The sequence below is a fragment of the Urocitellus parryii genome, chromosome 8 (assembly GCF_045843805.1).
Source record: "Urocitellus parryii isolate mUroPar1 chromosome 8, mUroPar1.hap1, whole genome shotgun sequence".
In the NCBI taxonomy this organism is placed as follows: Eukaryota; Metazoa; Chordata; class Mammalia; order Rodentia; family Sciuridae; genus Urocitellus; species Urocitellus parryii.
The window spans coordinates 98,947,755-99,017,196 of record NC_135538.1 but is presented as its reverse complement, the minus strand read 5'-3'; the positions used below and the strand labels follow the sequence as shown (position 1 = coordinate 99,017,196).

General features: G+C 39.6%; 2 protein-coding genes across 3 annotated transcripts; both read right to left on the bottom strand.

Moving 5' to 3' along the window:
• Window positions 1-9,434: 9,434 nt before the first annotated feature.
• Window positions 9,435-30,304, bottom strand: LOC113191210 (glutathione S-transferase alpha-3-like). Its single transcript, XM_026400881.2, has 7 exons — window positions 30,165-30,304; window positions 19,243-19,349; window positions 16,394-16,445; window positions 15,696-15,828; window positions 13,028-13,169; window positions 10,802-10,933; window positions 9,435-9,938 (listed from the first exon to the last, which is right to left on the bottom strand). The coding sequence occupies exons 2-7, from the start codon at window positions 19,327-19,329 to the stop codon at window positions 9,819-9,821; spliced, it is 666 nt and encodes a 221-aa protein (XP_026256666.1). The 5' UTR covers window positions 19,330-19,349; window positions 30,165-30,304; the 3' UTR covers window positions 9,435-9,818.
• Window positions 30,305-44,516: 14,212 nt separating this feature from the next.
• On the bottom strand, window positions 44,517-67,524 carry LOC113191207 (glutathione S-transferase A3-like). Of its 2 annotated transcripts, none has more exons than XM_077801795.1 (7): window positions 67,432-67,524; window positions 53,160-53,266; window positions 50,318-50,369; window positions 49,628-49,760; window positions 47,613-47,754; window positions 45,967-46,098; window positions 44,517-44,967 (listed from the first exon to the last, which is right to left on the bottom strand). In XM_077801795.1, exons 2-7 carry the CDS (start codon window positions 53,244-53,246, stop codon window positions 44,848-44,850), a joined length of 666 nt encoding a protein of 221 aa, XP_077657921.1. In that variant the 5' UTR covers window positions 53,247-53,266; window positions 67,432-67,524; the 3' UTR covers window positions 44,517-44,847. The 2 variants fall into 2 exon arrangements, with proteins under 2 accessions (XP_077657921.1, XP_077657922.1); XM_077801796.1 differs by having other exon boundaries at window positions 47,613-47,682.
• Window positions 67,525-69,442: the final 1,918 nt, after the last annotated feature.

Here is a 69,442-nt window from a genome sequence, read left to right as displayed (position 1 = left end):
ATCATATCTCAATAATAACCCTAAATGTTAATGGCTTAAACTCACCAATTAAGATACACAGGCTAGTAGAATGGGTCACAAAACAAGATCCAACAATAAGCTGCCTACAGGAGATGCATCTGATAGAAAAAGATATACGTAGACTGAAAGTGAAAGGTTGGGAAAAATCATACCATTCATATGGACTGCAGAAACAAGCAGGAGTGTCCATACTCATATCTAATAAAATAGATTTCAACCAAAGTTAATCAAAAGGGATAAAGAAGGACACGTCATACTGCTCAAGGGAACCATACACCAACAAGACAGAACAATCATAAATATATATGCCCCAAATAATGGTGCAGCTATGTTCATCAAGCAAACTCTTCTCAAGTTCAAGAGTCTAATAGACCACCATACAATAATCATGGGAGACTTCAACACACCTCTCTCACCACTGGACAGATCTTCGAAACAAAAGTTAAATAAGGAAACTATAGAACTCAACAACACAATTAATAACCTAGACTTAATTGACATATATAGACTATTCCACCCAACATCAAGTATTTACACTTTTTTCTCAGCAGCACATGGAACCTTCTCAAAAATAGACCATATATTATGTCACAGGGCAACTCTTAGACAATATAAAGGAGTAGAGATCATACCATGCATCTTATCTGATCATAATGGAATGAAACTGAAAATCAATGATAAAGAAGGAAGGAAAAATCAAGCATCACCTGGAGAATGAACAATAGGTTACTGAATGATCAATGGGTTTTAGAAGACATCAAGGAGGAAATTAAAAACTTCTTAGAATTAAATGAAAACACAGACACAACATATCGGAATCTATGGGACACATTGAAAGCAGTTCCAAGAGGAAAATTCATTTCTTGGAGTTCATTCCTTAAAAAAAGAAAAAACCAACAAATAAACGATCTCATACTTCATCTCAAAATCCTAGGAAAAGAAGAGCAAAACAACAGCAAAAGAAGTAGAAGGCAAGAAATAATTAAAATCAGAGCTGAAATTAATGAAATCGAAACAAAAGAAACAATTGAAAAAATTGACAAAACTAAAAGTTGGTTCTTTGAAAAAATAAATAAAATCAACAGACCCTTAGCCATGCTAACGAAGAGAAGAAGAGAGAGAACCCAAATTACTAGCATACGGGATGAAAAAGGTAATATCACAACAGACACTTCAGAAATACAGAAGATAATCAGAAATTATTTTGAATCCTTATACTCCAATAAAATAGAAGATAGTGAAGGCATAGATAAACTTCTTAAGTCTTATGATCTGCCCAGATTGAGTCAGGAGGATATAGACAACCTAAACAGACCAATATCAATTGAGGAAATAGAAGAAACCATCAAAAGACTACCAACTAAGAAAAGCCCAGGACTGGATGGGTATACAGCAGAGTTTTACAAAACGTTTAAAGAGGAACTAACACCAATACTTTTCAAACTATTTCAGGAAATAGAAAAAGAGGGAGAACTTCCAAATTCATTCTACGAGGCCAACATCACCCTGATCCATAAACCAGACAAAGACACTTCAAAGAAAGAAAACTACAGACCAATATCTCTAATGAACCTAGACGCAAAAATCCTCAATAAAATCCTGGCGAATAGGATTCAAAAACATACCAAAGAAATCATACACCATGATCAAGTAGGATTCATCCCTGGGATGCAAGGCTGGTTCAATACACGGAAATCAATAAATGTTATTCACCACATCAATAGACTTAAAAATAAGAACCATATGATCATCTCGATAGATGCAGAAAAAGCATTCGACAAAGTACAGCATCCCTTTATGTTCAAAACTCTAGAAAAATTAGGGATAACAGGATCATACCTCAACATTGTAAAAGCAATCTATGATAAGCCACAGGCCAGCATCATGCTGAATGGAGAAAAATTGAGGGCATTCCCTCTAAGATCTGGTACAAGACAGGGATGCCCTCTCTCACCACTTCTGTTCAACATAGTCCTTGAAACACTGGCCAGAGCAATTAGACGAAAGAAATTAAAGGCATAAAAATAGGAAAAGAAGAACTTAAATTATCACTATTTGCAGATGACATGATTCTTTACCTAGCAGACCCAAAAGGGTCTACAAAGAAACTATTAGAGCTAATAAATGAATTCAGCAAAGTGGCAGGTTATAAAATCAACACGCATAAATCAAAGGCATTCTTGTATATCAGGGACAAATCCTCTGAAACGGAAATGAGGACAACTACTCCATTCACAATATCCCCCCCAAAAATAAAATACTTGGGAATCAACCTAACAAAAGAGGTGAAAGACTTATACAATGAAAACTACAGAACCCTAAAGAAAGATAAAGAAGAAGACCTTAGAAGATGGAAAAATATACCCTGCTCATGGACAGGCAGAACTAACATCATCAAAATGGCGATATTACCAAAAGTTCTCTATAAGTTCAATGCAATGCCAATCAAAATCCCAACAGCATTTCTTGTAGAAATAGATAAAACAATCATGAAATTCATATGGAATAATAAAAGACCCAGTATAGCAAAAACAATGCTAAGCAGGAAGTGTGAATCAGGCTGTATAGCGATACCAGACTTCAAACTATACTACAGAGCAATAGTAACAAAAACAGCATGGTACTTGTACCAAAACAGGCCGGTGGACCAATGGTACAGAATAGAGGACACAGAAACCAATCCACAAAACTACAATTATCTTATATTTGATAAAGGGGCTAAAAGCATGCAATGGAGGAAGGATAGAATCTTCAACAAATGGTGCTGGGAAAACTGGAAATCCATTTGCATCAAAATGAAACTGAATCCCTTTCTCTCACCATGCACAAAAGTTAACTCAAAATGGATCAAGGAGCTTGATATCAAATCAGAGACACGGCATCTGATAGAAGAAAAATTTGGCTATGATCTACATACCGTGGGGTCGGGCTCCAAATTCCTCAATAGGACACCCATAGCGCAAGAGTTAACAACTAGAATTAACAAATGGGACTTACTCAAACTAAAAAGTTTTTTCTCAGCAAAAGAAACAATAAGAGAGGTAAATAGGGAGCCTACATCCTGGGAACAAATCTTTACTCCTCACACTTCAGATTGAGCCCTAATATCCAGAGTATACAAAGAACTCAAAAAATTAGACAAAAAGACAAAAAATAACCCAATCAACAAATGGGCCAAGGACCTGAACAGACACTTCTCAGAGGAGGATATACAATCAATCAATAAGTACATGAAAAAATGCTCACCATCGTTAGCAGTCAGAGAAATGCAAATCAAAACCACCCTAAGATACCATGTCACTCCAGTAAGATTGGCAGCCATTAGGAAGTCCAATAACAACAAGTGCTGGAGAGGATGTGGGGAAAAGGGTACACTTGTTCATTGCTGGTGGGACTGCAAATTGGTGCAGCCAATGTGGAAAGTAGTATGGAGATTTCTTGGAAAGCTGGGAATGGAACCACCATTTGACCCAGCTATTCCCCTTCTCAGTCTATTTCCCAAAGACCTAATAAGAGCATGCTACAGGGACACTGCTACATCGATGTTCATAGCAGCACAATTCACGATAGCAAGATTTTGGAACCAACCTAGATGCCCTTCAACAGATGAATGGATAAAAAAAATGTGGCATTTATACACAATGGAGTATTATTCTGCATTAAGAAATAACAAAATCATAGAATTTGGTGGGAAATGGATGGCATTAGAGCAGATTATGCTAAGTGACGCTAGCCAATCCTTAAAAAACAAATGCCAAATGACTTCTTTGATATAAGGGGAGTAACTAAGGACAGAGTAGGGACGAAGAGCAGGAGAAGAAGATTAACATTAATAGGGATGAGAGGGGGGAGGGAAAGGGAGAGAGAAGGGAAATTGCATGGAAAGGGAAGGTGATCCTCAGGGTTATACAAAATTACATACAAGAGGAAGTGAGGGGTAAGGGAAGAATAATGCAAGTGGAAGAAATGTTTTACAATAGAGGGGGTTGAGAGAGAAGAGAGGAGGGGTGGGGAGGGGAGGGGGGATAGTAGAGGTTAGGATGGAGAGCAGAATTCATCAGACACTAGAATGGCAATATGTAAATCAATGGAAATGTAATTGATGTAACTGATATGATTCAGCAAGCTGTATACGGGGTAAAAATGGGAGTTCATAACCCTTTTGAATCAAACTGTGAAATATGATATATCAAGTTAGATGTAATGTTTTGAACGACCAACAATAAAAAAAAAGAAAAGGAAGGATCCCCCTAAGGCATGAATATAGCACTTCATGGGCTTTGGGTTTTCCTTTGAGAAGGGGATGAATGTGTATCACTTGAGTATCCTTATGGGGCATATTGATTAACTTAGGAAGCAGTAAGTTGTTGTGATTGTAGCTATTTGGAAGAATTCGTACTGATATGTCATGAGCTTTGTAATGTTTTGAACAACCAATAAAAAAATTATTTATGGAAAAAAAAATTGTGAGCATAATAAATGCTTGTTGTATTAATCCACTAAATTTGATGGCAATCTCTGCAGCCATAGAGGGCTAGCACACTCATGCCCACCTCTCTGACCTCATCCTTCAGTGCTTCCTCCCCAGGACCCTATAACACTGTCCTTCCTTCCTTCCTTCCTTCTGGCCTGAAACACACCAAACTTGTTCCTGACCAAGTTCCCTGCCTTCATCTTCCTTTTGGCTGGGGTTGTCTTGGCCTGGATCATCACATGTTAGCTTCTTTCTCTCATTCAGGATTTGCTTTATGATAGCCCTCATGCCTAAAGCAACTTGGGAAAACAATGGGTGATCAGTAAATATTAGGTAAAATAAGGAATGAATTCAGGTAGATATCATTTAGAAGAAACATAATCCTTGAGAAGAGCCTACCAATTTCTGTGATTAAATTCTGAACATTTTTCTATTAGTTCTCCTTTGTTGGCTTGTTGACTTAGACCATTACAACTGTACTGAAGGTTCCCAAGGACACAGAGAGTCAAACAACTATGGAGTTTAGAGGGAAGGTGAAAAAAGATTGTGTGAGATACTTTAAAGGCCCTAATGTATCAAAGTCTACAAAGATTAACATTGTGCTGATTCATCCTGCCCCATCTAAGTAGCTCTAGTTTCAGTACACTGCTAATACACATGTGTTCTTCAAGAATATTTTGGAAAAATGAACATACACAATTCCTCCCATCTTGAACTAATCCCCCTAGTTCAGTCAGATAAGTTGACATCCACCTTTACCTCAAATATACACACATGCAGCTTCTCTTTGAAAATGGTGGATTAAAAACCAAATGTTGGGCTGGGGTTGTGGCTCAGCGGTAGAGCACTCACCTAGCATGTGTGAAGCCCTTGATTCGAACCTCAGCACCACATAAAAATAAATAAATAAAATAAAGATGATATTGCATCCAACTAAAAACTAAATATTAAAAATAAATGTTGATTTCTTTACATTTTTATATCACAGACTACCAGGAGAAACATTAAAAATATTTAACATCTGTTATGATAAAGACCATATATAAGTCTGCATGTGTATCTTAAATTAAAAATATATTTCTTCTTATTTTCTAATATAAATGATGTGTCAGATAAAGATGGATAAAGCTGTGGAACAAATCGGTCATTAGTCATTGTCCAATTTTGAGTCATATTATGATTTCATAAACTGTCCCTGCATTCTGGGCTGTTTAGTTTGACAGTGGTACCTTCTTCTCTGAAGGCCATCAGGCTCTGGGAGGTGGCCCATTATGGAGTGCAACAGTCTGGCTGGGCACAGAATGACGAGCCACTCACAGCTTTGTAGATTCAAACAGCAATACTTTATTTCCGAACTCACACCGGCCCTCTACAAACACGTTCTGGGGAAATCCAAGTTCTGCCACCCAATTCACATCCCAAAATACTTTCTCAATTCCAGGAGAACTCAACAGAACTCAGGCAGCAGGATACGCCCTATTCCCAGCAGGAATAACCTTAAACCTGGAACTGCCTTAAACCCAGATTGTCTTAAACCAGGAACGCCATAAACTTGTCTTAAACCGGGAACGCCCTAAACCCAAGGAGGGAGATACTTCCTAAAACCTGCAGGATACACCCTAAACCTGGATCCACCCTCGTCCTTGAGCAGGGTCACCTTTCTCAAACACACATGCAATGTCACAGCGAATTTCCAAGGCAAGTCCATTTAACATGGGGTACGCTGGCAAGGAAATTTCCATGTGTCATTCCTACTTGGCAATGGCCCTCAGCAATGGAGGTATGATTCTCAGTGTGTTCCTAGGTCCTTATACTAGGATCTTGTCATTTCAGCACTTCTCATTGAGGGATGGGGTGGTAGAGTCTTCTTACTGATGCCAGCTTCAGAGTTCTCCAATCCCCACTTGAGGGATCTTAATCCTATACTTATATTTATAAATAGGTATTTCATTCAACTTTCTTCAGTGCCTCTCTGCTCTTCTATTTTTTTTTTTAACTGAGAACTGAACCCAGGGTTGCTCTATCACAAAGCTATACCCCAACTAATTTTTAACTTTTTATTTTGAGACATGGTCTCATGAAGTTGCTCATTGTGAACTCGAACTTGTGACCCTCCTGCTTTAGCCTTCTAAGTGCCGAGATTACTGGTGTGTACCACCAAGTCTGGCTTCAGCCACTCTTTTGGACTGGTTCTTTGGCTTCTTGCAGGGACCCTCCTTGGCCCAGTGTGACATATTGATTTGTAATTCATTTTATGCAGTGTATTTTCATTTTGGATTATTATGCATTCCTCAATCTTGTAATTCCTAGCACCAAGAGCAATGAGGTAAATCTTAGGAAATTCACTCCAGGATAAAAAAAGAAATTCTAAATATATGTCATAAGTTAAGCAGTTCTGGATTTGATGAGTTTAAAAATCTTTGTTCTAGAGCATGTTAGTCAGCTTCCCTTTCCATAACAAAGGACCTGAGATAATCATCTTTAAAGAGGAAAGTTTTATTTTGGCTCATAGTACAGGCGTTTCACTCAGGGTTCATTTGGCTCTTTTTTTTTTTTTTTGGTTCCTGTGGTGGGCCAGCATATCATGGATGGCAAGAACATGTTTCAGAGGAAAACTGCTCAAATCATGTTGGCCAGGAATAAAAAAAGAGCTAAGGCAGGGTGGAGGGAGAGGAAGAGACCAGCTTCCCACAATCCTCTTCAGAGTCACACATCAGGCAGGTAAAAATGCCCCTCTTAAAGATTTTCACTACCTTTCAATAGTGCCAAACTGAAGAACAGTCCTTCAAATGTAGTCTTTTGATGGACATTCCAGATTTAAGGTGGAAAAAATTTGCCTCAGATCCCCAAAGTCTCATGTATATCACAATGCAAACTACGTTTTTCTGTTCTCAAGGCAGATCCAGAGTATAGTGTTGAAAGGGCTTTTAACAGAACCTCCCCATCCCCACCCCTGCTTAATTTTCTAAGGAGTCTCCAGGTGATAGGAAGCAGGAAAATGTGCAAAGGGAACTGGAAACCCTTTAGGAAGCTGTCTAGGAAGGAGCATCTTGGTTGGGCTCAGTTGACCCAACATTGAATAGACATTAAACAAAAATGAGTCCCAGGTCACCCACTGCCCCACCAGGACCATCTGTGGGGAAGCTAACACTATGAAAATGGCTAGCTGGAACTAGGCCAGAAAATTCAACTCCCTAGATCCCGTAGGCTTGACAGAGGACAAATGACTAATTATCTCAATCTGTATTTTGAGATTCAATATTTAAAGGAGACCTCCTCTTCCTTCCCTTCCTGTAGGGCATGTGAATGCTGCTCTTCAGGTAGAAAAATGGTGGGGACAGCAGGGGCAGTGTGTGCAGAGGGCAGCAGAGGACCATTCAGATTTTCAGATATTGTTTCTGAGCTACTGGATCCTTGAATGGAGTAAGCCCCCAGGCTACCCGATACAATGTGGTGTTTAGAAGAGTTAATTGGAGGTCACTAGGATGAGAGATCTCAGGTCCCTAAGTCTTATATATATAAACTGAAACTCGACTCTTCAGGAAAGTCATGTGCTCAGGAAATATTAACTAAAGCTCATCTCATCAGAAACTGCTGGCTGACATCTAACCAGTGACTTTCCATTTTAACCAAACAAATATTTTCCTTATTTGTTTCCTTTATTACCTTATAATTTTCCTCTCACATCCATCTGGGTGGTGGCCTAATCATTCTGGTTTGTTAATGCCAGATACATGAAATTCTGTCTCCTGAAATAAATCTGTTAAAAATTTAATGTGCCGAAACTTATCTTTCAACATGCATAAGAGACTCTCAGTGGGGGAAAATGTCATTTTTCTGAGTTACTTTAAAGAACAGTTTTTAAATGTGATTTTATGTCATTTGGGTAAGATAAGGTGTGTGGGTTTACTTTATGACTTTTTGTTTTGCTCGAGACAAAATCTAACTTGTTTCTATGGTCTTCAAAGTCTTTACTCCAAACTTTGAGCCCTGTTCCCTGATGTCCCCTCAGGGTCACTCGTTCCTATCTTATGCTTTCATGCTCCCCTCAGAGCAGCTGTGTTCTCTTTCCTCAGATACATGGTGCTTGGCCTCTTCTTGGCCACTGATTGTGCTGACCTCTGCCTGGATTCTACCCCTGCTGCCCAGTGCTGGTGCCACCCCCCTCACTGATTGTCCCTCCTGCTCATCTCACCTCAGATATGACTCCCCTCCTTGAGAAACCTGTCTCACCCACAGATCCCAGCAGATGTCTACTGATGGTGCCCTCCCAACATTAAGTCCTCTGAGCATGTTGTTGTAGGAGAAAATCTGTCCTGTGAGAGGGCTATGTTTAAGTCCTACCCTTGACTACCTGTCAGTGTGGCCTCATCTGGAAAAAGGGTTTCTGCAGAAATAATACAGTTGAGGTCACCCTGGAATAGGGTGGCTCTTCATCCAGCTGGTGGTATCCCCATAAGAAGAGGGCAATTTGGACAGACAACACATACAGGGAGAATGTCCTGTGACCATGAAAGAGGAGATTAGAGTATTGTGACAAAAAAAATTAAAAACTCCCAGAATGGCCAGCACCTGTCAGATACTAGGGAGAGGCTAAGAAGGAGCCTTCCATAAAGCCTTCAGAGAGACCACGGCAGGGCTCATACCTGGACTTCCAACTTAGCTCCAGAACTATAGGGGAATGAATTTCCATTATTTAAAACCACCAAGTTTGTAGGAATTTCTTGTGGCAGCCTTAGGAACGTGATACACATGCTGTGTATGATTTTAGATTAGTTTATCTGTTTTTCGTTTGTTTCTCTCACTAGATCCATTGCCATGAGTGTAGAGAATGTATCAGGTTTTTTTTCATCATTGATTATCTGGCTCCAAGAACACAGAATATTTCATGCTGGTAAATATACATTGAATAACTAAGAGGAAAAAAATTGAAAGAAAATGATTCTTTATAGGTTGTTTTTTATGTGTTTTGGTGAGAAAGGAAGCAAAACACAAAACAAAAAAAATATTTTTGCCTAAGCAGAGTGTCAGATGAAAATTTCTACTTAATTCTTGGAGATAGTTTATGACAGATGATATAAGACAGTTTTTCTTAATAGATTGAGCCTAAGAAACTTTTTCATTCTATCCAAATTAAAGAGATAGCCAAGAAGTAATCATGGTTATAAACCTCACTAAAACCAAATAGACTGCATTGCAAAGAAGTCTGCATAGCTCATTTCTAATTTAAATTTGGGGATACTTTCTTAGCCTGTTAGTAATCAAGATCATCTTTTGAATACAGCCCAGTATTGTATGTGCTATGTCTCCATGTCAGCCTCATTTAACTGAAAATCTTCTTTACTGCTTCCACACATTTTTCATCATCAAAGGGTTTCATCTGGCTGCCAGGCTGCAGAAACTTCTTCATTGTGGGCAGGTTGCTGACTCTGGTTCTCAGGGCCTGCAATGCAGAAGTGGAGCCTCAGACCACAGCCTCAGAGTGGAGCCCAAACCAATACTCATTAATACAACCAGAAAGTCTGAATCACTCCACCAGCACAGCATGCTGTCTGGGAAACATCACCAATGAGAAAAAAGATAAGAGCTAGAAAATAAAGCTCAATAACAATTCCCCCAACTTCTCTTTAAAACTGTATTCCGTTCCAGCATTCTTTTCATCTGCCTTACACTTTAATCCTGTAGATTCATTGCTACTGAATGATATAAGAAAAAATATGTGACATGTGTGCGTCACGTATGGATAAAAGAATCACTCAAACAGAGTGAAAGAAGATATGGGAAAACTGAGTTACAAAGGATAATAGAAATAGACCAGCAAATCCAGGTGGCAGTCACTACAAATTATCACACTGAGAGATAAAGATGGGATTGTTGGAGGGTGGGGGTTTGCAGAGTGAAATATAATGTCTGAGGCTGGGAACCTGAGGGGGAGGAAGGAATGCAGATGGAAGGAGACTTGCTCAACATGGAAAGACAAGGCATACATGGGACGAGGGCATTCCCAAGGAAGTCATGATCAGAATTCAAATGGAATAGGGGCTGGGAAGAGAAAGCTGGGCCCTTGGTTTCACTTATTATCCAAGCTAAATATACTTCTTAGAGTAGCATCCACTTTAAATGTCCTTGCATAGGAAGATTCTTTTCATTCTACAGAACCAGAGCCTAGAAGACCTTTCTGGAGCCCAGGGAAGGGAGGGTGAAGCCTAGAGATGGCTAGAAGTCAGAACACCACCAGCCCCGGTGTTTAGATGTTAGATTCCTGATGGGAGGTGTGGGCCTCTGTGAGGAATTGAGAGAGAGCACCTTCAGTAGAGGGAAGTTGGCCAGAACGGTGGAGTCCAGCTCTTCCGTGTGGTAGATAAGTTCAGTGAGGAGAACGTCAGCCTTGCTCAGCCTGTTGCCAACCAGGTAGTCTTGTCCATGGCTCTTTAACACCTGCAGAATGGGAGGAGTCGGGTCATGAACACACATAGCCAGACTGAGCCCCAGCTTGTCCCTGAGCCTCTGAGCTCAACTCGCCCCAACTGCTGCCTCCTGGGAAGGTATAGAGCTGCAGATCTTTCTTCAGGTCCCTGACTCAGGAGGGAGAGTGAGAAGTGGGGCACTGCTCCCTCCTCTGTGAAATCCAGCATGATCCTTTCATTCTCCTTCATACATTCTTGCATTGTTCACACCCTTTACAGTGACCTATGTCTTCCACACATGCCAAGGGTGTGACATCTGCTGTGTTGCCTTTCCCTGAGCCCTACACTCTAAATGGCACAGCAGGTAACTTCAGGATGTTCCTTTCTCCTCTGCTCTCTTTTTCTCTCCAGTCTCCACTTTTTAAAATAAATAAAATTTTTTAGTTGTTGATGGACCTTTATTTTGCATATATTCATGCGTGGTTCTGAGAATCCATCCCAGTGCCTCATACATGCTAGTCAAATGGACTTCCACTGAGTTACAACCCCCAGCCCCAGTGTCTCCACTTTAATAAGCACCTATGAGTATATCAATTCAGTATCTGTTTTTCCTCTTGTCTGATTTCTTAATTTGCTGGTTATGTGTGTAGGATCTAAAACAAACTTCAATCATCATATCTTTTGTGACATTGGCTTTGAGCACTACGTTGCAATCTGCATGCTGCATTATCTAGGTGTGAACTGCACTGACATCTGCATCTTAGTATGAAATGCATGGGAAAAGCAATATGTTTGATTGGCAAAACAGGAGTAGAGAGAGGGGCACGTGATAAAGTTGACATCATAAGATGTCAATTTTGCTATTTTGGGATGTGTACTTATGAGTTTTTAAACTTTCTTTTAATATCTATGAATGTATTAATATTTTCACAAAAGAAATCTTGGAGTAATATTTGAAATTTGTTTAAATATCTCAGCAATATTGAAATGATGAAGCATAAAGAAAAACCCCATGGCACTCCCACTTAAACAAAATGTTTTGTCAACCAACCTATCAGATTAAGTATACATAGAGAAGTGTGAACAATTGCTTGGTACATGAACAAAACACAACATCATATTTGTGCTATAATTTAGAGCACTCTTTTAGTTTTACCTCCAGTGTTCTCAGAACTTCCCAACGCCTAAGGCCTAATACTGTACTATGAATTCTGTACATAGAGAATTCTAGTTTGATTCCCAGTAATTAAAACTTTCAACTTGGTATCACTAGTGGAAGCCTTTCTCCCAGTCTATCTTCATACAATGCCTCCAGTGCCAGAGTACTAAATCAGTATGCAAGAAGGCCCTCTGGAAGTGAAGGTCAATGTTCAGGGAATCCCAGGCACTGTTTTTCTCCTGCTTCTCTTATGTGAAGGATGTCTGAGTCCCCCAAACTCATAAGTTGTGATCCCAATGCTGTTAGGTGGGGCCTTTGGGACATAATTAGGTCCTGTGGGAAGAGTTCTCAGGAATGGCACTACTGCTCATATAATGAGACCTTAGACCCATCTGTCATAGGAGAATATAGCCCAAAGTCAGCCATTCATGGACCAAGAAGCAAGGCTTGCTTGACACCAATCCACCTGTCCTTGATCTGTAACTTCTGAGCCTCCAGAACTATGAGAAATATGTCTGATGTTTAACCTTCCAGTCTATGGCATTATTCACATAGCATTCCTAAGTGCTAAGATAACATGTTAGGACTAAAATGCTCTCTAGACTCTGAGACACTCTCTAAACTCTATCACTGTGCTGCATCCTGTTTTATGTGACTCTTCCCTTGTTTCCACTGGATTGTCCCATCAATAGGCAAGCCTTTCTCAGATAAAGAGAAAGCTAGTGTTTGTGCCAGCCTGATTCTGGTCATGATCCCCCTACCCTGGTCCTTCTCACTCAAGCTATAGCCTAAATCCTTCCCATGTTGATGTAAGAATACATGAAACCGTGTTCTTTTCTTTATGTCCTTCCCATAGAGGTTGTATTCGGTGATAGCATAGTTGAGAAGGGCTCTGGGCTGCCCTGGCTTCATCCCATCAGCCTTCAGTTTAGAAGGTGCCCTGAAGGTGAAACAGCTTCCACTTACCTTCTCAAAGGCAGGAAAATAACGGTTTCTCGCTTTCTCTTTGATTTGGGTAAGTCTTCCATCTTTGTCCCCAGGTGGAAGGAATGGGTAATACATAACCATTTCATTCAAATCTGCCACACCTTCTGAATACATATCAATTCTGAAAGCAAAAAAAAAAAAAAAAAAAAAAAAAACAAGTACTCTGTCAGATGCCTTCTGTCCCAGATTTTATAGTTTTGAAATCCAAGAAAACAGAAAACTGGGAATGGAACCACCATTTGACCCAGCTATCCCTCCCCTCGGTTCATACCCCAAAGATTTAAAAACAGCATACTACAGGGACACAGCCACATCAATGTTTATAGTAGCACAATTCACGATAGCTAAACTGTGGAACCAACCTAGAAGCCCGTCAGTGGATGAATGGATAAATAAAAAAATGTATCATATATACACAATGAAATTTTACTCAACAATAAAAGAGATTAAAATCATGGCATTTGCAGGTTAAATGGATGGCCTTGGAGAAGATAATGCTAAGTGATATTAGCCAATCCTCCCATAAATACAAATGCTGAATATTTTCTCTGATATAAGGAGAAGGGAGGGGGAGGGAACATGGGAGGAATAGATGAATTCTAGATAGGGAAGAGGGGAGAGAGAGAAAGGGAGGGGGTAGGGGATTAGCAATGATGGTGGAGTGTGATGGACAACAATATCCAAAGTACATGTATGAAGACACGAATTGGTGTCAACATACTTTATATTTAACCAGAAATATGAAAAGTTGTGCTGTATACATGTAATAAGAATTGTAATGCAATCCACTGTCATTTATTTTTTAAAAATCAATTTAAAAAAAGAAATCCAAGAAAATAGAGCACATCATACAATAGCAAAATAATTCACCTCCAGTAGGGACCCTTCAAAATCAAGTTACAATCTTCTGGGTTTTATTTATAGATTAACATTTATTTCTTAGAGCAACCTATAGGGAGGACATGTCTAAATTTTTGTAATACACCTGACCACATATGATTCCAAAGAGTATACTGGGACATCACAAATTAAGGTCTGTAGAGAACTTGGTGTCTATAAACACTGGTAGTACATATAGGCTATGCTCTCTGTGCATAGGTAAGCTGAAGACAGAGTCCCTGGCCCAGCCTCTCAGACAAGTCCCTCTCCCTCGCTCTTCTTATCATATAGTACAGGATCATTTTCATGTTCGAGGTTAGAAATCACGTACTCCCAATTATTTCTCATAAATCATGTTCCCTAACATTTTCCATGTATGATTGCCCAATGCTGATCATGATTCCATTTCTTGAGGCCTCCACCCAAGATTTGGTGTAATTCTTTATATAGTTATAGTATGTGTAGAGTATAGGAGAGCCTCATTTCTTTTGCTTCAAACAGGTTTTCCAAAATTCTTTTTTAAAAGCCGTTTTATTGACAAATGTGCACATCATAATTGTCACTCGGTTAAAGTCTACTATTCAGTGAATTTTTTAGTACACTCACAGAATTCTGTGAATATTAACATTTTCCAGTTCCACAACATTTTTACCATGCTGGATGGATTACAAAAACATGTATACCACCTCTCCTACCAGCTCCAAAACCACTAATCTACTTTCCGTCCCTGTGCATATGAGTGTTCTGCACATTCATGCTAGATAAACCATACAATATGTGACCTCCTAGGTCTGATTTCTTTTATGTGACATAATGTTGTCAAGGTCCATCCATGTTGCCACATGCATCAGTTCTTCATCTCTTTGCACAACAAATACTATTCCATTGTATGGCTAGATAACCTTCCTTCATTCAATCATGCATTGCATGTTTAGTTTACTTCCACTTCTTGGGTATTATGAATAATGAGCTATGAACATTTGTGTACAAATACCACTCAGAATGTATTTTATTCCTCTTGTGTATATCCCTAGTACTGAAATTGCTGGGTTATTGTTAACTCTTTAACTTTTTGAGGAACTTTCCACAGTTCCATACAAGATGTTATTTTCAATAAAGCAGTTCCAGTCAAGGTGGGAGGAGACCTAAACTCCAGTGCTGAGTCAGTGGGCTTCTTCAAGTCTACTTGAAATGCTTTGCATCACTCTCATGTCTTGACACAGACTCATACCAGCCCTCATCAAATTGACCCATCTGTAGAAGAAGAGGGTAGTTTAGGTTCCTGCCTGTGAGTCTGGTACTTTTTGGAAATGGAAAATCAGGTGCTTTAGATATTTCCTTCCCAGGCTTTCAAGTACAGACACTCAAATCCTTCCCCTGTTTCAAGCTATTGCATAGAGTTTAACCTCTAAAGCTAAGCAAATGGAATCAGGATTCCACCATCCTCCTGAATTCATAGTTCCTCAGGATTTGCAAAACTCCATGAACCACATTCTCTCTACATGACACTGCCCTGAATCCACTCCATGCTTACTCTTCCTGCATCTCCACAGCAAATACCTCCCAAAATGATCTCAGAAACTACTAATCTACATTCTATCACTGTGGATATGAGTGTTCTACACATTCATACTAAAGAAACTATGCAATATGCTCAGAGTCAGCCTGGTGCTGTTCATGATCCCCCAGCCATGGTTTATCCCACTTAAGGAAGGACCTAAATCCCTCCCATGTTATCTGTTGATTTAAAATAAAAAATATACCGTACAGGGCTCTCTCCTTTATGTCCTTCCCATAGAGGTTGTGTTTGGCAGCAATGTAGTTGAGAATGGCTCTGGTCTGCACCAGCGTCATCCCATCGATCTCCACCATGGGCACCTGCTGGAACATCAAACTCCCATCTTGTGGAAGGAGAAAACAAACAGAATAAAATGTCTGTGGGTTAGACGTGTTCACAAAGTAGAACAGTTGTGAAAATGAATGAAGATGGAAAGGGGAAAAAATATTGCTTGGTAAGTTTTTGAGTAACACACGACTTTATTGTTAGTTATTTTTTCTTGTTTTACTTATCCAACTGCTTTACCTTTAGCCTCATATCTCATAGCTGTTTTAATTTCCCATCCATCCGTATACATTGTGTGTCCCTGAATGTTTGTGTGTTTAGCCCAACTTCAGGGCTATTTTAGAAGAATGTGGGGAGCCTGCGACTGGTCAGGAGCTAATTCCATTCAGCATATGAAGAAAGCAAGAAGAGGGCATGCAAGGGTCCCTGAGATTGTTCCTTAGCAAGGATTCACAAAGGCCTCACTTTTTTTTAGTCCCCAGAGAGTTGCCAGGTCTTACATTTTAACCACTCTCTGACCTCTCCTGGTCAGCACTGCCATCCTCACGAAAACAAGAGTATTGTCTGGTTTTCAATCTTCCACTATGAACCCTCTTAAGAGGTATTAGGATATTTATTCTTACCATTTCTTAACTTTTTCAAGTCTTCTGGAGTTTTCATGAGTTTCTCTTCAAACTGAAAAGCAGAAAAGGTAAATGAGTCCTGACTAGTTCACTCAATCGCCTTACATACTTTTCAGCTTGAATGACTGCTGTGTACGTATGATATGAAGGGGGTAAGATTTTTGAGATTGGACATATTTATGGAAGAGTTTGGTCAAGGCTATTGGAAATTTATATTACATATATCAGGAAAAATGCATGGGTCACAACCCTGAAAAATGCTTGATCCCATCCATCACAGATGTGTGGGCTGCTTGAGGGCAGGGACCTCATCTGTCTAGTTCACTGTGTATCCCCAGGACCTAAAACAAACCTGGTTCTTTATAGGTGCCCACATAATTATGCTGAATGAATAGGTTCCAATGGTTAATAGGCAGTTTGTTACTGTCTCCTTCCTCCTGCCCACCTCACAATTGTGGTGTATATTTTCAGTATAATTGCATTCATTTTCTTATATGGTAGAATTTAGATCTTTTTAAATGGGAATTTCTGACATGCATAAAAATAAACAATTGAGTATATTGTTGCTCCTTTATCCCTCACCAATTTCAACAATTATCAACTGGTATCAACAGACTTTCATCTAGGTGCCAACTCACTCTTCTTCTCTGGTAATAATTTAAAGGAAATCTCACCCCAGATTTCATGCACAGTCATGTGCCTCATAACAAAGTTTCAGTCAATCACTGACTAGGTATACAAAGATGGTGCCATTAGACTATAAAGGAACTGAAAATTTCCCATTGATTAGTGAATACATAGTGGAAGAAGAGGCTAGGGAATAGAAAACAAAAGGAGAAGAAAAGGAAGAATCCCTAAGAAAACTCAGTGAAGCATTTTGTAGAAGTCTTTGTAGACCTCCATAAGTTCCACCAAAATATTGAAAACATGAGGGCTGCAGTATAGCCCTTAGGGGTAGAGCACTTGCCTATCTTACACACTGCCCTGAGTTCAATCCCCAGCACTGTGAAAACAAAACAACAAAAAAAGTTGTGATCACTGAGAATAGCCTATATTAAAAACAATTTTTTTAAAAAAAATTGAAAACATAACCTCCAAATGAATGACTGTTTCCTTAATAGAGAGGACTTTTCATGGTACATTATCTGCTTCCAAGCAAATATATATAATGAAAAAAAGCAAACCAAGCAATCCACCATGCACATATTTCTGCATAGTGATGCCTCCTCAGGAGAAGCTTCAGAAATGTCCTTAGTAGCTAGACCAGAAGAAGGTACTGTGATCATGGGAGGGGACAGGACCATGCCTGTTACTGCCCCCAAAACCTTCCAGTGGAACACCATGGGGAGGTAGAAGACAGTGATATTGTTAATTCTGAATCTGTGTTTGCTTCTTAACTTGTAACAGAAGAATCTTTTAAAATAAAATTAAATAAAAATTAAAAATGGAAAAAGCTAAGAGAATAAGGAATAAAAATATTTTATACATCTGCACAATATGTCTGAGTTTTAAGTGTTATGATGAAAGAGTCAAAAAGTTAAAAAATTTAAAAGTTTGTCAAATAAAAACTTTACAGTAAACTGAGGTTCATTTATTATTGAGGAAGGAAAACATTTTAATAAACTGAGTGCAGCCTGTGTGTGCAGATTCATAAAATGTGCATTGTGCTAAATCAGCTTTTCATTATTTTAAGGAATAACTAACATAATCAACTTTTAAGAGGGACAGGTTATTTTGCTTATCACTGTTTCAGAGGTTTTGGTCCCTGGTCATTTGGCCCTGTTGCTTGGTGACAAGGCAGAACAGCATGGCAGGCAGCATGTGGTGGAACAAACAGCTCACATCTTGGCTATCAGGAAACCAAGAGAGACAGAGGGGTTGCATTCAAATTATCCCCTCAAAAGCAAGCCCTCAGGACATAACTCCTCCCACTAGGCCCCACCTCCAAATAATTCCACTGCCTTCCAATGGTGCCTCAGGCTAGGAACACACCTTACCTTTAAAACATGGGCCTTTATGAACTTTTCAAGTCCAAACAGCATTAGGTAGTGACCTGGGCCTTCACTTTGACTCAATACCTGCTCATGGACTCACTTGGAGGAATTGCCAGACCTTGTAAACTCTAGGCCTGGTAGAGTACTCAAATTAGGTGTCCCATTTTTCATATTTTATACCATACTTTTACTGTGCATGTTTTTGGTTTCAATATACAGATGCTTATCATTGTGTTACAATTGCCTACAGTATTCGGTACAGTATCATGACATACAGGTGTGTGACTTACCAACAACAGACCACACAATATAGCCCACAATATAGTAGGCTATACCCTCTGGTTTTGAGTTGGTACACTCTATAATGTTTGCACAACAAAATTGTCCAATGCCAGGTTTCTCAGGCTGTGTCCCCATTGTTCAGGACACAAGACTGTGTTTCATTCTTAGATAGTTTAATTAGTTTCTCTAAAATATAGAACTATACCAAGTTATTTTTAAACATAGTTTCTAATAACAAAAACATTAATAATAATTTACTATCATCAATATTCAATGATCATGTTTCTAATTTTTATACGTTTTATAAATTATGTTCTACAGTTTGTTTAAACACAAATCCAGATAACTTCCACAAATTGTGATATATTTTTTACATTAATGTTTATCCTCTTTGATGAGAATACTGACAATTTATTTGGTTAAGTCTGTGAATCTCTTAAAATTGGCAGTTTTGTTTAAGGCACAACTCATGACATGGTAACCAGTAAGAAACATCACCTAGCTGATGTGAGAAAAGTATCTAATAACAGTGAATATTAGGTCCAACTTAAAATGACTTGACCCAGAACTTACCTCTTCACCAGCTGCAGCCAACAGCCATCGGATGGGCTCCATTCTGCCCCGTCCATCAAAGTAGTGAAGAATGGGTTTCCCTGCCATGATAGCAGTGTGGGGTTTTCCTAAATGTGTGTGAACGAATAAAACTGTCACTATGGCAAAATCTAAACAACCCTTTAGCTTCACTTGATCTTAGTTGGCTTTAAAAAATGACTAATTTTTGATTCACAAAGTTGGGCAACACATTGTTAGTCTTAGGTTAAATTTGCTAGTAGAAGACAACTCTGACCGAGGCCACCGAAGGGATTTAAAAATTGTTCTTCAGAGAATGTTATCACCCCCTTGACCTTCAGGGGAAAGATGCTTTTTCCATCTCACCTGATCTGTGGGGGAAATAAATTTGTGTATCCTAAAAATGCAAAAGGAGCTATTCCTGGGAAAAGTAACTAAAAAGAGAAGAACATATGACTTTCTAATCAGCAAATTTTCTTTCAATTTACAGAACCCAGAACATCCTGTGACCTAGGCCAACAGCAATTCATGCATCAAAAAAAGCAGGCCACCCCAAAATTGTAAGTACACTGGAATGTGTAACTAATCGGGCACCTGCTTCTGTGATGAAATTCTCACAACTCCCAGTAGAAGCCTTGCACTTGGAACCCTATGCAACATGGTCTTTGTTGGAAGGAGCCTTTGTTTTGCTACATTTTCAATAAATCTTTTTTCTTTTCCACAGCAATTTTCCTTGACTCACTGGCCTTTTCCAGGAGAAGCAGTGAACAGGGATTGAAGGTTTCAAGACCATCATATCAATAGGTACTTTAAGATGTATGGTAGAACAGGCTGCACTGAAGAAGGACCTGCCTCCTTTGTGGCAGGGTCAGAGAAGTTCTTCAAATGTACTCCTAGGTCCAATGGGTCACCCATCAGTAGTCACCCTCATAATGCAACAAACCAGTCTCATGTCCCCATTGGTTAAAATGTGACTGTTCTTGGCAGGCTCATGGTCACTGTGGATGGTGCAAGATTTTAGTGGGAAGAGAAAGAACTAGAGAACCAAAATGTATTGAAAATGGCCAGGACCTACCCCAATACAAACCTCATTTGACACATCATGTTTTTAATATTCACACAGCTTTGACATCAGTTGTATTTAGTCTGCACTCTTCAGTTAATGAAACTGAGCCTCATGGAAGTGAAATGCAATGTCCAGTCACACCAAAGTCACCAGGGGACATGAAAAATCACAACATGAAACAAGAACAAGGAGGGTCTAGAACCACACAGGTGAAGGCCTTGAGAATTTGTGAAGGCTCTGAAATCAGGATGCCACCAACATCAAGGACCAAGAGGAGCAAAGTCACTGTTCAGTCCTTTGGCTGTTAGGCTGCATTGCATCAGAAGTAGAAATGAGGCCTCAGGATTTGTTCACTTGTAGCTCACAAGGTCCCAGTTCCTCCCAGAGGCAGAGGTTGCTGATTCCTTTCTGTTTTGGAACAGCCACACTCTACAGCTTTTTGTGTGATCTAGCAAAGGGATGGTGCTACATTCACTTGAGGGCCAGCACACCCTCAGAATGCCACAAATTTATCACAAGTTTAACTTAAAAGAAACTAATCCTCAGGGGACTTCATAGTATGTGATCATTTTACAGTTGGGGATGATGCAGTTTCTAGAAGAACTTGCCCATATGAAGTGATGAACCAGAGTTCAAACTCACCTTTGTTCAAAACCAAAGTCTAGGCTTGAATTTCTGTCATTGATTTTTAAAATATGCAAAGCAAACCTTCTGTGGATTGTGAGACCCATTAATTTTGTAAATGAATCAGAAAGGAACAGCAAATATCAGGGTGCAGAAAGGGTAAGTAATGTTTGGAGAGGGTTTCACTTCAGTTTTGTGTATGGAGTGTGCATAGGAGTGTGTGCATGTGTGTGCTCAGATGGCCATTGTAAGTGGTACTAGTCACACTGATGGCGTCCAGTGAAGGAGCTTCAATGGCCCTTACTGTGTCTCAGGCTGCTCAGGGGGTGGAGCACAGCGAAGATTCAGAGAATGAAAATAAGTGGCTCCTGGAACTGAGGTGACTTTACTGTCATGAGTGTGAATACAATCACAGGAGACTCACTGAAAGCAGGAGTCCTAATGAGAGAGGACTTCAAGGGAAGACAGTTACATTTAATCTGAAGTTCTATTATAAAACATTCTGTCTTCTTGCAAAGTTTTGTCATTGAGTTTAACAAAAAAATATACTTGTTTTTACCATTAGAAGTACTTCTGAAAAATTGTGTGTGATTGAATTTTAGGTATCAAAGTATTTTAAATTTCCACGTTTTAAAAGATGACACACAAAAATCTAACCTTTATGAAGTATAAACTCCTTTACAAACACTGAATCAACTCTCAGTCTGTTGGGAAGTCCATTGTTCTTTATCAGGAGGGAAGTGGAGGAGGCTTGGTCAGCACAAGGGAAGGAGAGTGAAACTCACCCAGCTGCCAGGTGCCTTCAGTTGCTCAGAACAAAGGTTCACAGAGTCACATGATTCAAATGATTCAAGTCCTTACACTGGGTTTTCTCCAGCTGTTGACTAAGGATCCTGTTACACAGGGAAGTGAGTTTTACCTTACATAAGGCTCTATTATGATGCTCTTTCTTCTAAGTGACTTTCTCCAGGTTCTGAATGTGAGGTTTCCAAAGGCCAGGCCAAGCCTGGGACAAAGGTCCCCATGAAGGTTTGCTGGGTGCACAGAAAGTGAAAGCAAGAGAATGGATGCCTTGCTGGGGTCACACACAGCTTCCTCACACATAGATAGTGCCTAGTTGTGAATGTCCCCTCTATGATTATTAAGCAAGAGATAGGCATGACCAGTGGGTCAGAGTTTAGGAAAATACTCGATACAGAACAACATGGTTCATCAACATCCCTGCCTCATTGGGGCTACAACTGATAACAAGATGGCTAAATCAGGACCTTTTGCCTAGTCTCAGCTCTACTCCTCCTACAAATGGAGGAAGATAGATGAATTCCAGGGCCAAAAGGCAAAGGGCAAGGATATGTTTGCTCAGAGGGCTTACCTGCTAAGACATCTTCAACAAAACCCTACACAAACAACATAGCCCAGAGATTTTTCAGGCTGAGAAAAGCAGGATGATTTAGACTGGAGCCCCCTGACCTCAAATTCTATAAAGCTAGATTTCATGAAGACCTGTCAGTCAGGCCAACATGACCAAGAGTTGCCCTTTGGTTGTCAGGTACTGTAGTCTGTCAATCCAGAGCCCAGAGGCAATACCTTGTGGGACCTTCTAACAATCTTCCTCAACCCCATAAAATCTGGGACACAAAGAAGTTCCTTGTTTCTTTCCCCTCTCTCTCCCCTGAAGGTGCTTTCCCCACCCCCCATTTTCTTTAACTGAGCCTCATGGAAAGTGAAAGTTTTCCTCTTTCTTCTTTTTTACTTTCATTAAGTTTTGTGTCTTGCTTGAAACCCTCTGATGTGAAAACCCAAGAGCTGAGATTGTTTAATTTTCTGACTCTCAATTTTCTTTTCTGAAAATACATAGAATCACAGCTAACTATGAGGAGTTTTCAGAAATTGCATTGAAATAATGTGCATACACTTGTAAGAGGCAATCAGTACATGGATGCTCACTGTTTTTTCCAGTTCCTGGGCACTCATCTGTGTGCCCCTGAACACATTGGGTAATCCATGAATCCTTTCTCTTTCCATCCATCCTTCTTACCAACTGACCATCCACCCATCATGTACTATCTCCATCTATCTATATCTCTGTTTTGTCCATTGAACTCTGGAGCAGTTTCCATGTACCAAGCAAGGATGAGGCTATAGGGAGCAAGGTACCAGTCTGACTTGGTCTCTTCCCCGAAGGGGTTTAAATCTAGTCAGGGACATAGCATTATAGACACCTGACAGATCAGAATGACTCTGGAAATGACTTCACTTTATGGGTCTCTGGGAAATCCAATCCAAGAACTGAGTCTAGGGCAAAGGACAGGTAGCTAGATTATCAAAGAAAAGGAAATGGGCAAAGAGCACTTCCCCATCAAGCAGTTGCTAACATCTCCAAGGGAGGGAAGAATCACACTCTCCAACACAAGGAATTGCCCCCCTGGGCAGCTTTGTTCCTGCCTTTTGGTCATGTAGGCATGATAGGAAGAGGAGAATGAGGAAAGGATAAAAAACCTGACATCTATAAAAATGCAAGACACCTCACTCCCAGGGCACCATCTCTGGGTTCCCAGCTCCTCTCCAGAGGAGTGGCGCTCTCTCTCTCTCTCTCTCTCTCTCTCTCTCTCTCTCTCTCGCTCTCGCTCTCGCTCTCGCTCTCTCTGTTGTCTCTTAAATAAAATTTGCTTCCTACTCTGCCTTAGTGTTACACAGGTGTTTAATCATCAACACTGGAGGACCAAGGACCTGATCCTGATTTCTAATTCCTATATCAGAAACATGATTCTGCTCACCAGGTAGTCAGCACAAGGGAAGAATCCTGTCAACTTCAGAGAACTGAGGACCCCACTGTTAACCCAATGAACTCGTGGGTACCAGTTTAGCCTCTCTATCTCCAGACTGAATGGATTTTGCCCCCCCCCCAGGTGTCTGCATCCTACACTATAAACTAGGATCAGGCTCATCCTTCTTCAAATCCTCTCTCTGCAGCATCTTGCAACATGCTTTTCTTCATTATCATTTCAGTATCTTCCCCCAGATGCTGCACTGTGTCCTGTGATTCTAGTAGACCCTGGTTTCTCTGACACCTGGATTTTCAGACACTCTCCCTGAAACTCAGTCTCTCCTTTATAGAAACTTTCCTTCTTCCCAATATTAACATCCGTGCAGTGCATTGCTGGCTTTTAAATTCAAATTCTAATAACTCGTGCATTCAGGTAAGTGTTCCTGTGCTTTTAAGAACTAGTTACACACTCCAGTGATTGTCTGGTTTTGCATGTAGACTTCTGAGTGTTATCACCTGGGAAATCATGTCTCCCAGTGATCCTCAGTTCAGTGGCACTGCTTTGCCAATGCTGAGGATGGTGGGCAATGTCTGGAGAGGTTTCTTGGCATCAAGGTCTACACAGTGGAGGCATAGGAAGTGCTACAGCATCAGGTGGGGTGAGGCCAGGACGCCTCTGAATATCCTTCTATAAGCAGGACAGCCCCCCACACTCAGGCCAAATGGGTAGTCTTGTCAAGATTAAGAAAACTTACTTAGTCATTCTCCTGGTTTTCCATGAGATGGTGAACTCCAGAGAGGTAAGACTTGCCATCTGATTAATTAGTAGCAAAGAATGAAATAAAGTCTAGTTCCTCTGGTATTCAGTCTACATTTTCTATATCATAAGAAATATGAATTTTGATCTTCACAGGCTAAGTTGCAATACAGTAACATAATTCACAGTTGCATGTTGATGACTTTTATAGAAATAAAACAACTCTAGCATAAGCTCCTACATCCCTCTTCACTAGTCACAGCCTCAGTTGGCCTATGCTGTGGTCATCTCTCTTTTCTCTTTTTCTTGCTGACATTTTTTTTTCTCATACCATGAAACTCTCCTGCCCTAGTTTTCTAAATTCTTCTTGTCAACATTTCTGTAAAGATGTATCCAACAGGAACTGAATCAATAATTCTTGAACTGTCGCCTAAGCATAAAAAGAAGACTTAATGTGAACACAGACAGACTTCTGCTTGTAGCTACAGATATTTTAACGTATTTTTCTTGTTATCTAAAAATGAGCATGTGAAGACATGTAGGACAATTGATTAGATCAATACTTACCTATTGAGGGCAGTTCCTTCTTAGCTCCACAACACCACAATGAGAAAGAGTCCCTAGTGTGTTTAGGAACCACTTATTCACTGGAATAACTCCTCCCAGTACAGAGCAGAGTCTAATTAAGGAAAAGTCACCTGCATAATGTTTAGGGACCACATGTTTCTCTATTGGACTAGAAGGAAAAAGCCAAGTCATCTTCTTATCAGAAAACTGTTGGTTAATATGTTGCTTTTCAGGGTTGGCAAAGAAAGTTTAATCAAAACACTTCGGACAGATTTTATTCTCTTTGCCTGTCAGTGAAGATTGGGGTTTTTGAGGAATCTGCACAGTTTTCATGAATGGAATGCAAGGATTTAGACAAATTTGAAACTTCCACTGTGATGTTAGGCATGTGAACAACAACAACAACAAAAAACATAACTAAAAACACCATTTTATTCTGGTGCAGAATAGATTTGCACATGGGAACACAATGTCAGTATAGATAACAACTGAATACTTCACTAAGGTTAAGCAGGACTGAGATTGTCATAACAAAAATAATGTCACCCCAGCTTTGCGTCATCCAGGGAGAATTGGCAAGATGGCTCAAATTCTGTGTCAATCAGGTGGTCATGTATTTTGTAAATGCGCTGGGGTGTCCAAGTCAAAAGACAAAATGACACATTTAGTATTTCTCAAACTTTGTGAAGTATTGTTTTACCACACCAGTAAAATCTCTAAGGCTTAGAAAAGGATTCTTCTCTTTTTGACTGTTCTGAAGACATTTAGATTTCTGAATTATCATTTTCCCTTTGTCACAAAAAATCTTCACCAAAGACCATACAGGTGATCTCTGTAGTTAGTGTTTCTTGCTGTGCACAGGAAATCCCACTGAGCTTGGAAGGCTCATTCCCAGAAATCATGGCTCACAGGGGAGAAATTATTTGGTGATTTCAGAACATGAGCAAAGGCCGGGGGCGGGGGGGGGGGGGAGTCCTTTAGGAAAGGTAGTGCTGGGTCAGAACAACACAGAGATTTTTCTTGCTCAGCAGGACAGTCAGCTCCCTAGAGACATGTCTTGTGGTTTAGACCATCTTCATATGGTCCTTTTCATTTGGTTGCAGTGAGCTATAAACTATGGGGAAGGGGATCTTTGTCTTCCTGGAGCACACTGTGCAAAGATTGTTTTACTGAAGAGTAATGATGAGTGATTGATGCTGAGGATTGAACCCAGGGACATGAGCATGCTAAGCACATGCTCTACCTCTGAACTCCATCACCAGCCCAAACGGATTTTTACTGACAATCTTGATGAGTTTTTGACAATATGCAAGAATTTCTCCTTGTGTGATTTAAGAGTGAAGGGCTACAGGACAAAGTGCATAGGGTTTTTGTCATGATTTTAAATGGAGAAAGATGGTTTCTCCTATGGAGATAGACCTTAAATTGGACACAATTATGGGAAGACCTCTGGGCTATGGCAGTGTAAGAGTCTATACATTTTACCAATTGAGTGTGTATAACATAAATGCTCTAGAATTGGTCAGATTCTACAGATATTTGTCTGATTTTCCAGCAAAATAAGGACTTTTATCACTGTGTAATCTCCCAATTTGGACTCATGATCATTTTAGATGCACTTTAGATGATTTGTTCCATAGTTCTATAGCAGTAGCTCATCTATAAGGAAAGGCTTTCATCCAATGAGAAAACCTACAAACTAATACTAATAAACATGTTAATAGCACAGTTATGCAAATATGACTTAAAGAAGGTTAAACACCATTTTTAACATCCATTTTTCCATTTAATGTAACAAATCAAAGAAGTTTATGTTTTATCAGCCTTCCAGGGTGTTATGAAATGTTTAAAGTTCTCTTGAATCCCAAAAGACTTAATTTTAGAATCTGATTTGTGGAAGTATGTCATATACTAAGGGTTTCAAACACTTGATCAAAATAAGATTATAGGTTACTGTGAAATAATAGCTATTTATTTAGTCACTGTGATTTATAAACCAGATTTAACCACCTATAAAGTGATCATGACTTTCAAACAAATAAATTTAAAAAATCTTTATTCTTCAAAGGCCCAGGTTTTCTTTTTTAAGTAATCAAAATTTAATTAAGATAGCAAAAGAAAAACAAAACAAAACAAAAAACATCTTGACAAAACACAAACTGTGCTTTTTAGGTTAGTTACCAAAAGGTAAAGAAAATCCTGTATTGTGATTGTTTCTCCTGCAGGGAAGCAGTTTAGATTCCTTGAGTGTCAAACTAGTCCTTGGAGCAGGGAAATACATGACTGTTAGATAAACATTTTTAATTTGGGCCCTAACAGCAGAGTCAGAACTGGGAAAAAATAATATGTTTATAGAAGCCAACCAAAGAATTGAGGGAGTCACGCCTAATTGCATATTGTACCCATTCATCTATTGAAGGGCACCTAGGTTGGTTCCATAATTCAACTGTTGTGAATTAAACTCCTATGATCTTTCACATGGCTGCATCACTGTAGTATGCTGATTTTAAGTCCTTTGGGATAGACCGAAGAGTGGAATAGCTCTGCTTAATAGTGGTTCCATTTGATAGAATATTACTCAGCTTTAAAGAAGAATGAAATTATGGCATTTCCCAGTAAATGGATGGAGATAGAGAACATCATGCTAAGTGAAACAAGCTCATTTCAAAAAACCAAAGGCTGAATGTTTTCTCTGACATGAGGATGCTAATTCACAATGTCTGGGGAGTGCTAAGGAAGAATAGAGCTACTTTAGGTTAAATAGAGGAGAGTGAAGGGAGGTGAGGGAATATGGAATAGAAAGGATAGTAGAATGAAACAGACATTATTCCTATATGTACATATATGACTGCATTGACCAATGTGATTCTACAACATGTACAATCAGAAAAGTGATTGCACACCCCATTTATGTATGACATATCAAAGTGTACAAATGCATTTTAGTGTCATGTGTAACTAATTTAAAAATTTTTTAAAAATTTTTAAAAATGTATATTGTAAAAAGGAAAAGCAAAATTCAGAAAATGGTTGAAATTTTCTTAAAAAGCAGATTTTGGAATTAAAAACCAAACATCTTGCAAGTTTTTATTAAGAACAGATCACTATTTTAAGAAAACACTATTGCTTTAAACACAAAGAACTAAATTTTGTCTTCAACTTTGTGGATGCCTAACTTTTGGGCAAATCTATAAAAAGTTTTTTTTTTTTTAATTATAGCCAACTTGATCACACACAACTTTTCATTAATAAGATTTGTCATTTACAAACCATTCATGATTGCTTAAATCTTTAGTTCTATATTGCACATATATTTTTTCATTCTGGAGCAATCTAGTCATTCAACTGTCAAATAAAAATTTTACTCTATCACAAATTTCATTCTCACACAACAACAAAAAATTCTTTTTCTCTTTTTAAGTTTCTATACCAAAAATATATCCTCATATTTACACCATTCTTCGAATCTTTCCCCACTACTTACTAGTTTCTATCTATCTGGTTATATATATAAACAATATATATATATTGTTTACTTGTCAATGGACCTTTTTTTAATTTTTTTTTCTTTTTTTATATGTGGTCCTGAGAATAGACCCCATTGCTAAACAAGCACTCTACCACTGAGCCACAACTCCAGCACCAGCCTTGTCTTTTAAATTTTTTTTTTTTTTTTTTTTTTTACAGGGAAGTGAACCCAAGGGTACTTAATCACTGAGCCACAAACTCAGCCCTTTTTTTTTTTTTTTTTTTTTTTGAGAGAGAGAGAGAGAGAGAGAGAGAGAGAGAAAATTTTAATATTTATTTTTTAGTTTTCGGCGGACACAACATCTTTGTTTGTATGTGAACCCCGGCCACACGCATGCCAGGCGAGTTCACTACCACTTGAGCCACATCCCCAGCCCCACCTCAGCCCTATTTTGAGACAGGGTCCTACTCAGTTACTTAGGGCCACACTAAGTTGCTGACATTGGCCTTGAACTTGCAATCCTCCTGCCTTAGTCTCCCCAGATGATTATAGGCATGCACCACCATTCCTGGCTTTAGCCAGCCTTGTTTTAACCAAGGCCTCTGAGACATCAGACACTATCCTTTCCAATCCCTCCTTCTCCCTAGTTAGGTGGTGGCCCAAGCACCTATATGGCTCTCAGGGCAGCTATGAAACAGGGCCCATCTGGTCTGGGGCCTTTGATTTATACACTGGGTGTAGAACCTAGGACAGAAGACAGGCAGCTGTGAATGCCTGTGGGCTCTGACCCCTTCCACAATGGCAGGCAGGCAGAACCCAGCCAGGGAGAATAAGCCCTATTTGTTTAGCTTTGCCTTGTAGCTGGAAGTCCAGGAGTTTCAGACACACACATGTCCCCAGATTTTACCATGGCCACCTGCCTAGACCTTAGAATCCAGAGGCTAAAAACTGAAGACACAGTTCAAAATAAGATATGTGCAGGGCTTTGGGATCTTACAACTTTAACTCACTGACAAATCAAGCAAGCATCAGAAATATCAAAGTAGCAACTGTTTTATCGCCTTACAACATTTAGCAGAGGCAATATAATCTGTTTTGACAGGCAGACCCAAGCAAAAATGTCCATTATATTTAAATACTGACAAATTTGAACTTTTTATTTTATTTTACTAACTATTTCAAAACTGCCTTTATTCACCAAAGATTTATTAACTCATATGAACAAAAGTGATTTGGATCAATCACTCTATATGAATTTTAAGAGGATAAGTTTTATTTATTATAAGTGCTGAGTTAATTTGCTTAAATTAATTAAAATACAGCATTTATATATCAGTGGTAGAAAAAATCACACATTTATAACATAAACATATATAGACACAAATGCATAAACAGAAATAGATTTTATAGTTTTTGTCTGTGAAACTCATAGTCATATCTAGGTCCTGTAATTTAAAATATATAAATTAGGCTTTGCAAACGAAATAAATTAAGATTAAGAAAAGTCTTTTAAAACTTTATTGGCTCAAATTTTAAATTGTGAAAGGAATGTGAAGGGAACTTTTAGAAGCATATTTTAGTTTTTCTTTCACTTTGTTTTTGAGCACGTAGTACAACTTAGCTCAGTTGAGAAAGCAGGAAACAACCACCACCACCACCAAAACAAGTTTCTTACCTCTCTTTTTTGAGCCAAAGGAATCTTCTGAGAAGAGGGATTTAAAGAATATCTAGGTAATTTTCTGGTCTTTATATTTGAAGGACAAGAAAGGCAGCAGGCTGCCCTGCCCAGAGGAGGGTGGGGTGAGGGGGTGGAAGGTGGAGGGAAGGGGAGGGGAGGAGGAGGGACAGAGCCAGGGAAGGAGGGGAAGAGAGCAAGCAAAAGGGAGTGAGAGAGTACACTCCAGTGTGGCAACGGAGCTGTCATAGGATTTTTTATTTTTTTAATTCAGTTGTTTGCTAGGTAACCTGAGAACTACTTTCTCTAAGAGAACCCATAGTTGATTCCCTTTATTTGCTTTTTAAAAAAATACCAGTGTATTTTATTTGGCTTTACTTTGCCTTTCCAATTGAAAGCACACATAGATTAATTTGGGGGTGTCAAAAGATCCCCAATTTTGTATCAAATAATGCAGCTTGTAGTAATGTGTGATAGGAGCCACAAGAAACTGGTACATTCTTTTCCCACTTTTCTCCCACTAACATGGGATTATTTTGAAACCAATGACAGACACCATATCACTTTGCATATGCTGGCATTTATGTCTAACAGGTCAGGAGTCTTTACTAAATGTAATCACACTATTCTCCTACCATGCCCACATTTGATTCCTTAAATTCAGCAACTATTTAGCATTCAGATTTCTCCAGTTGTTCCATAGGATTTATTTAAAGTTGGATTATTCACACTAAGACCCAAGCAAGGTCCACATAAGGCATTTGAGTAACAAGGATAAATGTATTTGTAGATGTGACTAAATGAACACAGAGAGTCAGGCAGAAGGTATGGGGATGTGTGAGGAGTTCTCAAAGCCCAGAGTGAGGAGGTGCCAGGTGTAGAGGCACTGGAAGGGACAAAAGTTGACCTGGAACAGAGGATGGCTCTGTTCTGTTCTTTGTTATTTCTCCACCTATTAAAAACCACACTGAAGAATCCATAGTAGACCTAGAGCTCTTCAGATGCATGTAAGGAAAAAAAAAAGCATGTTTATTATCATGAATAAAATGGTTCCAAATGAAAAGAAAACTTCATCATATCTTTACTCAGAAAAGTTTCAAAAAACACAAAGAACTTTTTTTCCTGTGCAAACCTGAGACTGTCACTCTTGACTCTGTGACAGACTGTGTCACAGATAAATAGGAGTGTTCCTGGGCAAGATCAAACAGGCCACATCATCTACCTTCTTCTCTAGAATTTGACTTTTTAGGGGTACTGGGGATTTAACCCGGTACCACTGAGCCTCACCCCAGCCCTTTTTTAATTTTTATTTTGAGACAGGGTCTCACTAACTTGCTGTGGGCAACACCATGTCTCCATCTGCCCCACACTTTAAAAGGGAGCACTCAGGAAATGTCAGGATGTTCTTCTTCTTCTTCTTCCCTTCCCCCTTCCTGTCCCCTCCCCCTCCACTCTCCCCTCCCCCTCCACTCTCCCCTCCCCACCCCCTTTTCCCTCCTCTTCCTCCTCCTTCTCCTATTTCATCTTCTTCCTCTCTCTCTCCAGTCTCCTTGGGTAGTGACCACCTTCATGGCTGCACACTTCTCCCCTGAGGAGACATTTCAGTGTCTGTTTCTCTTCCTTTTTTCTCTCCTCATGTTCTAGGTTATCTCTGTGGGGTCTGGAGTAAATCTGAGTGAACTTGAACTCATCATCCAATTGGCAACATTGGCTTTGGCCCCCAACCTACACTATGGTTTAATCTCCATGCTGCAGTATCCAGGAAGGGCATGCACTGTTTCTACAACTTACTTTGAAGAGTGTGAAAAAAATACATTCAATTGAGGGAGAGAGTGGTGGAAATATGGGCACATAAAGTAAAACCAACATAATTAATTATCAATTTTTCCATCTCTGTGGTGGGTATCTATAGGTCAAGCATATCTTTCAAATTTTCTGGATGTGTGAAATTTGCACAATGAAATTTTGGGAAAATATGTAACATTTATTAAAAATATTTATATTTGAGTATATTCTGGAAATAATAAAGAGTAAAAGGAAAAATCCACATGGCATCATCTCCTAAGCACTGTTAAAACATTTTGGCCAACACCCTTGCAGACTATACCAAGGAATCCACGAAGAGCTATTTGTCGTAAACGTAGAATACCATGGTAAATGCTACATTAGATTTGCATTGTTCATTTATGTTATCATGAGGCTCTGACTGTCTAGAGAACTTATCATCATGTAATGTGCCCTAAACACTCAGCACAAGGGTCTGGAGAGTGAATCTAAAGATCTAGTTACCTTTACATTCTTCATTCCAATCAAAGGGCAGAGTAAGCAGTGAATTCCCATTTTCTGAATGAAGGAATTCTCTAATGCTTTGTAAAAATGGATGCAGAGGTGTTAGTCCTAATTTATTTGTTAATTTCCTATATGCCTTATAATAATTTTTGGTTCATAATTTTATTTAGCATTAAGTTCAGGAAACTTTGATCTTGAAATGTTATCCTTTACCACAAAGGGAATCTCTCTGAAAATAGGTCCTATGTGTGTAATTAAAGGATTTTAGTTCCTTATTTTTCATGGCTTTTCTCCAAAGTCTGAGAGCCATGTCCCCAATTCTTGTACAATATTTTTTCTTAGCATCTCTTCATCTATCTCTTCCTCTGTCTCCTACTAGTACCATTACTATTTAGATACTTCTCCCCCATCCCTAAAACTCTGCAATCCCTGATGGTCTGCTGCTCTCACGTCTCTACACACATGGTTTAGAACAGTATTGCTCTCATTCTTTCCCACTAGAATCAAAATGGTGTTTTGAAAGGTCTGCTTTAATGTCTAGTGTAGCTCTCACACACTCCATATTTCATGTTCTTATTATGATCATGAAATTCAGTCAAATGCAGAACTCTAGATTGGGGTCTAGAAAACTGATGAAAAATTATCTTGTAGCCCAACTTTTTCTTCACAGGTTATTTTTATAATTTTCCTTGAGAGTCAAGATTCTGTATTCAAGAAGGCTGGTCAGAAGAGGTCAGTGTCCCAAGAATGAGCAGGCATTATTTTTCTCCTGTCCTCTTACTGACAGATCTAAAATGGTTAACAGCTTTATTTACTTTTTCAAGAGAAAGGAAGTAAGAAATTGTGGTTTTCTCTCTAATCAAAGTGAGAACGTGACATCTTTTTTGATCAGATGACCCTATTAGAAGATGAATAATCATTCCACTCAAATCAGCCACACTTTCTGCATATATGCCAATCTTGAAAGATAGAAACAAAAACAAAACCCTGAATGCTTAAAAGCTTCCTATCTTGGGTTTCACAATTTGAAAGGGGGTTCGCCTTTATTGCATGCTAATCTGTGCCCGATTTTTCTTATATTTATGCATTTAATCCTTAGAAATCCATTGAGATGATACATTTCAAAAATTTTTATTATATGCATAGCCAAATCCAGATATAGAGAGCATGTGTGATCCTCAACACTACAGCCTACAGCTGTGATAGGCATTCTTTGAATCACTACTAGCAAACACTGATGTGATCCCTAGGGTTTGCTCTCTGACTTGTTGTTTTTTTTTTTTTTTTTTTTGTACAGTGACTTAGTGTGATTCACATGGGTGAAGATTTGCCTTCTAAGCAATCTCAAGACAGAGGCCTTGGCACTACAACTCATCTTAGTCATGTCTCACTCCCTCATCCTATTGTACCTCTTAGGCCCATTATTGGAACCAACATCACCAGTTCTCCCAATTATTCTCCACTTGGCATGGAGGATTCCACAACCAATTTTACATAGTCTTACCCAACACAGGCCATGTTTGCATTTCTGAGGAATCTGCAATATGATATAACCAATCCTTCCTTCCTTTCTTCCCTCTTTCCTTCCTTCCATCATTTTTTCCTTCCTTCTTTCCTTCCTTCCCTCATTTCCCAGGGATTGAACCCAGGGATTCATAACCACTGAGCCAAATCCTCATCTCTTTTTTTTTAAATTTTGAGACAGGGTCTTGCTAAGTTGCTTAGGGCCTCACTAAGTCGCTGAGTAGGGCTTTGAACTTGCAATCCTCCTGCCTCAGCCTCCCAACACTCTGGGATTACAGTGTGCCACCATGTGTGCCCAGCTGGTAAGATTCTTTATAAAGGTCCAAAAAAGTATATGTTATGTATTATAAAGGTCTAATACATATTATGGGGACTTTTTCTTCCTTTTTTACAAATATAATCTCCTATGATAGTTTACCAAATAACATCTTTATTGAAATATAATGCACATACCATAATGTCCCTCCTTCAACATATACACATTTGTGAATTTTAAAAATGCACAAAAATCTGAAAACACCACCATTCTCTAATTCAGGAGTATTTCCACCACACTGAGAAGAAATGTATAAGCTTTCTTGCAGTTACTTCCAATCCCCATCTCCCTCTAGTCCCTGGTACCACTAACCAAATTTCTGTCTTTATGGATATGAATGTTCAGGACATTTTATACTGATATAATCAGATAATTTGTGGCTTTTCATGTAAGATAATATTTCAAGGTTCAACCAATAATAGCATGAATCGGAACTTCACTCATTTTTCAAGGCCAGATAAAATTCCACTGTATGGCTAGGGCTAGGGCATATTTTGTTCATCCATTTACCCATTGTTGGGCATTTAGACTCTTTCCACTTTTTGAAAATGGTGGCTAACCCTTCTAACATTTCTGTACAAGAATTACTAACAATATCTTTTTATTATACTAGCAGTGGAGTTGTTGGTTTATTCATTGATAACTCTGTATTTAACTGAGGATGTATCCACAGTTTCATAGAAGATTTTATTATCAGTCATGCAGCTTTGTCATAACAGGAAGGACAGATGCCAGTTTGGTGGGACTAAATCAGTCTGGGTGCTGTAGTCCTTGTCATATGCTTCAGGTAACCCCTGTCTCATGAATATTTGCTCACCCTTGTTAAATGGTTCAGTCCTTATAATGACCTGGGAACTTCTGTTTCTTTGCAGCATTTTTAAATTTTTTAGAACTTGAGAATCAATTCCTTTAGAACTTTGGTTTCCCAGGCCTTCTCATCTACACACACACACACACACACACACACACACACACACACATTTTCTTTATCCACAAAATTTTTTTTTAATCCAAATTTTTTCTAATTTCACTCCAAATCTCTGTTCTCATTCTCAGGAGGCTCTAATGTACTTTAGTTCAGTGTATATGCCCAAGTCTACTGCTGGCCATGATCCCCAGCTGTGGGCCTTAGGAAAGACCTAAATCTTCCTGTGTTATCTGTTAATGTAGAACCAGAAAATGTACCATGCAGGGTGCTATCCCTTATGTCTTTTCCTTAAAGGTTGGATCTGGTGACAGTGTAGTCCAGAGTGGCTCTGCTGTACCAGCTCCATCCCCTCAGTCTCTCCTGTGGGCACCTTCTGGGACTCCCATCTTTTGGAAGAAGAAAAAGGAGAGTGAACTGTCTATGGGTCTTACTCCTTAAGGTTGAAATGACATTTGGTCAAAGTACCGAAGAGGTAAAAGGAGAAAGAACTGTGAGCTTTGTAACCTTTCAAGTCCAATCATATTTTGTTTTCATTTTATAGTACTCCTTCTTTTTATTATTAATCTTCCTTTTATTTTATTTTATTATTTTTGGTGGTTGTTATTTCATATGTTTATAAAATAAATATAAACAAATGTTCATATATTTATGTTGTATTTTCATATGTTGTTATTTCAATATGTGTATTTTCTTTCCAGATGCAATTTCTGTGTTGATAATTTTCATGAATGTTTTGGGTCAAAGTTGGGAGTAACTGCAATAGAGCCACCAACCAAAGGCCATTTCAGGTAGGAAGTTCCCAAAGTAAATCTCAAGATGCTTAGGATTCTTAAGGTAGGTTGTATCTAGTGATTTCTTTCTGTGCTCTCTCAAGCCTGTAGTATTGTGAGGACCTCACCTTGTCCTAAGCCATAATAGAAACAGCTGAAGGTAATTCAATGGTTCTTTCTGCGCTCCTCTTGTGATGCATGTCCCTATGTGCACCTGGATGGGAGGACAGTGTGGGATCCTGAGTTGATGGCAGCTCATTCTGGTGCAGCCAGTGTGAGAGAGCAAGGAGAGGACATTCTCTGGGCCCTGGGGATGGTTTCTTAGCAAATACTCAGAGAAGTCTAGCCCTTTCACCATTGAAAGTGTTGCCAGATCTGCTGAAGGACTCCCAGCAGCCCTTCCTCGGTACACTTTCAGTCTCTCCACAGTCCCCGTCTACCACCCTATCAACACGTTGGAATTACCTGGTATTCAAATATCCACTTATGCCGTCTAAAGAGACCCTTATCAGGGGCATTTAGCTCTCTCCTTTTTTTAACTTACTCATTTTTTTTCTGGAGTTTCTATAATAATTTGTCTTAAAACTGAGAGTAGAAACAGAAAATTATTTCTTGTTCTTTCCAGAGCATTATAGACTTTTCAACTTGAGTGACTCCTGTCTGTAGATGATATAGAAAGATACGATTTTCTTTTAGTTTGTCACATACACAGAAGAGTTTGAGTATAGCCATTTGTAAAGTTACATTAAATGCAGCAAGAAAATGGAATGAACCATATCATATAGCTGCTCATCTTGCAGTTTGCTTCATTTTCAGAAACCAAACTAAGCGACTTGTATGCTCACCTGTGTCCATGGTCCTGACATGACTCAGGAGTGGATGTCACTGGAGACCAGGAAATAAAAGTTCTAGCTATGGTATTTCGGTATCCTAGGAAAGGTCTGTTTCTTCACTTTCTTCTTTTGTCATCAGAGTATAATCTCGTGTGGGAGGGACACTGGGGCCAATCACCATCAGAAGCATCCACCTCAAAGGGGCTTCTTCTATTAAAGACATCACCCCCATTGCCTGGGAGCCTTACAAGGTTGAAATAAATGCTACTTTTTGCACTGCTTTCATCTTGTATTTCAGAATCCACCCCTCCCCTCAAAAAGTTCATACATGGTAGAATTCTAATACAATGGAGAAGAATTATTCTCTAGCCTTTTAAAGCCAAAACTCTGGTTTCTGATTTAACTTTTTTGATATGTTTGCAGTTATGTTGTCTATGATATAGGGTTGTTGTGAGGATTAAGTAAGATGAAGACATCCAAATAGTTTAGTGTGTTTTCTTCTGATTTTTTGAGTCTCATCTTAAGGTTGCTTCCTTAGAGGGGTTTCCTCATCATCCACGTAGAATTCTCACTTGCCCTTTGCCCTCAACACTCTATCATAGTCCCTATTTAAAGTCTTTCGCATTCTGATCACAGGTTGTAGTTATTGGATATTTAATCACCCTTCCTTTTTTTTCTTCCTTCTTTCCATCGTTCCTTTTCTGTCTCTTCTCACTAAAATGTCTTTCGTGAAGTTAAAGGAATGCACATTGTCCATCTCCTTGACCATTGTACCAGGTACCAATATAACCAAAAAGTAGATTAAAACTCAAAAACTATTTCCTGCATAAATCAATAAATAGAAAAGGTCTTGCTTCCAATTCAGAGGGACTGCCTCTAGGCTGACTCCACTTTTGATTACATATGTGACCCCAGGATAAATCTTTTTTTAATATTTATTTTTTAGTTATAGGTGGCGAGAATATCTTTATTTTATTTGTATGTGGTGCTGGGGATAGAACCCAGTGCCTCACACATGGTAGGCGAGCGCTCTACCTCTGAGCCATAGCCCCAACTCAAGGATAAATCTTAACCTCTATGAGCCCCAATGCATTCATCTGTAAAGTAAGGTCATTAAATATATTGAGGTGAAGATGGCCCCAAAATTTTGATGCTGATTCTTCAATTTTTGTTTCCTTACAATAACACTGGAACAACCAACATAAGGGATCCTCAGAAGGGAGCCTGGATGGGACTTGAGGAAGAGCAGCAGAATAGCAGAGAACAGTGCATGCACATCCCAGGAGCCTGGGGCCAGGCTGCCCCTAAGGTGCACAATAGCCTCCCTCCTGCAGTGTGGGGGATGTTTCTCCATGAAATTCCCCTCCCTCTACAACAGCTTCCAGTGGTAACCTGACAAAAGGATCTCTGGAAGACAGGAAAACAGAATGGGGAGGAGCACCATGTCTGAAGGGCCCCTTGCTGGGAGGTCCAGGGTGGGTAGAGTTGACCAGTGAAGGTGTCAGGAGGGAAGTGACACTGACACAGACGCCAGAGATGTGCTGGGAGAGAATCTAAGAGGAGAAGGAAAGGAGCATCACGAGAGGGGGACACTGGGGGTGCCATCCTGGAGGGTGACCCAAGCTGCCCTGCCCAGTGGTGCCTATGCTGCCTGGTGTCAGATTCAGAAAATCTTCACAGCTTTCATCACAAGGCTGTGCTCTGGGGAGGGAGGGCTGTGGTTGGGAACTTGTCATTTATTTTGTGCAAGTTCTGACCTTGTGAAATGAGGCAGGATTGGTGGATTAGTGTGGAAGGGCTCAAGTTGACAAAGAAGGTAGATGAATCACTAAATAAGAAGATGGCCACAGGGAGACATGAGCCCTGAAATGACAGAGGATGGCAGGCTCTGGAAGATAGTTGATAATGGGAAGGGAGACAGGCTTGGGTTTACAATGAAGAGGTCACATTGAATTAAACTAACAGAACTATCCTGGCAATGATTTTCTTGTGTATTGGACCTGGAGTATCCCTAAGTCTCCTGTGTTCAGAGGTGGACTTTGGGGGAATTATTGAAAGCTCTGGGGATTATTCCATCCATGGCTGCATGGACTACTGACAGTGGACATTGCAACAAATTCTCACAAGTTGCATGGCCTAAACTATACAAAAAATGTTCTCACATTTTCTAGAGGGCAGATATCTGAAACAAAGGTGACAGCAATTTTGTCCCCCTCTGCAGACTCTGAGGGAGAAGCCACTCCACGCCTCTCTCCCAGGTTCTCACAGCAGTCCTTGGTGTTCCTGGGCTTGGAGCAGCATTAGTACAGACTGAAGGAAATGAACAGTGGAAAAGGAAGCAAAGAGGAGCCATGGGAGGAAGGAGAAGAGAAGGAGGAATGAGAAGAAGAGGTGGAAGACACCAGAAAGTGTTAAGGGCAGGTGAGGAGGACTTTCCACCTCAGCCTTTGCTGATGAAATTTTCAGTTGCTTTTCCAACTTTTAGTGTATTCCAACACAAATTTAAATTTGGTCAGAAAGTGATCTCTGTCTTACAGAAAACTCATTGCCCAGACTACTGCAAGTCCTTGTAACTGTCACTCCATGAGTGAACACCAGAGAGCACACTGTCCAGCACAGAGTGACCTCCCTGGGGCTGGAAGGACTGCAGTCCTAGGTACACAGCCTCCACAGTTCTCAGGAGACTTTCCACAGAAGAAACTGAGCCCAGCCTTTTAACCTCCCCCCATCCACGTCACAGACAGAGCCCACTGTCCCGTACCTCTGTCCTCTTTGGGAGCAGAATTTCTAGGAAAGGTTTTCTGTAGCCACTGTCTCCATTTCCTCACTTCTCACTTCTCCTCCACCCACTCTAGTCAGGCTGCCTCTGTCCCTGCGACTCCACTGCAGCTGACCTGTCCAAGTCACCAGTGGCCTCCAAGTTCCCAATAAGATCTTCCCTCTTCAGTGTTCACACTCCTCTCCTGGATTCATAAGGCCATGCTGTCTGTCCTGAGTACCCCGGACTCCAATGTCGCAGCCTCCTCAGCCTCCTTGGCTGGCCCCACTCAGCTTCCCTTCTCCCCCCTACTGCCCTCCCCACAGGCCATCTCCTCGGTCTGCCACCATCCTCCAGAGTTTGGCCTCCAATGTTAGGTTCCAGAGACCTTTTAGTTTCTGTCTTGTTCCCTCTTGTGACATTAGTGTCACAAGGACAGTCAAGAGCCCTAAAGAAGAGCAGACATATCAAGGAATTGAGATCTGTTGCCACCTTCCAGGGAGGAACTGAGGACTCAGCCAACACCTGAGTGAGGGGGCCATGTCTGAAGTGAATCCCACCAACAATTAATCCTTCAGGTGACGACAGTGCCTGAAGGTTAAGTGACTGCAGCCTCCTGAGACATCCTGATGCTGAATCTCCCAGTAAGTTGCTCTCAGATTCCTGATTTCCATTCACAAATTGTTGAGCATAATAAATGCTTGTTGCTTTAAGGCACTAAACTTGGTGGCAATCTCTGCAGCAATAGATGGCTAGCACACTCATGCCCACCTCTCTGACCTCATCTTTCAGTGCTTCCTCTCCATGATCCTACAGCACTGACCTTCCTTCTTCCTGGTTTGAAAAAACACCAAACTTGTTCCTGACCAAGTTCCCTGCCTTCATCTTCCTTCTGGCTGGGGTTGTCTTAGCCTGGATCTTCACATGTTAGCTTCTTTCTCTCATTCAGGGTTCCTTTTTTTTTTTTTATGATAGCCCCTATGCCTAAAGCAATTTGGGTAACACAATGGGTGATCAGTAAATATGAAGTAAAATCATGAATGAAATTAGGTAGATATCATTTAGTAGAAACATAAACCTTGAGAAAGTCTACCTATTTCTGTGGTTAAAGTCCGAACATTTTTCTATTAGTTAGCTTGTTGACTTAGAATGTTGCAACTGTACCAAGGGTTTCCAAGGACAGATAGAGTCAAACATAGCTATGGAGTTTAGAGGAAAGGCAAACAAAGATTGTGTGATAGTTTGTTTCAAAGTCTACAAAGATTAAAGTTGTGCTGATTCATCCTGCCCCATCTAAGTTGCTCTAGTTGTCGGAACACTGCTAATACACACGTGTTCTTCAAGAATATTTTGGAAAACTGATAAGTGGACGTAAATAATTCCTCGAATCTTGAACTAATCCCCCTAGTTCAGTCAGATAAGTTGACATCCACATTTACCTCAAATATACACACATGCAGCCTCTCTTTGAAAATGGTGGATGATATAAAGATTAAAAATCAAATGTTCATTTCTTTATATTTTCTACCAGGAGAAACATTAAAAATATTTAACATCTATTATGATAAAGACAATATATAAATCTACATGTGTATCCTACATTAAAAGTATATTTCTTCTTATTTTCTAACTAATATAAATGATGTGTCAGATAAATATGGATAAAGCTGTGGAACAAATCAGTTATTAGTCATTGTCCCATTTTGAGTCATATTGTGATTTCATAAACTGTCCCTGCATCTGGGCTGTTTAGTTTGACAGTGGTACCTTCCTCTCTGAAGGCCATCAGGCTCTGGGAGGTGGCCCATCTTGGAGGTGTGATTCTCAGTGTGTTCCTAGGTCCTTATACTAGGACCTTGTCATTTCTGCACTTCTCATTGAGGGATGGGGTGGTAGAGTCTTCTTACTGTTGACCAGCTTCAGAGTTCTCCAATCCCCACTTGAGGGATCTTAATCCTATACTTATATTTATAAATAGGTATTTCATTCAACTTTCTTCAGTGCCTACCTCTCTGCTCTTTTTTCTTTTCTTTTTTTTTTTTTTTGGTACTGAGAATTGAACCCAGGTTGCTCTATCACAAAGCTATACCCCAACTCATTTTTTGCCGCAGTCTGGCTGGGCACAAGATCACGAGCCACTCACAGTTTTGTAGATTCAAACAGCAATTCTTTATTCCTGAACTCACACCGGCCCTGTACAAACACGTTCTGGGGAAATCCAAGTTCTGCCGCACAATTCACTCCCCAAATACTTTCTCAATTCCATGAGAACTCAACAGGAACTCAGGCAGCAGGATATGCCCTATTCCCAGCAGCAATAACCTTAAACCTGGAACTGCCCTAAACCCAGAGTGTCTTAAACCTGGAACTGCCCTAAACCCAAATTGTCTTAAACCGGGAACGCCCTAAACCCAAGGAGTGGGATACTTCCTAAAACCTGCAGGATACACCCTAAACCTGGATCCACCCTCGTCCTTGAGCAGGGTTACCTTTCTCAAACACACAGCGAATTTCCAAGGCAAGTCCATTTAACATGGGGTACGCTGGCAAGGAAATTTCGATGCGTCATTCCTACTTGGCAATGGCCCTCAGCAATTTTTAACTTTTTATTTTGAGACACGGTCTCATTAAGTTGCCCAGTCTGAACTCGAACTTGTGATCCTCCCACCCCAGCCAGCCTCCTAAGTGCCAGTATTACTGGTGTGTACCACCATGTCTGGCTTCAGCCACTCTTTTGGATTGGTTCTTTGGCTTCCTGCAGGGACCCTCCTTGGCCCAATGTGACATATTGATTTGAAATTCCTTTTATGCAAAGTTTTTTCAACATGGTTTATTATGCATTCCTCAATATTGTATTCCTAGCACCAAGAGCAATGAGGTAAATCTTAGGAAATTCACTCCAGGATAAAAAGAAATTCTAAATGTATGTAATAAGCTAGGGAGTGCTGAATCTGATGAGTTAAAAAAATCTTTGTTCTAGAGTGTGTTAGTCAGCTTCCCTTTCCATAACAATGGACCTGAGAAAATCAACTTAAAAGAGGAAAGGTTCATTTTGGCTCATAGTTGCAGGCTTTTCACTCACGTTTCAAGTATTCATTTGACCTATTTGTTTTTGTTCCTGTGGAGGGCCAGTATATCATGGCTGACAAGAACATGTGTCCGAGGAAAACTGCTCAAATCACGTTTTCCAGGAAGAAATGAGAGAATGTAGGCTGGGTGAGGGGAGGGAAGGGACCGGCTTCCCACAATCTTTTACAAAGTCACACATCCAGGGAGGTCAAAATCTCCATTTTAAAGATTTCTACCACCTTTCAGTAGTGCCAAGCTGAGGAATGAGTCCTAAGACACGGTCTTTTGAGGGACATATAAAATTTAAAATGTAGAATTTTGCCTTAGACCCCCATCGTGTACATCACAATACAAAATATGTTGGTTCTGTCCCCAAGGTCGATTAAGAGTGTCCTGTTCAAAAGACACTTAACAGAGGCCTCCCTTTTAATTCCCTGAGGAGTCTCCAGGTGAGAGCAAGCAGGTGAATATGCAAAGGGATCTGGGAACTCTTTAGGAAGCTGTCTAGGAAGGAACATCTTGGTTGGTCTCAGTTGAGCTAATATTGAACAGACATTTTAAAAGTATGAGCCATGGGTCCCAGGTCACCTTCCGCCCTACTACAGCCATCTGTGGGGAAGCTCACTCTACAAAAATGATTAACTGAAACTAAGCCCCAGATTCAATTGCCTACATTCCATGGGCTTGCCATGGGACAAATAACTGTATATATTAATCTATATTTTGAGATTGCAGACCTGAAAGAGACCTCCTGTTCCTTCCCTTCCTGTAGGGAATGTGAATGCTGCTGCTCAGGGGGAAAAATGGTGGCCAGCGTTTTGACCAAACCTCAGATCAGGGAGTCTGTGAGACAACAGGGACAGTGTGTGCAGACCGCAGCAGAGGACCATTCAGATTTTCAGGTATTGTTTCTGAACTACTTGATTCCCTGAATGGAGTAACGCCCAGGCTACTGTCTCTCCTTGGCCACTGATTGTGCTGACCTCTGCCTGGATTCTACCCCTGCTGCCCAGTGCTGGTGCCACCCCCCTCACTGATTGTCCCTCCTGCTCATCTCACCTCAGATATGACTCCCCTCCTTGAGAAACCTGTTTCACTCACAGATCCCAGCAGATGTCTACTGATGGTGCCCTCCCAACATTAACTCCTCTGAGCATGGCGTTGTAGGAGAAAATCTGTTCTGTGAGAGGGCTATGTTTAAGTCCTACCCTTGACTACCTGTCATTGTGACCTCATCTGGAAAAAAGGTTTCTGCAGAAATAACACAGTTGAGGTCACCCTGGAATAGGGTGGCTCTTCATCTAACTGGTGGTATCCTCATAAGAAGAGGGCAGTTTGGACTGACAACACAGACAGGGAGATTGTCCTTTGACCATGAAAGAGGAGATTAGAGTGTTGTGACAAAAAACTGAAAAACTCCCAGAATGGCCAGCACCTGTCAGACACTAGGGAGAGGCTAAGAAGGAGCCTTCCATAAAGCCTTCAGAGAGACCACGCATGGCTCATACCTGGACTTCCCACTTAGCTCCAGAACTGTGGGGGAATGAATTTCCATTATTTAAAACCACCAAGTTTGTAGGAATTTCTTGTGGCAGCCTTAGGAACGTGATACACATGCTGTGCATGATTTTAGATTGGGTTTATCTGTTTTTTGTTTGTTTCTCTTACTAGATCCATTGCCATGAACATAGAGAATATATCTGGTTTTTTTTCATCATTGATTATCTGGCTCTAAGAACACAGAATATTTCATGCTAGACATAAACATAGGTTGAACAAATAACAGGAAAAAAGTTGAAAGAAAATGGTTCTTTATAGGTTTGTTTTTAATGTGTTTTGGTGATAAAGGTAGCAAAACACAAAACAAAAAGATATTTTTGCCTAAGCAGAGTATCAGATGAAAATTTCTACCTAATTTTCTTTGAGATAGTACATGACAGATGTTATAAGACAATTTTTAAATAGACCAGTGACTAAGAAACTTTCTCCATTCTATCAAATTTAAAAAGATCCCAGGTGGTGATCATGGTTATAAAACTTCACCAAAACCAAATAGACTGCATTGCAAAGAAATCTGCACAGCTCCTTTCTAACTAAATTAGCACAGAAATTTTGGGAAACTATGTCAGCCTCATAGTAATCAGGATCAACATTTGGATAAAGCCCAGTATTGTATGTCTCCATGTCTGCCTCCATTTAACTGAAAAGCTTCCTTGCTATTTCCACACATTTTCTATCATCAAAGGGCTTCCTCTGGCTGCCAGGCTGCAGAAACTTCTTCACCGTGGGCAGGTTGCTGACTCTGGTTCTCAGGGCCTGCAATGCAGAAGAACACAGCCTGAGAGTGGAGCCCAAACCAACACCCATTAACACAATCAGGAAGTCTTGGACATTCCCAGCATGCTGTCTGGGAAACACAACCAATGAGAAAAAGAGATAAGAGCTAAAAAATAAAGTTCAATGACAATTTCCCCCAACTACTTTTTTTTAATATTATTTTTTAGTTGGACACATACCTTTATTTTATTTGTTTATTTATTTTTATGTGGTCCTGAGGATCGAACCCAGGGTCTTGCATGCTCTACTCTGAGTCACAACCCCAGCCCCTCCCCAACTTCTTTTTAAAACTGTATTCAGTTCTAGCCATCCTGTCTTCTGCCTTACACTTTAATCCTATAGATTCATTGCTACTGTACGATATAAAGAAAAAAATGTGACATTTGCCTGTCATACGTGGAAACAGAGAAGCATTCAAACAGGTGAAAAGAAGATATGGTAATACTGAGTTAGAAATGATGATAGAAATAGACCAGAAAATGCAGGTGCTAGTCACTACAAATTATCACACTGAGAGATAAAGATGGCAGTTGCTGAGGGTGGGAGTAAGGAAGGAAGGTTTGAGAGAGAAATATAACGTTTGAGGATTCAAACCTGAGGAGGAGGAAGGAGAACTGATGGAAGGAGACTTGCTCAACATGGAAAGACAAGGGCATACGGGGGATGGAGGGATTCCCAAGGAAGTCATGGTCAGAACTCAAGTGGAATAGGGGCTGTGAAGAGAAAGCTGGGCCCTTGGTTTCACCTATTATTCAAAGCCAAATATACGTCTTAGAGTAACATCCACTTTAAATGTCCTTGTATAGCAAGATTCTTTTCATTCCTCAGAACCAGGGCCTAGAAGATCTTTTTGGAGGCCAGAGAAGGGAGGGTGAAGACTGGAGATGGCTAGAAGTCAGAACACAACATGCCCCAGTGTTTAGATGTTAGATCACTGATGGGAGGTGTGGGCCTCTATGAGGACTTGAGAGAGAGCACCTTCAGTAGAGGGAAGTTGGCCAGAACAGTGGAGTCCAGCTCTTCTGTGTGGTAGAGAAGTTCAGTGAGGTGAACGTCAGCCTTGCTCAGCCTGTTGCCAACCAGGTAGTCTTGCCCATGGCTGGTTAACACCTGAAGATAGGAAGAGTCAGGTCATGAACACACACCACACACATGACTTGAATCATCATATTTTTATGACATTGGCTCAGCATGATGGTACAAAATACATGTTAAATTATCTAGGTGTGAACTGCACTGACATCTGCATCTTAGTCTGAAATGCATGGGAAAAGTAATATGTGGTGAGACCAGCATGGAAAGATGGACCCATGATAAAGTGCACATCATACGATGTAAATTCTGCTATCTCAGAGATAGCACCTATGGATTCTTTAAACTTTCTGTCAATTTTTGAATGTATTATAATTTTCACAAAATATTTTTTGGGCAATATGTGATATTTGTTTAAATATCTCAGTAATAATGAGGAAGAATAAAGGGAAAAAAACCCATGGCACTACCAATTAAACAAAATATTGTGTCAGCCACTCAATCAAATTAAGTTTACACAGAGAAGTATGAACAATTGCTTGGTTCAAGAACAAAACACAACATCATATTTATGCTACAATTTAAAGCACTATTTTGGCTTTACCTCCAGTGTGCTCAGAACTTCCCACTGCCTAAGGGCTAATTCTATACTATGAATTCTGTACATAGAGAATTCTAGTTGATTCCCAGTAATTGAAACTTTCAACTTGGTATCACTAGTGGAAGCCTTCCTCATAGTCTATCTTTATACAATGCCTCGAGAGCCAGAGTACTAAATCAGTACACAAGAAGGCCCTCTGGAAGTAAACGTCAGTGTTCAAGGAATCCCAGGCACTGTTTTTCTCCTGCTTCTCTTATGTGAAGGATGTCTGAGTCCCCCAAACTCATTTGTTGTGATCCCAGTGCTGTTAGGTTGGGCCTTTGGGACATAATTAGGTCCTGTTGGAAGAGTTCTCAGGAATGGCACATTTTAAGGAATGCTCTTCTAATGAGAACTTGGACCCATTTTCCGTAGAAGGACACAGTCCAAAGTCAGCCATTCATGATCCAAGAAGCAAAGCTTTCCAGATACCAATCCACCATGTCCTTGATCTGTCGCTTCTCAGTCTCCAGAACTATGAGAAATATATATATTTTTTGTATAAACCTCCGTCTATGGCATTATTCATATGGCAGTCCTAAGTGCTAAGATAACCTGTTGGGACTAAGATGCCCTCTAAACTCCGTCACTGTGCTGTATTCATGGACTGCATCCTGTTCTATATGACTCTTCCCTCATTTCCACTGGACTGTCCCATCAACAGGCAAGCCTCACCCAGATAAAGAGAAAACCAGTGTTTGTGCTCAGGCCCAGCCTGATGCTGGTCATGATCTCCCTGCCCTGGTTCTTCTCACTCAAGGCATAACCTAAATCCTTCCCCTGTTGATATAAGAATAGAAAATAATACCGTACAGTGTTCTTTCCTTATGTCCTTCCCATAGAGGTTGTATTTGGTGGCAATATAGTTGAGAAGGACACTAGGCTGACCCAGCTTCAGCCTATCAATCTTCAATTTAGAGGGTGCCCTATAGGTGAAACCAATTCCATTTACCTTCTCAAAGGCAGGAAAATAACGGTTTCTCGATTTCTCTTTGATCTGAGTAAGTCTTCCATCTTTGTCCCTAGATGGAAGGTATGGGTAAAGAAGGACCATTTCATTCAAATCTACCATCCCTTCTGAATACATATCAATTCTGGAACAAAACAAAACAAAACACAAACACTCTGTCAAAAGCCTTCTGCCCCGCATTTTTTTCTGCCCCACATTTTATAGTTTTGAAACACAAGAGAATAAAGCATCAGATAGGAGCAAATTAATTCTCCTCTAGTAGGGACCCTTCAAAATCCAGTTACAATCTTCTGGGTTTTATTTATAGATTAACATTTATTTCTTGGAGCAACCTACAGGGAATACATGTCTAAATGTTTGTTATATACATGACCACATACGGTTCCAAGGAGCATACTAGGCCATAATAAGTTAAGGTCTTTAGAGAACTTGGTAGTACATATAGGCTATGCTCTCTGTGCTGTGCCTTGTTCTGGAAATAAAGATACTGTGATTCCAGTGGCTAAGCACTTGCCTCCTAGGTACACTCAAGACAGAGTCCCTGGCCCAGCCTCTCAGACAAGTCCCTCTCCTTCATTCTTTCTATTATATAGCTCAGGATCATTCCATGTTCAATGTTAGAAATAAAGTGCTCCCAATTATCTCCCATAATTCATGCTCCCTAATCCGTTCCATATACTGTTGCCATGATTGCATTTCTTGTGATCCCCACCTAAGAAAAGTCCTCTACTTGCTGCAATTCTTTATATAGTTACAATAAGTTCATGACATAGGAAAGCTTCATTTCTTTTGCTTCAAGTGGGTTTTTCAAAATTCTTTTTAAAAATCAATTTTATTGACAAATTTTCACACCATAGTTGTCACCCAATTAAAGTCTACTATTCAGTGATTTTTTAAGTACATTCACAGAATTTTGCAAATATTTATATTCTCTAGTTCCAGAGCATTTTAACCATGCTGGGTAGATTAACAAACATGTATACCACCTCTCCTACCAGCTCTAGAAAATACTAATCTCCTTTCCATCCCTGTAGATACGAGTGTTCTTCACCTTCATGCTAGAGAAATCATACAAAATGTGATTGGGGTCTGGTTTATTTAATGTGATATAATGTTGTCAAGGTCCATCATGTTGCTACATGCATTGGTACTTCATCTCTTTGGATAGCAAATACTATTCCATTGTATGACCAAAGAAATTTTCTTCATCCATTCATCCATTGGATGTTTAGTTTATTTCCACTACTTGGGTATTATGACAATGCAGCTGTGAATATTCGTGGACAAATACCACTCAGGATGTATTTTCATTCCTCTTGGGTATATCCCTAGTTCTGGAATTGCTGGGGTATTGCTAACTCTAAAATTTTTGAGGAACTTTCCACAGATCCATTCAAGATGTTATTTTCAATAAAGCAGTTCCAGCCCAGGAGGGAGGAGACCTAAACCCCCGTGCTGAATCAGTGGACTTCTTCAAGTCTACATGAAATGCTTTGTGTCACCCTCATGTCTTGACACCAGACTCCACCAACCCTCATCATGTTGACCCATCTATAGAAGAAAAGGGTAGCTTAGGTTCCTGGCTGTCAGTCTTATACTTTCCAGAAAGGGAAAATCAGGTGCTTCAGATATTTCCTTCTCAGGCCTTCAAGTCTAGACACTCAAATCCTTCCTCTGTCCCAAGCTATTACATAGGTTGTTTAACCTCTAAAGCTAAGCAATGGAATCAGGATTCCACCATCTTCCTGAATTCATAGTTCCTCAGGATTTGCAAGCCTCTATGAACCATGTCCTCTCTCCATGACACTGCCCTGAATCCACTCCATGCTTACTCTTCCTGCATCTCCACAGCACTCTCCCACACTGACCTCAGTGTTTATGCCCAGGGTCCACCTGGGGCTCCTCAGGATCTCCCTGCCTTGGTTTTTCTCACTCAAGGAAGAACCTAAATTCTTCCCATGTTATCTGTTGATGTAAGAATAGAAAATACACCGTACAGGGCTCTCTCCTTTATGTCCTTCCCATAGAGGTTGTATTTGGCAGCAATGTAGTTGAGAATGGCTCTGGTCTGCACCAGCTTCATCCCATCGATCTCCACCATGGGCACCTGCTGGAACATCAAACTCCCATCTTGTGGAAGGAGAAAACAAACAGAATGAAATGTGGTAACCCATGTCCACAATGTAAAACATTTGTGGAAATGACTGAAGATAGAAGAGGAAAAATTATCACTTGGTAAATCTTCAAGTAAGACACCAATTTATTTTTAGTTTTTGTTTCTTCTTTTACTTATCCAGCTGCTTTACTTTTAACCTCTTGTCTCAGAGCTGTTTTGATTTCCCATCCATACATACACATTGTGTGTCCCTGAATATTTGTGTGTCTAGCTCGTCTCCAGGGACATTTTACAAGAAGTTGGGGAGCCTGTGACTAGTCAGGAGCCAATTGCACTCAGCGTGTGAAGAAGGCAAGGAGAGGGCATGCAAGGGGCCCTGAGTTTGTTCCTTAGCAAGGACTCATAATGGTCTTACTCTTGAGACCCCAGAGAGTTGCCAGGTCTTACATTTTAACCACTGTCTACCTCTCCTCTGTCAGCATTGCCATCCTCACGAATACATGAGTATTGTCTGGTTTTTCAGTTTTCCACTAGGAATCTTCTTAAGACGTATTACGATATTTGTTCTTACCTTTTCTTAACTTTTCCAAGTCATCTCGAGTTTTCATGAATTTCTCTTCAAACTGGAGAGCAGAAAAGGTAAATGAGTCCTGATTAGTTCACTCAATCGCCTTGCATGCTTGTCAGCTTGAATCATTCCTGTCTACGTATGATATGAAGGGGGTAAGATTGTTGAGATTGGACATATTTATGAAGAGTCTGGTCAAGGCTATCTGGAAATTTATAGTACATCTATCAGGAAAAATGCATGGGTCACAACCCTGAAAAATGCTTGATCCCATCCATCACAGATGTGTGGGCAGCTCAACGGCAGGGACCTTCTCTGTCTAGTTCACTGGGTATCCCCAGGACCTACTACAAAACCTGGTTCTTTATAGGTGCCCACACAATTATGCTGAATGAATAGGTTCCAATGGTTAATAGGCAGTTTGTTACTGTCTCCTTCCTCCTGCCCACCTCTCATTTGTGGTGTGTATTTTCAGTATAATTGCATTCATTTTCTTATGTGGTAGAATTTAGATCTTTTTTAATGGGAATTTCTGACATTCATAAAAATAAACAATTGAGTATATTGTTGCTCCTTTATCCCTCACCAATTTGAACAATTATCAACTGGTATCAATAGGCTCTCATCTAGGTGCCCACCCAGTCTTCTTTTCTGGTAATAGTTTAACAGAAGTCCCATCCTGGATTTCATGCACAGTCATGCCCCATAACAAAGTTTCAGTCAATCACTGACTTTGTATACAAAGATGGTGCCATAAGACTATAAAAGAACTGAAAATTTCCCATTGATTAGTGAATATATCAGTGAACAAAATTCAGTGAAGCATTTAGTAGAAGCCTTTGAAGACCTCCATAAGATCCTTCAAAATATTGAAAACACAAGGGCTGCAAGTGTAGCTCAGTGGTAGAGCACTTGCCTATCATACACACTGCCCTGGGATCAATCCCTAGCACTGTAAAAAAATTAAAAATTGTGGGGATGGGGGTGTGGCTCATTGGCAGAGCACTCGCCTAGCACGCATGAGAAACTGGGTTCCATCCTCAGCACCATATAAAAATAAAATAAAGGTATTGTGTCCATCTAAAAACTAAAAAATAAATATTAAAAAAATTATATGCATTTCAGCTAATGTGGTTAAAAAATATAGAATTACAATCACTGAGAATTGCCTGTATTAAAAATAAATTTTTTAAAAGTTGAAAACATAAATTTCAAATGACAATTTTCTCATTAATAGTGAGAATTTTTCATGGTACATTATCTGCTTCCAAGAAAATGATATATTTATATATTTATAAATAAGAAAAGTTATGTATTTGTTAATGAACAAAAAGCAAAACAAGGCAATCCACCATGCACATATTTCTGAATGGTGATGCCTCCTCATAACAAGCATCAGAATGATCCTTAGTAGCTAGAGCAGGAGAAGGCACTGAGATCATAGCAGGTGACAGATCTATACATGTTTCTGCCCCAAAAATCTTCCAGTGGTACACGATGAGGAAGAAAAGACAGTGATATTGTTAATTCTGAATTTGTGTTTGCTTCTTAACTTTTAATGGAAGAGTTTTAAAAAAATAAAATTAAATAAAAATAAAAAATGGAGAACAAGGAATAAAAATATTCTACACAGCTATACAATATATTTGCATTTTAAGTATTACACAAGAGTCAAAAAGTTAAAAAGTTAAAAGTTTGTAAAGTAAAAAATTTACAGTAAACAGAAGTTAATTTATTACTGAGAAAGGAAACCATTTTAATAAATTGAGTATAGCCTGTGTGTACAGATTTATAAAGTGTGCATTGTGCTAAATCAGCTTTTCATTATCTTAAGAAACACCTAAAATAATCAACTTTAAAGAGGAACAGGTTATTTTGGTTATCACTGTTTCAGAGGTTTTGGTCCCTGGTCATTTGGCCCTGTTGCTTGGTGACAAGGCAGAACATCATGGCAGGCAGCACGTGGGGGAGCAAACCACACACCTCTTGGCTCTCAGGAAACCAAGAGAGACACAGGGGCTGCATTCCCACACCCCCCTCAAAAACAAGCCCTCAGCTACAGAACTCCTCCCACTAGGTCCCACCTCTAAACAGTTCCACTACACCCAGTGGTGCCTCAGGCTAGGGACACTGCTTTAAAACATGGGCCTTTGGGAACTTTTCACATCCAAATTATAGCATTGGTAGTGACCTGGGCCTTCACTTTCACTCACCACTCACTCACTGACTCACTTGGAGCAATTGCTAGACCTGAAAACTCTAGGACTGATAGAGTGCTGCATTTAGGTGTCTCATATTTCCTCTTTTGAACCATGTTTTTTTCTGTGCCTGTTTTATGTTTAGATACCAAATGCTTATCATTGTGTTACAATCACCTACAGTATTCAGGACAGTATCATGCCACTCAGGTATATGACACATGATAGTGTTTTATTCTTAAATAGTTCAATTAGTTTCTCTAAAATACAGGAAGTATATTTAAAAATAACTATAATATATTATCCCACCAAAGACATTAATAAAAATTTATTATCATCAATATTCAATCAATAATCATGTTTCTAATTTTTATAAATTTTATGAATTATTTCTATAGTGTTTAATCAAATCCAAATAAGGTCCACAAATCATGGTATATTTTTTACATTAATGTTTATCTTCTTTGATGAGAATACTGACAATTTATTTAGTAAAGTCTGTGAATCTCTTAATAATTGAGAGTGTTGTTTAGGGTACAATTCTTGACATTGTATCCAGTAAGAAACATCACCTAGCTTATGTAAGAAAAGTATCTAATAACAGTGAATATTAGATCCAATTTAAAATGATCTAACTCAGAACTTACCTCGACACCAGCTGCGGCCAAGAGCCATCGGATGGACTCCATTCTGGCCCGTCCATCAAAGTAGTGAAGAATGGGTTTCCCTGCCATGATGGCAGTGTGGGGTTTTCCTAAATGTGTGTGAGCAAATGAAACTGTCACTATGGCAAAATCTAAACGAACCCTCTAGCTTCACTTGCTCTTAGTTGACTTTAAAAAAATCACTGATTTTTGATTCACAAAGTTGGGCAATACATTAGTAGTCTCATGTTAGCTTTCCTAGTAGATGACACCTTTAACTGAGGCCACCTAAGGGATTTAAAAACTGTTCCCCAGAGAATGTTATCACCCCTATTCTCCAGGGGAAAGATGCTTTTCTCCATCTCCCTTGTTCTTAGGGGATAAGTAGCCTTGTTGTGTATCTTAATAACTGCAGAATGAGTTATTCTTTTTTTTTATTGTTGGTCGTTCAAAACATTACATAGTTCTTAATATATCATATTTCACAGTTTGATTCGAGTGGCTTATGAACTCCCAATTTTACCCCGTATAAAGATTGCTGTATCACATCAGTTACCCTTCCATTGATTTACATATTGCCATTCTAGTGTCTGATGTATTCTGCTGTCTATCCTATTCTCTACTATCCCCCCTCCCCTCCCCTCCCCTCCCCTCCCCTCCCCTCCCCTCCCCTCCCCTATTCTCTCTCTACCCCCTCTACTGTAAATCATTTCTTCCACTTGTATTATCTTATCTTACCCCTCCTTTCCTCTTATATGTAATTTTGTATAACCCTGAGGATCACCTTCCATTTCCATACGATTTCCCTTCTCACTCCCTTTCCCTCCCACCTCTCATCCCTGTTTAATGTTAATCTTCTTCTCAAGCTCTTCGTCCCTACCCTGTCCTTGGTTACTCCCCTTATATCAAAGGAGTCATTTGGCATTTGTTTTTTAAGTATTGGCTAGCTTCACTTAGCATAATCTGCTCTAATGCCATCCATTTCCCTCCAAATTCTATGATTTTGTCATTTTTTAATGCAGAGTAATACTCCATAGTGTATAAATGCCACATTTTTTATCCATTCATCTATTGAAGGGCATCTAGGTTGGTTCTACAATCTTGCTATCGTGAATTGTGCTGCTATGAACATCGATGTAGCAGTGTCCCTGTAGCATGCTCTTATTAGGTCTTTAGGGAATAGACCGAGAAGGGGACTAGCTGGGTCAAATGGTAGAATGAGTTATTCTTGAGAAAAGTAACTAAAAAGATAAGACTTTTTAATCAGCAAATTTTATTTAGATTAACAGAACCCTGATTATCCTGTGACCTATGCTAATAGCAACCTGTGCTTGAGAGAAGCAGGTCACCCAAATTAGTAAGTACACTGGCACCTGCTTCTGTGATGTACTACCTACAACTCCCAGAACAAGTCCTGCACTTGGAACCCTATGCAACATGGTCTTTGTTGGAAGTAGCCTTTGATTTGCTACATTTTCAATAAATCTTTTTTCTTTTCCACAGCAATTTTCCTTGAGCCACTGGACTTTTCCAGAAGAAGCAGTGAACAGGGATTGAAGGTTTCCAGACCATCATACCAAAAAACGTATTTTCAGTTGTATGATAGAACACCACAAAAGAAGAACCTGTCTTCTTTGTGACAGGGTAGGAGAAGTTCTTGAAATATACTCCTAGGTCCAATGGGTTACCCATCAGTAGCCACTCTCAGATTGCACCAAACCAGTCTCATGTCCCCATTGGTTAAATGTGACTATTCTTGGCAGGCTCATTGGTCACCATGGATGGTAGAGGATGTTAGTGGGAAGAGAAAGAACTAGAGAACCAGAATTTATTGAAAACTGCCAGAGCCCACCCCAATACAAACCTCATTTGACACATCATGTTTTTAATATTCACACAGCTTTGACATCAGTTGTCTTTAGTCTGCACTCTTCAGTTAATGAAACTGAGCCTCATGGAAGTGAAATGCAATGTCCAGTCACACCAAAGTCACCAGGGGACATGAAACAAGAACAAGGAGGGTCTAGAACCACACAGGTGAAGGCCTTGAGGATTTGTGAAGGCTCTGAAATCAGGATGCCACCAACAGCAAGGACCAAGAGAAGCAAAGTCACTGTTCAGTCCTTTGGCTGTTAGGCTGCCTTGCATCAGAAGTAGAAATGAGGGCTCAGGATTTGTTCACTTGTAGCTCACAAGGTCCCAGTTCCTCCCAGAGGCAGAGGTTGCTGATTCCTTTCTTTTTGGAACAGCCACACTCTACAGCTTTTTGTGTGATCTAGCAAAGGGATGGTGCTACATTCACTTGATGGTTCAATGCTAGCCACGCCCTCAGAATGCCACAAATTTATCACAAGTTTAACCTAAAAGAAACTAATCCTCAGGGGACTTCATAGAATGTGATCATTTTACAGTTGGGGATTATGTGATTTCTAGAAGAACTTGCCCATATGCAGTGATGGACCAGAGTTCAACTCTCCTCTGTTCAAAATCAAAGTCTAGACTTGAATTTCTGTTATTGATTTTCAAAATATGCAAATCAATCCTTCTGTGGATTGTGAGATCCATTAATTTTGTAAATGAAGTAGAAAGGAATAGCAAATATCAGGGTGCAGAAAGGGTAAGTAATGTTTGGAGAGGGTTTCACTTCAGTTATGTATATGGAGTGTGCATAGGAGTGTGCATATGTGTGTGCTCAGATGGCCATTGTAGGTGGTACTAGTCACACTGATGGCGTCCAGTGAAGGAGCTTTGATGGCCCTGGATGTGTCTCAGGCTGCTCAGGGGGTGGAGTACAGCAAAGAATCAGAGAATGAAAATAAGTGGCTCCTGGAACTGAGGTGACTTTACTGTCATGAGTGTGAATACAATCACAGGAGACTCACTGAAAGCTAGAGTCCTAATGAGAGGACTTCAAGGGAAGACGGTTACATTTAACCTGATATTCTATTAAAAAACATTCTGTCTTATTGCAAAGTTTTGTCATTGAGTTTAACACAAAAATATACTTGTCTTTACCATTAGAAGTACTTCTGAAAAATTGTGTATGATTGAATTTTAAGTATCAAAGTGTTTAAAATATTCACATTTTAAATTATGGCACACAAAAATCTAAATTTTATGAAGTATAAAATCCTTTAGAAATACTGAATTAACTCTCAGTCTGTTAGGAAGTCCCTTGTGTGTATGAAGGAAGTGGAGGAGGCGTGTTCAGCACAAGGAAAGGGAGAGTGAGGCTCACACTTGTGCCAGGCGTGTTGAGCTGCTCAGGAGCTGAGTTCTCAGGGCCGCATGATCCTCATCCTCACACTGGGCTCCCTCAGCTGTTGACTGAATCCTGTTACACAGGGTGATGAGTTTTACCTTACATAAGGCTCTATCATGATGCTCTTTCTTCTAAGTGACTTTCTCCAACTTCTGAATGTGAGGCTTCCAAAGGCCAGGCCAAGACTGGGACAGAAGTCCCCATGAAGTTTTGCTGGGTGGACAAAGTGGGACCAAGAGACTGGATGCTTTGCTGGGGTCCCATATGAGTTCCTCACTCATAGTCAATATCTAGTTGTGAGTGTCCCCTCCATGACTGTTAGGCAAGAGATAGATATGAGCAGTGGGTCAGGAGTTTAAGAAACACTCAATACAGTATGAAATGGTTCATCACAGTTCTGCCTCATTGGAGCAGCAATGTCTGACAGGATGGCTATTTCAGGACCCTTGCCTGGTCTCAGCTCTATAACCTATTCCTCCTAAAATGGAGGAAAATAGATGAATTCAAGGGCCAAAAAAACACAAAAAGCAAGCATATGTTTGCTCAGAGGGGTCAACTGCTAAGACATCTTCAACAAGACCCTACACAAACAACACACATCAGAGATTTCCAGGCCGAGAAAAGCAGGATGATTAAGACTGGAGCCCCCTGACCTTAAATCTTGTCAAGCTAGACTTAATTAAGACCTGTCAGTGAGGCCAAGATAACCAAGAGTTGCTCTTAGGTTGTTAGCTAATGTAGTGTGTCAATCCAGAGGCCAGAGGCAATACCTCTGTGGTATCTTCTAAAACCTCTCTCCCACTCCAATAGAAGCTGGGACACAAACAAGTATGCTTTTGCTTTCTCCTCTCCCTCCCTTGAGGGTGCTTCTTTCCCCTTGTTTCTCTTCTAATAAACTTAGCTATACTTTCACTAAGTCTTAGGTCTTGCTTGAAACCCTCTGATGTGAAAAACACAAGAGCTGAGAACACAGTGCATTCTCTCTGGTAGGATCTGGGCATCTTCTATCCCCTATTACCACAACCACCTGGGGACAGCTCCTGGTGTCCTACTGCAGAGGACACACTAAAGGTGAGGAGGGATGGCCACCTCCTGCTCACACACTTCAGTGTGGGTTATTTGAACTCCTCTGGTTCCAGGTCAGGCCTTCTGCACTCCAGCTTGGAACCCTCCCCTCCTTCTATGCTTCTCTCTGAGGAAATTTCCGTATTTTCCCAACCAGAGTCCTATAGCCACCTGAAGATGAGAAGCAGAGGGAGCTAGGAGACATAGAATTCATGAGCAGCTTTTCAGGGGCTTGATGAGAAACAAAAACAACAACAACAAAATGATAAAATTGTCTCTTGCTTTTTCCTTGACAACCCCCAAAATGAGTGAATTGAAAACTAGAATAAGGATATTTGCTTCATTAAGAATATGGGCTTGGGGGCTGGGGTTGTGGCTCCGAAGCAGAGCACTCAGCTCCCGCGTGTGAGACCCTGGGTTTGATCCTCAGCACCACATGAAAGTAAATAAACAAAATAAAGATATTGTGCCTATGTATAACTAAAAATATATATATATTAAAAACAAGAATATGGGCTTGTTTTGAAAGGACTATAATCTACAACAATTCCAGTAGTAGGTTAAAAGAGGTATGTCTCTGAGCTGGTTTCCACCCCCTACCATATAGAAGGCTGACTTACAGAGAAATCACTACTTTCCTCTTGGGGTAGGTGAACTCAGTACATTGTTTAATTTCTTTTTCCTTTTCTTTTTTTTTTTTTTTTTAGAGAGAGAGAGAGAGAGAGAGAGAATTTTTTAATATTTATTTTTTATTTTTCGGCAGACACAACATCTTTGTTTGTATGTGGTGCTGAGGATTGAACCTGGGCCACACACATGCCCTGCAAGCGTGCTACTGCTTGAGCCACATCCCCAGCCCCATTGTTTAATTTCTGACTCCCAATTTTCTTTTCTGAAAATACATAGAGTTCCAGCTAAGTTTGAGAACTTTTCAGAAATTGCATTGAAATAATGTGCATACACTCATAATAGGCACTCAGTACATGGATTCTCACTGTTTCTCCAGCTCCTGGGAGATGAGTGTGCACCTGAACACATTGGGTAGCCCATGAATCCTTTCTCTTTCCATCCATCCTACTAACTGACCATCCACCCATCATGTACTATCCATCTATCTGTATCTGTTTTGTCCGTAGAACTCTGTAGCAGTTTCCAAGTACCAAGCAAGAATGATGGCTACAGGGAGCAAGGTACCAGTTTGACTTGGCCTCTTCCCCGAAGGGGTTTAAATCTAGTCAAGAACACAGCATTATAGACACCTGGCAGATCAGAAAGACTCTGGAAGTGAATTCACTTTATGGGTCTCTGGGAATTCCAACCCAAGATCTGAGACCAAGGCAAAGGACAGGTAACCAGATTATCAAAGAAAAGGAAATGGGTAGAGAGCACTTCCATCAACCAGTTGCTAACATCTCCAGGGGAGGGAAGGATCACACTCTCCAACACAAGGAATTGCCCCTCTGGGCAGCTTTGTTCCTGCCTTTTGGTGGCATGAGCATGATGGGAAGAGGAGGTGGAGAAGGAAAGAAAACATGACGTCTATAAAAATGCAAGACACCCCATTCCCAAGGGCACCAGCTCTGGGTCCCCAGCTCCTCTCCAGAGGAATGTCTCTCTCTCTCTCTCTCTCTCTCTCTCTCTCTCTCACACACACACACACACACACACACATACACACACACACACACACACGCACACACACACAGATATATAGAGATAGGAACAAGGACCTGATTCTGATTTCCAATTCCAGAATCAAAACCATGATTCTGCTCACCAGGTAAGTCAGCACAAGGGGAGAATCCTGCCAGCCTCAGAGAACTGAGGACCCTGCCCTTTTACCAAAATGAGCTTTTGGTTACTAGGGTAGCCTCTCTATCTCCAGACTGAATTGATTTTGCCCCCCAGGTGTCTGTTTCCTACTCTGTAAACCAGGATCACAGCTCATCCTTCTCCAAACCCGCTCTGCAGCCTCTTGCAACAGGCTTTTCTTCATTGTCATTTCAGTATCTTCTCCCAGAGGTGCTGCACTATGTCCTATGATTCTGGTAGACCCTGGCTTCTCTGACACCTGGATTTTCAGACACTCTCCCTGAAACTTAGCCTCTCCTTTATAGAAACTTTCCTTCTTCCCAATATTAACATTCGTGCAGTGCATTGCTGGCTTTTAAATTCCAATTCTAATAACTCGTGCATTCAGGTAAGTGTTCCTGTGCTTTTAAGAACTAGTTACACGCTCCAGTGATTGACGAGTATTTGCACATAGACTTCTGAGTTATTGCCTGGCAAATCATGTCTCTCAGTGATCCTCAACCAGAGTGGCACTGCTTCGCCAGCGCTGAGGATGGCGGGCAATGTTTGGAGAGGTTTCTTTACATCAAAGCCTACCGACTGGAAGCATTGGAAATGCTACAGCATCAGGTGGGGCAAGGCCAGGACGCCTCTGAATATCCTACAATGAGCTGGACAGCCCCCCACACAAAGGTCAAATGAGTAGTCTTGTTAAGGTTGAGAAAACTTACCTTTGTCATTCTCCTGTTTTGCCGTGAGATGGTGAACCCCAGAGAGCTAAGACTTGCCATCTGGTTAATTAGTAGCAAAGACTGAAATAGAGTCTAGTTCCTCTGTTATTCAGATTACATTTTCTGTATCACAATAAACCTTAATTTTGATCTTCACAGGTTAAGTTGCATTACAGTAACACAATTCACAGTTGTGTGTTGATGACTTTTATAGAAAAAACAACTCTAGCATAAGCTCCTACATCCCTCGTCACTGGTCATAGTCTCAGTTGGTCTACACTGTAGTCGTCTCTCTTTTCTCCTGACATTTTTTTTTCTCATACCATGAAACTCTCCTGCCTTAGTTTTCTAAATTCTTCTTGTCAACATTTCTGTAAAGTTGTATCCAACAGAAACTGAATCAATAATTCTTGAACTGTCACCTAAGCACAAAAAGAAGACTTAATGTGAACACAAGACAGACTTTTGCTTGTGGCTACAGATATTTTAATGTATTTTTCTTGGTATCTAAAGATGAGCATGTGAAGAAACGTAGGACATTTGATTAGATCAGTACTTACCTATTAAGGGTGGCTCCCTCTTAGCTCCACAACACCACAACAGAAAAGAGTCCCTATTGTGTTTAGGAACTACTTATTCATTGGAATAACTCCTTCCCAGTAAAGAGTGAAGTCTATAATTAAGGAAAAGTCACCTGCATAGTGTTTAGGGGCCACAAGTTTCTCTACTGGACTAGAAGGAAAGTGCCAAGTCATCTTATCAGAAAACTGTTGGTTAATATGTTGCTTTTCAGGGTTGGCAAAGAAAATTAAACCAAAACACTTCGGACAGGTTTTACTCTCTCTGCCTGTCACTAAGATTTTTTTTAAATTCTTTTTTTCGTTGTATATGGACACAATATCTTTATTTATTTCTTTGGTACTGAGGAAAGAACCTAGTGCCTCACATGTGCAAAGTAAGCCCTCTACCGCTGAGCCACAACCCCAGCCAGAGGATTGGGTTTTCGAGGACTAGGTTTTTGAGGAATCTGACTGCACAGTTTTCATGAACAGAATGCAAGGATTTAGACAGATTTGAAACCTCCACTGTGAATTGCAAACACCATTTTTTTCTGGTGCAGAATAGATTTGCACAAGGGAACATAGTGGCAGTTTAGATACCAATTAAGGTTAAGCAGGACTGAGATTGTCGTAATAAAAAGGATGTCAGTGCCCCAGCTTTGCATCATCCAGGTAGGATTGGTGAGATTGGCACAAATTCTGTGCTCATGTATTTTGTAAATCCACTGGGGTATCCATGTCAAGAGCAAAATTGTTGTAGGAATGACAAGGCTAGACACGGAGGAATTAGCAGGAAGCAGGTTTATTGGCTGCACCCAGGTCCAGAAGGGAAAAACATTTTCACCATGATCAATGAATCCTCCTAAACCCAGAGTTCAGAGTTTTAGAACTCTATATCCAGTGTGTAGGTGGAGGGGCTCAGAGGCTCACAATCTGCAGAGGTCCACATAACAGTAGGGTTTTTTTGTTTTGTTTTTTCCCCCCCCTATACTTTTGGGCTCCCAACTCAGGCCAAATTACCAAATAATACCAAGGACACTTTCTGGAAAAATCAGTGCCTGGGAGAGGGAGAGTCCTTCCTCCCCTTTTTCCTGCCAGGTGGCTTCCAGGATTTAACTACTACCCTCCTTTGAAATGCAAACACCTCTGTGACCTTAAGTTAGACTTTTTCTTGTAATCTGCTTTTGCAAACATACCAACCCCCGCTGAAAATTCTTTCGCAGAAGATTTGCTGAGAGTCTAATAACAATTATGGTGAGGGTCTGTGGAGAAGCTTAATTAAGATTTTCTGTGAAAGAGGGTTTGCCACTACAAAATGACACATTTAGTATTTCTCAAACTTTGTGAAGTATTGTTGTACCATACAAGTAAAATCACTAAGGCTTAGAAAAGGATTTTTCCTCTCTTTTGACTGTTCTAAAGACATTTAGATTTCTGTGTTATCATTTTCCCTTTGTCACAAAAAATCTTCACCAAAGACCATACAGGTTATCTCTGTAGTTAGTGTTTCTTGCTGTGCAGAGGAAATCCCACTGAGCTGGGAAGGCTCATTCCCAGGAATCTTGCCTCACAAGGGAGAAAAGATTTGGTGATTTCAGAATGTGAGCAGAGGGAAAATGTCCTTTAGGAAAAGTAGGGCTGTGTCAGAGCAACAAAGACATTTTTCTTGCTCAGCAGGAGAGTCAGCTCCCCAGAGGCATGTCTTGTGGTTTAGACCATCTTGATATGGTCCCTTTTCATTTGGTTGCAGTGAGCTATAAACTATGGGGAAGGGGATCTTTGTCTTCCTGGAGCACACTGTGCAAAGATTGTTTTACTGAAGACTAATGATGAGTGATTAGCACTGAGGATGGAACCCAGGGACATGAGCATGCTAAGCACATGCTTTAACTGAGCTCCATCACCAGCCCAAATGGATTTTTATTGACAACCTTGATGAGCTCTTGACAATATGCATGAATTCCCCCATGTGTGATTTAAGAGTGCAGGGCTACAGGACAAAGTACATAGGGTTTTGTCATGATTTTAAATGGAGAAAGATGGTTTCTCCTATGGAAATAGGCCTTAAATTGGACACAATTATGGGAAGAGCTCTGGGCTATGGTAGCGTAAGAGTGTATACATTTTACCAGTTGGGTTTCTATAACATAAACGCTCTAGAATTTGTCGGATTCTACAGATATTTGTTTGATTTTCCATCAAAATAAGGACTTTTATAAGACTGCATAATCTCCCAATTTGGAATGATTATCATTTTAGATGCAGTTTACTAACTTCCATAGCAGTAGCTCATCTATAAGGAAAGGCTTTTATCCAATAAGAAAACCTATAAATCAATATTAATAAACATATTAATAATGCTGTTATACAAATATTACTTAAAGTATTAAGGCGTGATTGTAATAAATCACTGAGTCGATCTTAAAGCAGGAGACAGAAATTTTATTCACCAGTTGGCTGTCTGGATCCACCAGCTGGTGGGCCAAGGGGTAGCCTGCAAGTCTACACCCTTCCACCCACTCCTGGGGTGTGAGTATACCTTTTATAGTCCAAAACCACATTAAACCACATTAAAAAGTGGCTGTTGCTATGATTCAAAACCATAAACAAATGTCATGAGATCTGAAATCATACACATAAAAGAGAGTGGGCCAAAATCTCCCTATTTGTGTACAAATTAAAGAATGGTTTCTAACATCTAGACAATCAATCTCTGACAGGATACATTGTCCAAGAAAATTGGGACCAAAAAGAGAACACTTTTACAATGTATAAGAACTGCCATTTTGTGTTGCCAAACATGCTATGCTAAGCAACTGTGATGGGTACAGAGGTGAGACTTTCCCTGGGAGAAGCATTTCTTACATGACGTGAAGTTTTAGGGCAAAATGGAGTCTGTTTGGTCATTGCCCATATAGCTTGGCCCATAACAAATGAAAGTTAAACACCATTTTTAACATCCATTTTTCCATGTAATGTAACAAATCAAAAAAACTTATTTATGTTTTCTCAGCCTTCCAAGAGTCTCTGGAATGTTTAAAGTTCTTTTGAGACCCAAAAGACTTAATTTTAGAATTTGATTTGGGGAAGTTTGTCGTATACTAAAGGTTTAAAACACTTGATAAAAATGAAATCATAGGTCACTGTGAAATAATAGCTATTTATTTAGTCACTATGATTTGTAAACCAGATTTAACCATCTGTAAAGTGATCAAGACTTTCAAACAAGTAGATAAAAAAATCTTAATTCTTTGAAGGCTCAGTTTTTTTTAAGTAATCAAAACTTAATAAACACATCGAAAAAAATCACAAAAAAATATTGACAAACACAAAATCTGTGCTTTTAGGTTAATTATCAAAAGGTAAAGAAAAGTTTGTATTGAGATTGATTCTCCTGCCGGGAAGCAATTTAGATCACTTGGGAGTCAAATTAGTCTCTGGAGCAGAGAAACTTGTGACTCTTAGAAACAGTGAAAAGCACACAAAATGGTCTGATCACATAGAACAATCTGGATGCACCAAGAAAAAAATAAAAGCAAAGAATAAAGTTATTTTAGGCTGTCAGAATTAAACATTTTTAATTTCAGACCCTAACAGCAGAAGTCAGAACTGGGGAAAAATAATATGCTTCCGGGAGCCAACTGAAGAGTTGAGTGAGTCATGCTTAAATGTATATTGTAAAACAGGAAAAGCCAAAGTTCGAAAAATGGTTAAAATTTTTTAAAAAGCAGATTTTAGAATTAAACATTAAACCTCTAGCAAGTTTTTACTAAGAATAGATCACTATGTCAAGAATACCCTATTGCTTTAAACATAGCGAACTAAATTTTGTTTTCAAGATAGTGTATGGATGCCTAAGTTTTAGACCAAAATATTAAAAGTTTTCTTTTAGGCCAGGTTTGGTGGCATTTGTAATTCCAGTGGCTCAGGAGGCTGTGGTAAAGAGGATCACGAGTTCAAAGCCAGCCTCAGCAATGGCAGGTGCTAAGCAACTCAGTGAAAACCTGTCTCTAAATAAAATACAAAATAGGGCTGGGTGAAAGGAAATCGAGGAACCAGGAGACAGGAGAGCAAGAAATGAAAGACAGAGACCAGGCAGACATACACACGACAGTTGATTTGTCAGAGCTGACAAATAAAGGTCATCTCTCCGTAGATGGAGAAAGACAATACAGGCTTGGGTTCCATGACTTTTATGGGGCAGGCTCAGGGATTAGAGCCTGGCAGGTCCTAAAGGTGGTGGTTAAGAGTGGGGTTGGTATAAGGGAGTGGTGAGCCTTTCTCAGAGACACACTTGGGTGGGAAAGCGAAACTTTTTCTTAAGATGGGAGCTGTAACTTATGATGGCCATCCAGATGCTAAGCAAGGACCTTACCCTGGGGATGTGGCTCAGTGGTTGAGTGCCCCTGAGTTCAATCCCCCGTACTCATCTGTCCCCCAAAAATGTTTCCTTTAATCCAACTTGATCACATACAACTTTAATAAGATTTGTCCTTTACAAACCATTCATGACTTGCTTAAATCTTTAGTTTTATATTATACATATTTTTTAAATTCTGGAGCAATCTAGTCATTCAACTGTCAGATAAAAATTTTACTCTATCACAAAATTCTTTCTCATACAACAACAAAAAATTCTTTTTCTCTTTTTAAGTTTCTATACCAAAAATATATCCTCATATTTACACCATTCTTTGCATCTTTCCCCACTACTTACTAGTTTCTTTCCATCTGGGTTTTATATCTTTTACTAAATTTACTTAAAATCTCTGAATTTGGAGAAACTTTGTCTTTTCAATAAAAGCAAATATTTTGTCTTTTCATAATTGTTTATCAAACAACTTATTTTTTGTATTCTTTGCATAGAGAATTGTGTATGTTTTTTAGACTTTTAAATTTTTATCAACCTTAATTTTTAGTGAAAACTAAGAAGCACTGAGAGTTGTCCTGTATCAGCATTTACCATTTTATAACTTCTAGAAAGATATGTTTTCTCAATTTCTTATGATTATTAATAGACTTATATATTTAACATTCCTTTACCATGTAGAAACAAGATGTCAAAATATATGAACCAAGTTTTATAATTAATAATTAATGTTTTTGTATTTTAATTTTCTTAGAAATGACTTAGTCATTTTATAAATATCTGTCAAATAGTATAACTTTAAGACTAAGTTAATAAAAGATTTTTTAAATTATTTTAGTAGATATATATTATATAACTATTATTGTGAAATAGTTGGTTTTTATATTTTTATTTCATTACTTTGATATCATATTTAATTTACTTAATTTTAATAATTATGTCCGAATCATTTGTAAGGAACAAGACTAGTTATTGTTTCAGTTCTTAGCTGCTGTTTTATTTATTTATTTATTTAAAGCAAAAACTAAGCTAACCTTGACTCGGCCAGCCTTGTCTATTTTTTTTAATATTGTTTACTTGTCAATGCCCTTTTAAAATTTAATTCAACTTAATTTTTTTGTATGTGGTACTGAGAGTAGAACCCAGTGCTAAACAAGTGCTCTACCACTGAGCCACAACCCCAATCCAGCCTTGTCTCTTAATTTTTTTTTTTTTTTTTTTGTACAGGGAAGTGAACCCAAGGGTACTTAACCACTGAACCATAACCACAGCCCTTTTTATTTTGAGACAGGGTCTCACTCAGTTGCTTAGGGCCCCCTAAGTTGCTGACACTGGCCTTGAATCCTCCTGCCTCAGCCTCCCCAGGTGATTATAGGCATGCACCACCATGCCTGGCTTTAGCTAACCTTGTCTTAACCAAGGCCTCTGAGACATCAGACAACATTATCCTTCCCAATCCCTCCTTCTCCCTAGTTAGGTGGTGTCCCAAGCACCTATATGGCTCTCAGGGCAGCTATGAAACAGGGCCCATCTGGTCTGGGGCCTTTGATTTACACACTGGGTGTAGAACCTAGAACAGAAGACAAGCATCTGTGAATGCCTGTGGGCTCTGACCCCTTACATAATGGCCAGCAGGCAGAATCCAGCCAGGGAGAATAAGCCCTATTTGTTTAGCTTTGCCTTGTAGCTGGAGGTCCAGGAGTTTCAGACACACACACATGTCCCTAGATTTTACCATGGCCACCTGCCTACTAGACCTTAGAATCCAGAGGCTTAAAACTGAAGACATAGTTCAAAATAAGATATGTGCAGGGCTTTAGGAGGCCCAACAGCTGGCCCTTACAGCTTTAACTCACTGACAAGACAAGCATCAGAAATATCAAAGTAGCAACTGTTTTATGGCCTTACATCTAGTAGAGGCAATATAACCTGTTTGACTGGCAGACCAAAGCAAAAATGTCCATTATATTTAAATACTGACAAATGTGAACATATTTTTATTTTATTTTACTAAGTATTTCAAAACTGGCTTTATTTACCAAAGATTCATTAACTCATATGAACAAAAGTGATCAGAATTAATTACTCTATATGAATTTTAAGAGGATAATTTTTGTTTATTATAAGTGCTGAGTTGATTTGCTTAAATTAATTAAGATACAGCATTTATAAATCAGTAATAGAAAAAAGTCACACATTTATAAAATAAACATATATAGACACAAATGCATGAACAGAAACAGATTTTATAGTTTTTGTCTGTGAAGCTCATAGTCATATCTAGGTCCTATAATTTAAAATATATAAGTTGGGGCAGAAAAATGAAACAAATTAAGGTTAAAAAAGGTCTTTTAAGAATTAATTTGCTCCAATTTTAAATAGTGAAAGGAATGTCAAGAGAACTTTTAGAAGCATATTTTAGTTTCCTCCTCGTTTTGTTTTTGAGCATGTAGTATTAGCTTAGTTGAAAAAGCCAGAAACAAAACAAGATTCTTACCTTTCTTTCTTGAGTCAAAGGACCCTTCTGAGAACAGGGATTTAAAGAATACCTAGCAACTTTTCTGGTGTTTCCTCTTTAAAGGACAAGAAAGGCAGCAGGCTGCCAGAAATAGAGAGACAGACAAACAAGTGTGGCAAGATAGCTGTCATAGGATTTTTTTTTTAATTGAAATGTTTTCTAAGCAACCTGAAAATTAGTTTCCCTGGGAGAATCCATACTTGATTTGCTATTTCATTTTATTTTCTTTTAAAAAAAATTCCAGTTAATTTTATTTGGTTTTACTTTGCTTTTTCAATTGAAAGCACATGTAGATTAATTTGGGGGTGTCAAAAGATCCCCAATTTTGTATCAAATAATGCAGTTTGTAGTAATCTGTGATAGGAGCCACAAGAAACTGGTGCATTCTTTCCCACTTCTCTCCCACTAACATGGGATTATTTTGAAACCAATGACAGGCACCATATCACTTTGCATATGCTGGCATTTATGTCTAACAGGTCAGGAGTCTTTACTAAATATAATCACACTATTCTCCTACCATGCCCACATTTGAATTCCTTAAATTCAGCAACTATTTAGCATTTAGATGTCTCCAGTTGTTCCATAAAGATTTCTTTAAAGTTGGGTTCTTTGCATTAAAATCCAAGCAAGGTCCACACAAGGCATTTGAGTAACAAGAATAAATATATTTTGTAGATGTGACTAAATGAACACAGAGAATCAGGCAGAAGGTGTAGAGATGTGTGAAGAGTTCTCAAAGCCCACAGTGAGGAGGTGCCAGGTGGTATTAGCTTAGTTGTGACAAAAGGTCACCTGGAACAGAGGATGGCTCTGTTCTGTTCTTCGTTATTTCCCTATCTCTTAAAAAAATAAATAAAACAAAACAACAACAAAAAACAAAGCAAACAAACAAAACACTAAAGAATCCATAGTAGACCTAGAACTCTTCAGATGCATGTAAGAAAAAAAAACTAATTTTTATTATCTTGAATAAAATACTTTTAAATAAAAATTTCATCACCCCATTACTTAGAAGAGTATCAAAAACAACCATGAAGAACCATTTTTCCTGTTTATACCTGAGATTGTCACACGTGGCTCTGACAGACTGTATCACAGATAATACAGGATAATTCCTAGACAAGATCGAAAAGGCCACATAATTTACCCTGGTGGCTTATTTCTTAACAAATACTCAGAGAAGTCTAGCCCTTTTATTATTGAAAGAGTTGCCTGACGTGCTGAAGGACTCCTAGCCTTTACATGGTATCACATTCTGTCTCCTCACGGTTCCCACCTACCACCCTATCAACACGTTGGCATGACCTGGTGTTCAAATATTCACTTATGCCTTCTAGAAGATACTTTCATCAGAGACATTTAGCTACTTAGTCCTCCTGTTTCTTGACTTACCTTTTTTTTTTCCCCCTGGAGTTTCTATAAATTTCTCTTAAAACTGGAAGTAGAAACAGAAAATTATTTCTTATTCATTATAGGCTTTTAAACTTGAGAGACTCCTCTCTGTACATGATATGGAGAAGGCAAGATTTCTGAATTTGTCAGAGACACAGAAAAGTTTGATCATAGACATTTGTAAACTTACATTAAATACATCAATAAAAGGGCATGAGCCACATCATATACCTGCCCATCTTGTAGTTTGCTTCACCTTCAGAAACAAAACTCAGTGATTTGTATGCCCATCTGTGTCCATGGTGCAGTCATGATTCAAGAGTGGATATCACCAGAGACAAGGGAATAAAAGTTACAATTATGGTATTTCAGTATCTGAGGAAATGTCTACTTCTTCACTTTCTCCTTGTGCCGTCAGAGCATAACCTTGTGTGCCTTCTCACCTGAAGGACAGGGCCAATTACCATCATCCACCACAAATGGGCTTCTGGTATAATAAAGTTTATAAATAACAGAATTCTGATACAATGGATAGGAATCAGCCTGTAGCCAATTTTAGCCAAAACTGTGGTTTCTGATTTAACTTCTTTGATAT

Excerpts from the sequence above, each read along its gene's own strand:
- LOC113191210 (XM_026400881.2), bottom strand. The coding sequence starts at position 19,329 with ATGGCAGGGAAACCCATTCTTCACTACTTTGATGGACGGGGCAGAATG. Across the intron at positions 13,170-15,695 it reads GACATAAAGGAGAGAGCCCT|AATTGATATGTATTCAGAAG; the intron begins GTACGGTATATT and ends TTTTGCTTTCAG. Across the intron at positions 10,934-13,027 it reads ATTTTCCTGCCTTTGAGAAG|GTGTTAAAGAGCCATGGACA; the intron begins GTAAGTGGAAGC and ends CCCATTCTGCAG.
- LOC113191207 (XM_077801795.1), bottom strand. The coding sequence starts at position 53,246 with ATGGCAGGGAAACCCATTCTTCACTACTTTGATGGACGGGCCAGAATG. Across the intron at positions 49,761-50,317 it reads CTTGGAAAAGTTAAGAAAAG|ATGGGAGTTTGATGTTCCAG; the intron begins GTAAGAACAAAT and ends TCCTTCCACAAG. Across the intron at positions 47,755-49,627 it reads GACATAAAGGAGAGAGCCCT|AATTGATATGTATTCAGAAG; the intron begins GTACGGTGTATT and ends GTTTTGTTCCAG.